The sequence below is a fragment of the Salmo trutta genome, chromosome 1, assembly GCF_901001165.1.
Source record: "Salmo trutta chromosome 1, fSalTru1.1, whole genome shotgun sequence".
Lineage (NCBI taxonomy): Eukaryota > Metazoa > Chordata > Actinopteri > Salmoniformes > Salmonidae > Salmo > Salmo trutta.
In genome coordinates this window covers 67,167,620-67,239,430 of record NC_042957.1, presented here as the reverse complement: position 1 = coordinate 67,239,430, position 71,811 = coordinate 67,167,620, and the positions used below count along the sequence as shown (strand labels likewise).

General features: G+C 42.3%; 4 protein-coding genes across 8 annotated transcripts in view; 2 read left to right on the top strand and 2 right to left on the bottom strand.

Moving 5' to 3' along the window:
- Nucleotides 1–7,859, top strand: part of LOC115205831 (transducin beta-like protein 3) — a 27,278-nt gene extending 19,419 nt beyond the window's left edge. The window contains exons 19-23 of the mRNA XM_029772183.1: nt 2,023–2,126; nt 3,718–3,789; nt 4,247–4,405; nt 5,663–5,756; nt 6,920–7,859. Coding sequence (XP_029628043.1) covers nt 2,023–2,126; nt 3,718–3,789; nt 4,247–4,405; nt 5,663–5,756; nt 6,920–7,316 — 826 coding nt within the window. The 3' untranslated portion in view covers nt 7,317–7,859. The remainder of the gene's footprint in view (nt 1–2,022; nt 2,127–3,717; nt 3,790–4,246; nt 4,406–5,662; nt 5,757–6,919) is intronic.
- Nucleotides 7,860–9,421: 1,562 nt separating this feature from the next.
- LOC115205825 (NADPH oxidase organizer 1) lies at nt 9,422–14,319 on the bottom strand. The gene is made up of 8 exons (XM_029772170.1): nt 14,177–14,319; nt 13,857–13,937; nt 13,667–13,739; nt 13,376–13,559; nt 13,013–13,200; nt 12,710–12,820; nt 12,336–12,453; nt 9,422–11,126 (listed from the first exon to the last, which is right to left on the bottom strand). The coding sequence occupies exons 1-8, from the start codon at nt 14,240–14,242 to the stop codon at nt 10,343–10,345; spliced, it is 1,605 nt and encodes a 534-aa protein (XP_029628030.1). The 5' UTR covers nt 14,243–14,319; the 3' UTR covers nt 9,422–10,342.
- Nucleotides 14,320–37,174: 22,855 nt separating this feature from the next.
- LOC115205803 (NACHT, LRR and PYD domains-containing protein 12) lies at nt 37,175–58,584 on the top strand. Of its 5 annotated transcripts, XM_029772123.1 has the most exons (11): nt 37,176–37,448; nt 42,894–43,007; nt 43,120–43,233; nt 43,343–43,444; nt 47,029–47,059; nt 47,503–47,731; nt 47,985–49,764; nt 49,855–50,025; nt 53,293–53,466; nt 57,377–57,423; nt 57,566–58,584. In XM_029772123.1, exons 1-11 carry the CDS (start codon nt 37,423–37,425, stop codon nt 58,129–58,131), a joined length of 3,354 nt encoding a protein of 1,117 aa, XP_029627983.1. In that variant the 5' UTR covers nt 37,176–37,422; the 3' UTR covers nt 58,132–58,584. The 5 variants fall into 5 exon arrangements, with proteins under 5 accessions (XP_029628021.1, XP_029627983.1, XP_029627992.1 ...); XM_029772161.1 differs by having other exon boundaries at nt 37,175–37,448; nt 53,293–57,423; nt 57,566–57,616; XM_029772143.1 differs by lacking the exon at nt 37,176–37,448 and having other exon boundaries at nt 42,954–43,007; nt 43,120–43,157.
- Nucleotides 58,585–62,626: 4,042 nt separating this feature from the next.
- On the bottom strand, nt 62,627–71,587 carry LOC115205795 (glucose-induced degradation protein 4 homolog). Its single transcript, XM_029772111.1, has 6 exons — nt 71,202–71,587; nt 70,555–70,614; nt 66,734–66,841; nt 66,460–66,561; nt 66,197–66,327; nt 62,627–65,851 (listed from the first exon to the last, which is right to left on the bottom strand). The coding sequence occupies exons 1-6, from the start codon at nt 71,430–71,432 to the stop codon at nt 65,788–65,790; spliced, it is 696 nt and encodes a 231-aa protein (XP_029627971.1). The 5' UTR covers nt 71,433–71,587; the 3' UTR covers nt 62,627–65,787.
- Nucleotides 71,588–71,811: the final 224 nt, after the last annotated feature.

The window sequence follows — 71,811 nt, the reverse complement described above, 5'->3', positions numbered from 1 at the left end:
TAAAACATCCTTCACCTTCAATACAGATATCAACTGGGCATTAACACATCCTTCGATACAGATATCAACTGGGCATTAAAACATCCTTCACCTTCGATACAGATATCAACTGGGCATTAAAACATCCTTCACCTTCGATACTTATCAACTGGGCATTAAAACATCCTTCACCTTCTATACAGATAGCAACTGGGCATTAATACATCCTTCACCTTCAATACAGATATCAACTGGGCATTAAAACATCCTTCACCTTCAATACAGATATCAACTGGGCATTAAAACATCCTTCACCTTCAATACAGATATCAACTGGGCATTAAAACATCCTTCACCTTCGATACTTATCAACTGGGCATTAAAACATCCTTCACCTTCAATACAGATATCAACTGGGCATTAAAACATCCTTCACCTTCGATACAGATATCAACTGGGCATTAAAACATCCTTCAGTACAGATATCAACTGGGCATTAAAACATCCTTCAGTACAGATATCAACTGGGCATTAAAACATCCTTCAGTACAGATATCATCTGGGCATTAAAACATCCTTCCATACAGATATCAACTGTGTATTAAAACATCCTTCAGTACAGATATCAACTGGGTATTAAAACATCCTTCAGTGCCGATATCAACTGGGCATTAAAACATCCTTCAGTACAGATATCATCTGGGCATTAAAACATCCTTCAGTACAGATATCATCTGGGCATTAAAACATCCTTCAGTACAGATATCATCTGGGCATTAAAACATCCTTCAGTACAGATATCAACTGGGTATTAAAACATCCTTCAGTACAGATATCAACTGGGCATTAAAACATCCTTCAGTACAGATATCATCTGGGCATTAAAACATCCTTCAGTACAGATATCATCTGGGCATTAAAACATCCTTCAGTACAGATATCAACTGGGCATTAAAACATCCTTCAGTACAGATGGTTCAGTTGGTTGCAGCATTGTGCTGACAAACAAAGGTTGTGGGTGTCATTTTTGCTTGGGACATACAGTCTGCATATGTAGGTGGTTCAGCAAATGCACTGAAATTCAAATTCTTCAATGCTTTTCAGTGAGGACAATTTGGAACCTGAATTTGGTTTACTTTCAGTGGTTAAACTAGGGTCATTGGTTTAGTTTCAGGTCGTGGTTGGTGAGGGGTTGGTATTCTGAGTTTAAACACTATGACCCACTTTGTAGACCCAGCTCCTTCCAACAGCTGATAAATATCTACAGATCAAGGGTTTGTTAGACCAATGTTTGCCCACTGCCTTACCACACTAGAGGTCATGTTGGAAAGAAGTCCAGGTGGATCACACACACACACAGGCGGTGGTGGAGGTCCAGACATAGAAATGTTGTCTTCCCTTTGGCCCACCTGTTAGTGTTCCTTTTAAAAGTCACAACCTGTTATCTGGAACCATATGTAAGGATAACCACGGGGATGGATAAGACTGTCCGCCCACCACTGGCTTTCATACACCATAGTGTGCCTCTGTGCATGGACCACCCAGCTGAGCTAATGGCTGCGGTAATTGTACCTCCGTCTTAAGGAAACAGCCCCCGGCTAAATAAAGAGCTGGTGTGTGACACTGAGTGTGTATTTTATCTTGCTTCTGAACGTCGCCGCCACTTCATCTGATTCCTTGACGTTTAGGTGAAGACAGCAACTCCTATGGACTGACCTCTGTGCAGATGATGTATGATGTTTTAATTTTTGAATAACAGTGAAGGAATCAAACCACTGATGCCAGAGAGAGAGAGAGAAAAACATAACAATTACCATAGGAGCTGTGAATGTGCGCTTTTGTGCGCATGTTTGAGCGTCTTTTCTGGGTCGTGTTTTTTAGGACACGTTAACGTTTTAAGACATTTTGCAATGGGGGGGGAAAAATGTGTGTTTCTTATTGGAAAAATCCAGGTGGTCCCTCATAGTCTCAGTCCCGTTTTGTGCGTAATGAACGCAGCCCCAGTTTTTCTACGTTCAGATGTGGTGGTGTGTTGTTGTGCAGGAAACAGGAGCTGTCTAACCTGCTTCATGAGAAGAAGTTCCTGAAGGCTCTGGGCCTGGCCATCTCCCTGGACCAGCCACACACTGTGCTCAAAGTCATTAAAGGTATCCTGTCCTGTCGTGCTTCTTCTATACCCTACTACACATACACACACTCACACACACTCACACACCCTGCTTCTTCTATACCCTACTACACATCCACACACTCACACACCCTCACACACCCTGCTCCACATCATCAGAGGTACATTTCTCTACCCTCCGTCTCTAGTCTCTCACATGTTTTGTCCACACTGTACATACAGCATGTTGATCATCCCGATTCTTCCTCACATCTCCAGAAATAGCTGCTGGATTCCACATTGCTAATGTTGTCAGTCACCTTCCACCCTGTCACTACCTATTATCCTACTGTTTCCTCTGTAGTACTCCCTCAGTCCTCCAGGCACTAGTGTAGGCTAGACCTGTGGGAACTCTACATAACGAGGACTACATAGAGCAGCATTACTCAGTAACAAGTTCAGACTCTCTAAACCTCTCTGTCATTAAGTAAATGGATGACATGACCTGCATACAGACAGGTCCGCTGACAGTCTGACACCAAGGCCTTAGAGGCAAATAGACTAAATGGACCAAATCACTCTACCCACATTCCAGGCCTTTATGTTCCCTACATGGACCTTCTTCTGAGCCAAAACATAGATAGTTGTGCATAGGTGCACTTTAGTGTTTGTTTATCCAAACAAAGAAGATTGGAACATACTTGTTTTAGACATTCCTTGTGTTAATCATGGATGAGATTGACTGGGTGGTGTTCATTAGGGCAAAACGTTGCACAACAAGAATTATACTATTTCTTATTTTACAAGTTCCGATAGTACCAGCCCGTTTCGGACCGTTTTCTTCCGTCTTGTGCCTATTGAACATGGCCTGAGAGAGATCAGGTTCTGAGCTAAATAAAGGTACAGTTTATAAACACAGGAGTGTTCACATACTCTGTGTTTAGGCATGTTGGTGTTGGGAAAATCATGTGTATATAGTCAACACACTAGTGCAGCTCCAAAACATGTCCTCTTAACTATTTACAACACATTCTGTTTACCATATTGAAATTCTAACAACATATAACATACGTGTGTTAAAAAGACTTATTTAGGAAAAGTGGAGGACTGAAGGGTAATGGCTTTAAAAATGGCAGATATCTATCGATCTATACACATTTTAAATTTATATGTAGTTAAAATGACTGCCTTAGCACTTCTCGTGTAAAAATCCATTAAAAATAACTGGATGGGAGAGACTAGGGTTCCATGTGTGACCGTCAAGGATGGGTCAGAGGTCATTGTAGTGGCATAACAATGGACCGTCATACTGACACTGGAGGGTCTAGAATGGGGTTGTAGACGGGATGGGTCACTTAGGTCATGATGACGCGTACTAGGCTGCATCCCAAATGGCACACTATTTGCTATCTAGTGCAGTACTTTTGCTCTCCATAGAGCTCTGGTCAAAAGTAATGCAGTTTGTAGGGAAAGTTACAGTTATGTAAGTCTTTAATAGACTGGCCGTTGAACTTAGGTTATGTGTGCCATGACACTGGTTATGTATGCCAGGATCATAGGCTTCTATATCTGATGTGGGTTACTCTGTGTGTACTGTCTGTGACCTCGTGACTTTCCTGTGTGGCCTCTAGCGATCCGCCAGGGGGAAGATGGTGCTAAGCAGCTGGAGAAGACTGTGCTGAAGCTGCGCCAGGACCAGAAAGGTGCGCTCAGAAAGGATTGGGATATACCTAGCTGGCCCAAAAAAACACTGTTTTTACTACGTTGCAGAACATTCTGAAAAAGATTTGTGCTTGGTGGGTATTCAATATAGTGATGGAGCCACCTGATAATGGTCCGGGATACAGGTCTTTGTATGGTAATGGCCCGTGATAATGGTCTGTGTATGGTAATGGCCCGTGATAAAGGTCTGTGTATGGTAATGGCCCGTGATAATGGTCTGTGTATGGTAATGGCCCTTGATAAAGGTCCGTGTATGGTAATGGCCCTTGATAAAGGTCTGTGTATGGTAATGGCCCTTGATAAAGGTCTGTGTATGGTAATGGTCTGTGATACAGGTCTGTGTATGGTAATGGACCTTGATACAGGTCTGTGTATGGTAATGGCCCGTGATACAGGTCTGTGTATGGTAATGGTCTGTGTAATCCTAAACCCCCTCAGAGTCTATGCTGCGCTACTGTGCTGTGTGGAACACCAACGCCCGGAGCTGTCTGGACGCCCAGGCTGTGATCCAGGTGATGCTCACACACCTCTCCCCTGAAGAGCTTCTCCAGTACCAAGGAGCACGCGCACACCTGGAGGGACTCATACCTTACACTGGTGAGGTGGGGGAGTGTGTGTGTGTGGTGTTAGCTGATTGTGTGTGTTAGGGATGGTGTCAGCTGATTGTGTGTGTTAGTAATGGTGTCAGCTGATTGTGTGTGTGTTAGTGATGGTGTCAGCTGATTGTGTGTGTTAGTGATGGTGTCCGCTGATTGTGTGTGATGGTGTCTGCTGATTGTGTGTTAATGATGGTGTCCGCTGATTGTGTGTGTTAGTGATGGTGTCAGCTGATTGTGTGTGTTAGTGGTGGTGTCCGCTGATTGTGTGTGTTAGTGGTGGTGTCTGCTGATTGTGTGTGTTAGTGATGGTGTCCGCTGATTGTGTGTGTTAGTGGTGGTGTCAGCTGATTGTGTGTGTTAGTGATGGTGTCCGCTGATTGTGTGTGTTAGTGATGGTGTCAGCTGATTGTGTGTGTGATGGTGTTAGTGATGGTGTCAGCTGATTGTGTGTGTTAGTGATGGTGTCAGCTGATTGTGTGTGTTAGTGATGGTGTCAGCTGATTGTGTGTGTTAGTGATGGTGTCAGCTGATTGTGTGTGTTAGTGATGGTGTTAGTGATGGTGTCAGCTGATTGTGTGTGTTAATGATGGTGTCCGCTGATTGTGTGTTAATGATGGTGTCTGCTGATTGTGTGTGTTAATGATGGTGTCCGCTGATTGTGTGTGTTAGTGATGGTGTCAGCTGATTGTGTGTGTTAGTGATGGTGTCAGCTGATTGTGTGTGTGATGGTGTTAGTGATGGTGTCAGCTGATTGTGTGTGTTAGTGGTGGTGTCAGCTGATTGTGTGTGTTAGTGATGGTGTCAGCTGATTGTGTGTGTTAGTGGTGGTGTCAGCTGATTGTGTGTGTGGTGGTGTCAGCTGATTGTGTGTGTTAGTGATGGTGTCAGCTGATTGTGTGTGTGATGGTGTTAGTGATGGTGTCAGCTGATTGTGTGTGATGGTGTTAGTGATGGTGTCAGCTGATTGTGTGTGTTAGTGGTGGTGTCAGCTGATTGTGTGTGTTAGTGGTGGTGTCAGCTGATTGTGTGTGTTAGTGATGGTGTCAGCTGATTGTGTGTGTTAGTGATGGTGTCAGCTGATTGTGTGTGTGATGGTGTTAGTGATGGTGTCAGCTGATTGTGTGTGTTAGTGATGGTGTCAGCTGATTGTGTGTGTGATGGTGTTAGTGATGGTGTCAGCTGATTGTGTGTGTGCATCTTTACGTGTTTGTTGATACAGTTCCCTTGTTTGATTTGACCCTGTTCGTCCCCCCAGAGAGACACATGCAAAGGATAGGCCGTCTGCTGCAGGCCTCCATGTTCCTGGACTACATGTGGCAGAAGATGAGAGTGACAGGAGCTCCAGCCAGGTGAGGATGACCAGGGGAGGGCCTTAAACACAACACCCACCAATCACAATCCAGGGCTTATACTAATGACTTTCAAATGTTTTTTCAAATGCATTGCTTTTAGAAATATTCAGAATAAAAAACACATACATTTCATTGATTTGAGTTTCTTTTAATAGGGATTGATAGAGATGACAGGATTTGCCCCTAAAACAGATTCTAACATACACTTAGTCTTCCATCAATATCATTGCTTTGACTGAAGTGGAAATTCGACTTAAGCAATAGTTAGGATTCGCTTCTCTGAAGTGAAAGACATGTTCAGTTGTTTGATTTCATGTTTCCTTATAGCCTTGTAAGTAACTTCGCAGCAGGACACAGTCATCCGGCCTATCAGCGTTGACAGTAAGCCACGTGAAGGATGCTATAGATCTAATCTGAGTCTAGAACAATGGCTGTTGTTCATAGGAATAAATCTGGGCAAGAGAGATGACTTTCACATATCTGTGGTTTGAAACCAATACCTGTGTAACCAAACTGTTTTTACTGTAAATACTATAGTAGACTTCATTCTGAAACCAGACACACACCCACATTCCCCCTCTGTCTGCTTACCAAATGGCACCCTATTGCCTATATACAAGTACACTGCTTTTCACTAGGGCTCTGGTCTAAAGTAGTGCACTACATAGGGAATATGGTGCCATTTGGGACACAGTTTATCAGCTTTGCCAGCACTGTAATGATGAATAACAAACTGATTGAGGAACGTTAACAGCGATAACCAGGTCCTGGGATCAGCAGGAGATCAATGAGAGGCTGTACAATCACATACTGTACCATGGAGAGTAAATTCCAATATGGTAAATCAACACTGAAACTTCTGGAAGAATGGGGCTGTAGGTCAGGTTGGAAGAATGATTTAAGTCATTATCTAGAAAGTCATTGTCATTGGTCAAGCATAAAGATAATGTCTTCTGCAGTACCCTAATGTATGATGTGATAGGAAGTATGCAGCAGAGCCTAATTCTTCAACATGGTCTTAAGACCCAATAAGAATCCATCTAGTCCAGCTTCAGGAAATACGACAGAGCAAACATGGGTCTGTGTGACACGTGAATTATATGGATATTTGACCTCCTTTGTTGTTGGTTGCTGATGTGTGATGTCATATCCTTTTACAGTATGGACTCGCAGGATGAGGAGATGGACACCGCCTCTCTTCAGGTGCCACACTCCCTGTTCATGATTGACAAGCGACCAGGTGAGGGAGGAGATGGGACTAGGGAACAGGGGGATGGAGAGGAGAGATGGAATGAGGGAGAGGCGGAGGAGGATGGTGGTCTCGAGGAAGATGCCAACTGCCCGGCCAACATGGAGGAGGAGGATGATGATGAAGTCAGTATCACCAGGAAAGCCTCAGTCAGGGGACAAAGGGAAGAAAATGGCAACCATCACTCTGGCAGTGAGGAGAGTTCAGGAGAGGAGGACCGGGGAGACCAAACAGAGGCTAAGATGGCCAAGTGTCAGATCCTCCTGTCTGCAGCGTCCCTTCCACCCCTCCAGGCAATCATCAGCTGATGGCAGACTGTCTGACACCAAGCCCACTAAGGATGCCTGGGTGTGAAGCCGCGGGAGTCTCCTTCCGCATGGACCACTGCCTGGATCAACAGTGTGGCTTTATAGACACTGACAGGGAAGCAGGTCCTGAACGACCTTTTATAATAAACTGGTTTTGAGGTCGATAGGCCTGGCTGGCAGCCATTTTGGAAAACCGTGTCATTTTTCTTAAATAGTGCCACGAGTTTTTCCTGACCATGTTAGCTCATCAGGAAAAACTCTGGGTGCTAGTGGAAGCCTACTGCTGGTACCTAGTGGAAGCCTACTGCTGGTACCTAGTGGAAGCCTGCTACTAGAGGTCAGGAATTGTCGAGGCTCTACCCGTAACTTCCTCCCCATTCTTCTCAACAGAAACCAGTGCTTGTGAATTTTTATATTTGTACATTGTTGTGCAGTCCTGCTCTTCCATATAAACAACAACAAATGCCTCCTTTATGTAACAATATATTTTGGTTGTCATGATTACAAATGCATCTGGAATAAAATGTGTGCCTTGTGGAAGTATTTATTGTGCTGTTTTTTTAATAAGTTCATGATCATTTGAAACATCAACCAATATGTTCATGTAAAAGAATATGTTTTAAGATTTAACTTATTTAACATAGAATTCCCATAGGAGCATAAACCATGACTCAGGAAAGGGTGAAAAGGTCAAGCTTACATTCCTAGAATGGTCCAGCCTGTTAAGCATATTGTCACCCTGTGTATCTGTCACATTTTATTAAAGTCTGGGATCTCTGGTATAACCCAGTGGATTCAGGGAGAGCTCTAACAGTATAAGCCAGTGGATTCAGGGAGAGCTCTAACAGTATAAGCCAGTGGATTCAGGGAGAGCTCTAACAGTATAAGCCAGTGGATTCAGGGAGAGCTCTAACAGTATAAGCCAGTGGATTCAGGGAGAGCTCTAACAGTATAAGCCAGTGGATTCAGGGAGAGCTCTAACAGTATAAGCCAGTGGATTCAGGGAGAGCTCTAACAGTATAAGCCGGTGGACTCAGGGAGAGCTCTAACAGTATAAGCCAGTGGATTCAGGGAGAGCTCTAACAGTATAAGCCAGTGGATTCAGGGAGAGCTCTAACAGTATAAGCCGGTGGATTCAGGGAGAGCTCTAACAGTATAAGCCAGTGGACTCAGGGAGAGCTCTAACAGTATAACCCAGTGGATTCAGGGAGAGCTCTAACAGTATAAGCCAGTGGATTCAGGGAGAGCTCTAACAGTATAAGCCGGTGGATTCAGGGAGAGCTCTAACAGTATAAGCCAGTGGATTCAGGGAGAGCTCTAACAGTATAAGCCAGTGGACTCAGGGAGAGCTCTAACAGTATAAACCGGTGGATTCAGGGAGAGCTCTAACAGTATAAGCCAGTGGATTCAGGGAGAGCTCTAACAGTATAAACCGGTGGATTCAGGGAGAGCTCTAACAGTATAAGCCAGTGGATTCAGGGAGAGCTCTAACAGTATAAGCCAGTGGACTCAGGGAGAGCTCTAACAGTATAAGCCGGTGGATTCAGGGAGAGCTCTAACAGTATAAGCCAGTGGACTCAGGGAGAGCTCTAACAGTATAAACTGGTGGATTCAGGGAGAGCTCTAACAGTATAAGCCAGTGGATTCAGGGAGAGCTCTAACAGTATAAGCCAGTGGATTCAGGGAGAGCTCTAACAGTATAAGCCGGTGGATTCAGGGAGAGCTCTAACAGTATGAGTATAATTCATAGTAAGTTGGCGGTGGATAGAAATGGTGACTCCAAAGACAGAGAAATTGGGTGCTTTGCTATGGATGACGAGATGGAACCAGTGTCATCTGTAGGGCACTCGGCGTATGCAGTCCCACATGGTCCTGTGTGGCTCAGTTGGTAGAGCATGTTGTTTGCAACGCCAGGGTTGTGGGTTTGATTCCCACGGGGGACCAGTACGGGGAAAACATTTAGGAAATGTATGCATTTACTACTGTAAGTTGCTCTGGATAAGAGCGTCTGCTAAATGACTAAAATGTAAAAATGTATGCCACACACAACATCCTATTAAGTTTAAATCAGCATATTTTCTCCATTCAAAGAGGCAGACAAGTGATTTTAGTATTAGAATTTATTGCTTTTTGCAGTACAATATGTTACCTATACTTGCTAGTTATTTTAGTATAATAATGTATTAGAATGTGTTGCAGTTTGCAGTACAATATGATATGGAATCAACCATAGTTGCTAATAACAGTTTTCCAGTATGGAAAAATAGAGATCTCTAGATTATAAGGCCATACAGTAGAAACTATGAAAACACATTTTTGGATTTAAAAGAAGACACTAATTCATGACAATCACAGAAAATGATATTTTTACTATCAAGCCTATCTAAATTGCTACTGAATGTTTATTCACAAAAGTGTATATATAAATTACACCAGTTTATGACCTGACTTTCACATTTTTCATTAAAGAGAAATTATTAATTAAAACAGGAATGTAATCAAATGACAGTAAACCCCCAACCGTAATATTTGTTCATCCACAAAATAAATCCTGAATTAACAGACAGCATTAAAATAATGTCTACAATGCAGTTATCAGTATCCATCTGCAGGTGCATGGAAGTAGGCCTGACGAACAGAGCAAGAAGTAAACTTCCACAAAAAAGAAATAAGTGACTCAGAGAATTACAGTAATGTATGATTCTTCCTCCCATATCACAACTCATGGTTACATGACCAGCCCCAAGGCAGTTAAACACTTTAAAACATAGTGTAATCATGTTCAGGTAACTTCATAATGGATAAGTCCCACAGTCCGTCTTCTGGGCTTCTAGTACAGTGACTTTCTACACTTTCTGTGCTAAAGCCTTTGGATTCTTCCTGGAACCCATCAAGACACCACACCACATGTCCTGGCCACAACCCAGTCTTCACCCTCGGTTTTAAAAGGCTAAGGAGGAACTGGCTACCCATGACTCACCAGTGGGTCTGGACCCACCACCATTTTGGGTCAACACTGCTCCAATTTAGCGGCTCAGTATCACAGCAGGCGCTGGCGACAGCTTGGCTTTGGAGGCGTTCTTGCGCGTGACGGTAGTGCAGCGCGTCAGGATCTCCTGCGCCCTGGGCCTGGGGGGCACCTTGGGGGTGGTGGGGGCCATCTTGAACAGGTTTGGGTCAGATCTTCCGTGGACCATCCTCCCCTCCGACACGCCGCTGTCGGGGTTGAGGCGGTCGGCCACCATGGGCGGCGGTGTGCGGGCGCGCCGGAGACGCTCGTCCATGTCGGCGCGGCTCAGGTTGAGTGACGAGCTGCAGGACGACGAACTGAGGTCGTCACTGAAGCTGAAGTCGCTGCCCTCGCTTCCCATGCTGCCCTCGCTACCCATACTGCCCTCGCTTCCCATGCTGCCCTTGCTGCCGGCGAGGCTGCGCTTGCGTCTATCCACCTCCCCGTCCACCTCCACCATGACAGTAGGCGTTGGAGTGCCCTTGCTGGGGTATGCCAGGGCAGGGGTGGTGACCATCACAGGTGAAGGGCTAGGCCGAGGCACAGATAGAACATTTAAAGAATGAGACTTGAGCTTGTCGGTAGGCTTGAGCTGATTTGGTGTGGAAGGTCGGGAGCCGGGCAGCTGCAGGAGGTTGCCTTGGGAATGATTGCGCTCGTGGGAGTGTCCTGCCAGCGTGTGGTCAGAGCTGGAGCTGTGGACCTGTAGCTGGGCCAGGTTGAGAGCCGCCAGGCGGACACGAGGGTTGTTGTTGGGCTGCAGGTACATGGCAGGAACGTAGCCGGTCTTGCCGTTAGATCTGGCCAGAGAAGAAAGAAGGAATTGGAAACTGACATGAATTTGGATTTCATATCAGAAATGTCAATGTTGTCAAAGCCTTGGGACAATATGTTATCCTAGGTAATGATAGACGACAAGTCTGTGGCCTTTGTACACATTTGTCTGTCTAGCTTTCACTTAAATTGACAAGTCAATGTCTGTGTCCGAAATCTGGCTTGGCAACTACTTACTTAAACTGCATACTGTGTACTAATCTTATTACATACTATTTTTAACGTACTGTTTAGTAAAAAGGTATGCAGTAAGAAACAAATGGAGAATTTGAGATTATAACCCACTGGGCAAAAACTGATTGAATCAGTGTTGTTTCCATGTAATTCCATGTGATGACGTTCAATCAACATGGAAAACTGATTGGATTTGAAAAAAGTCAATGTAAGGGAATTATTGGGTGAATTCACATTAGATGACAAATCAACCAAATGTTAATCAAAACTAGATGTTGAACTGACGCCTGGAAGGTTCTATCTGCATTTTTTGTCAAAATGTAGTTATTGACATATCCTTGTTCTGTTCAATGTTCTCTACCTATATAGTACTCTAAATACCCCAATTCTTGTTGTGAAGTACAAAAGAATACAAGATAAAAATCGCTGTTACTATTCAAATCAATGAGGGCTCGGAACGTTAAAGCCAATTATCAAATGTTATTTTTGCAGATAGAACCTTATTGGGTATTTGGACACAGCCATTGTCAGAGAATCTTTGGATTTGATTCAGTGAAAAGATAACAGCTAAGTAATTCAGTCATGTCAACTTCCAAGGGGAAGCTACCAACTGTTTTCTAATGATAGGGACAGAACACGCTGAGAGGTTGTCTCAAAAGAGCATTGAGCAGACAATGGCTCAGCTATCTCTGGTATTGGGTTCTTCAGAATCAACTAATGATGACTTGTGATGTAGTGAGATAATTACAGCGTTGTTGTTTCCGCATGATATCTGATGGACGGGCACTGATACTCTGCATGCCTGTCTGCACCATGGCTTTCAATTCCCTTTCACTTTCTATTCTCTCAATGCATCTGCTGTCATCTGACCATAGAATTAGTATGAGTTCTAATCATTTTGATTCCATGGTTCCGACAGTCTGGAAGTCATGCTTCTCTTTTACAGCTATAGCTACTGTATTCTTCCTGTTTAGTCAGACAGGTGTTGTTCAGTAACATACCTGATCAGCCACCAGCCATTGTCAGACTTCTGCAGGACTTCCACCACTGAGCCAATGGCCACAGACACCTCGTCTCCATTTGTGGCTTTGTAGCTTCTGACAGCACTGTACAGCACACCTATTTGTGGGCGATTCAGAATGTTAGGATCGGTGCAACATCAATATATGGCAATATACTGTCAGTGGTGGTCCCCACCTTGCAGTACATGCACAGTACAGTATATGTCTTGACGCTGGTGCATCAGCTATATGTGAATGTTTTATATATTTGTTGATGTGAACATTTTTGCAGACAGTACCCCTGATGATCCCCTCCCAGGCTATAGAAAACATAAATACATATGTGTAAGGGATAAGAGATGATGGTCTCTTACTTTCTCCATAGGACCCGTCACTATCGTCCTCCTCATCCCCCTCTACCTTCTCCAGGTATGGAGCAGGGAACCAGGCCATACGCTTGTCCTCATTCTCCACCAGCCACCAGCCTGGGAGCAGAGGGAGAGGGGTTAGACTGGTGATGGACATTTATGATCAGCTCTCTCAAACCCATTACATGTCACAGAATCAATACATTCGTGCAGAGATTAAAAGTGATGCGATTTTACATGTTCATTACAAAGGAAAATACGTGCGCATTATACTTTACAGAAGGCAAATCACAGCAGACGTTCTCTCACCTGCTTTGTCTTTGATGAGCACGTCCAAGTTTTCGTCCACGGCCACTTTGAAAGGCCGGTTCTTGGTGTCTTTGGTCTCATAGGGTGCCATGCACCGGTATGCCTCTGTTACGAACGGCTGCGTAACATTGCCAATGTTGACACTCTTGTCATGTCCAGCGGAATCCTCTGAAGGCATGATCATGATACTGAGGAAGGAAGTCACATTGTAAATGTATGACTATTTATTGTACTGAATTAAATCACCAAAACATAACGGGACACTGGATTTGAAGTCGATCCATATGTGCGTAATACTGTGCGTAATGCTCAGGACACAGTGGTATTCCCTAAGCAATGTGCGTAATTCTCACTATAATCTACCTATTCTTGGCGAACTCTGGCTGTAGATCTTGGTCCTTGGGGTGGAAGTACCGGATGAGTTCAGGACACTGTGAGACGCGCGGGTCACAGCTGAGGAGCTCGCTGCAGTATTTCTCCAAAAACTTGAGCTGGACCACCGACTTGTTTGGACCATTATTCTTTGTGTTTATCTTCATCCTCCAGTCTGATGAAGGAATATACAACGATTATTAATGACTTATTAGTTAATAAAGGATACACATGATAGACATCAACCGGAAATGTGATATTAAAAGTAAAACATAGGCCTACCTCGAAATCTAGGAATAATTCTGTCCGATTTTTTAAGTGGGTTCGCAGGTGGGAATTTCTTCTTCATTTGTTCCTGTTTTGGATAAATATTTTGGCATAAGTAAGAAAAGCATGGCACATATTATATTTTGCATTTATGTAGCCTACATTAGATCAGACAATTTGAATTGTAGTTGATGATGTAACTTACATTAAGTGTCTTGAAGTCCTTGAAGGTTCTGTAAACAATGATGTCATTCTGATCTGACCAAAGCACCGATGTCATGTACATCTGGACATTGGAAAAAAGTTATAAATATCAATTCAATCTTTGGTATAAATCATTTCTGCCAAATTCAAAAAATATATGTTTTAGTAAATTGGACTCACAAAATACAGCAAACAAGAATCAACAATTTTCGGGAAATTATTAATTAACAGGCATAAAAAATAGTTGTACATCTCATGCAGAAATCTGGAGAAATATCCCATAACCACAGCAGTATTATTACATGCATCAAGTATCCATACTTTGCTTTTCTCCTTGTGCATCACTCCAATCAGTCGGACATTAACCGGATACCGTTGCTCCTCCATGTTAGTCAGTATAAAGCCTAGATGCGTAAAGTCCTATGGAGATGGAACTAACTGACTGGATCTCAAATGGTCAACAGGTAAATATCTCTCTCCGAGTAAGAAGGCGTGGCGGTAGAGGCACGTAAGCAAACAAATAGGAGGACAATATTTGCGTCACGTGAGCAGCTCCGGCTGTAGTGGCGCAAGTGTGGGAAGTACACTGTTGCAACCGATGTATCATCATTTCATTTTTTTTTTTTTTTACATTTTAGTCATTTAGCAGACGCTCTTATCCAGAGCGACTTACAGTAGTGAATGCATACATTTCATACATTTCTTCTCCGTACTGGTATTTCAGTGGCGACCCATCATTCAGGGCAGGTAGGGGCAGACCCTGTGTCGAGCCCCATCTGTTAAGCTAAAAAAATAAGATGTTGTTGCCTGAGTTACATATTAATACCAAAATAACATGCACCAGTTTGCAAACAAATAAAATAATAATTGAGTTAATAAAGCCACATAATAAAACCACATGGGGCGTCTTCCCTGTGGCTCAGTTAGTAGAGCATGGTGTGTGCAATGCCAGGGTTGTGGGTTTGATTCCCACGGGGGCCAGTTTAAAAAAATAAAAAATAAATGCATGAAATGTATGCATTCACTAGTGTAAGTCGCTCTGGATAAGAGCGTATGTAAAATGTTAGAGTTTTGGACTAGTAACCGAAAGGTTGCAAGTTCAAATCCCTGAGCTGACAAGGTACAAAATCTGTTGTTCTGCCCCTGAACAAGGCAGTTAACCCACTGTTTCTAGGCTGTCATTGAAAATAAGAATTTGTTCTTAACTGACTTGCCTAGTTAAATAAATACAAACATGGTCTCTTTTTTGCTTTCTTGAGTAAGGCAGCTCCAAAATGCAGGTGTTTCAGCCTTGCTCAGTGCTTTGTGGTGGTGGGGCAGCCAACAGAAAATACGGAGCGTAGGGATTGGTAATGTTCTCTAGATGCGCCGTGATTGGCTCAGTGTTCTGTCACTCATGGGGACACTACGTCACCGCAAATTCTAAGGGGAGATCTTGAAAATTCAATCACCTTGGGTGCTGCCATAGAGTTACATTAGAAGTGCCCATTCAAGAAGGTTCAAGGTCATTGGCCACAGATAAAATTACATTAAATCACATTATATCTACTGTACTTTGATTGGACTGATCATGTCAACATCATACCTTCAAAATCTTAGCTAGCAAGCTAGAAGTCATCATGAATAAACTTGACAATCTACTGGCAAATCCTTCTCAATCCTTGTCATATGAAGAGAAATTATAGATAAAACGTATCATGCTCATAAACATTACACAACAAGTTGGAAATAGCAAATTCAGCAATGAGTGGTAGGAATCAGTGGCAGCTAACTGCAAGCGTTGCAAAGCAATTACTAGCCTGCTATTCAGTAGAGTGGGTGTGTGGTCTAAGTCTTGGTTTAAGGGTCCCTTTTCCAAGCTTAAAAGGATAAACATTCATGCTGTCAATCCAGCATGACTTCTGCCACATTCAAAACACCTGGAAACTCGGAACTGGGAAATCTCAGACTTCAGTGAGTTCAAGACAACTAGGAACTAAAACAAAAAGAGCTCTTATTGGGAAAATACGTTTTGAACGGTCATCCAACTCAGAATTCCAAGTCGGGAACTCGGGTCTCTTTCTAGACCTGAAGATCACTGACGTCATGATTCGGCCTTGTTTTTTTCCCGAGTTCCCAGTTGTCATGAAAGCACCATAAATCCAGAGAATGCCAGACTTTGATGACAACATTTTCCCACAAGGACCGCCATGCCACCTTCCTGTTACAGGCACGCTCAGCATCTCTCTGGAGATATTGCATTTATTGCTTTTACTGAGCTTTGATGACATGTCATTTTATCACTTGTGATAAAGTAGTAGTCATTTTATTATAGTAGACAGGCCCACCTCTTCTCTATTCAGTGAAACACAACAGCTACAACAGCCATATGAAATAAGCACAGAAGAAAAACAGTTCTGCCTTTAACTGCCTGTTTTTGGAAGCTCATTTCTTCCCTGCCTATACTGGGTTAACCTTTGGACTCAGATCCCAGGGATTACACTGATTCATGTTGTGCCCATTCCTTCTTAACCTGCAGTGAAATGGAAATGTTTTTTTGCATATCCTACAGAGAATGGGGTCACAGCCAGGGACCAGCTATTATTGACGGCAACACTGGAGCAATTAGGGTTACGTGCTTTGCTCAAGGACAAATTGATAGATTTTTCACCTATTTGGCTCAGCAACTCAAACTAGCAATCTTTCGGTTACTGGCCCAATGCTCTAATGCCTCGATCACACCGACAGCATCTTTGCAATTTGGTACACCAGAAGTACATTCATTTCCCCTGGAACGCTGCAGTGCGTTCTGTGTGGTGCATACGTTGGATTTATCGAACGTATGCATCAAACTGTATGTGAAGACAGCCTGACAGAAATGGTAGCAGAAGGTGAACGTTGAACTTTTGTTTAATATCCAGATGATGCTATGTCAATGGAGGCTGCTGAGGGGAGGACGGATCATAACATTCCATTCCAGCCGTTATTATAAGCCGTCCTCCACTCAGCAGCCTCCACTGTGCTGGGTACCGTTTTGTGCAATAACACTGTAGGTGGGTTCGAGGCGTAACCACTAGGCTACCTGCCACCAGTAGGGGAGGGGAGCCAGGAATGGCCCGTATTCATAAAGCAGAGGCCATATAAAGATAATTAATAAAATGATGGCATAATTGCGAATGTACCTATAGGACAGGTTTCTCAAACTCGGTCCTCGGTACTACAAGAGGTGCACATTTTGGTTTTTGCCCTGGCACTACACAGCTGGTTCAAATAATCAATTAATCATCAAGCTCTGGTAATTTGAATCAGCTGTGTGATGTTAGGGCAAAAACCAACATTTCCACCGCTTGGGGTCCTGAGGACGGAGTTTGGGAAACGCTGCCATTGGAGCAAAGCAGGAAGTAAAAGCAGAAAGTGTACCCATCAATATGTACTGTGATTTGTTGATTAAACTCAACTGACATTAGAAAAAATACATTATATTCCACGAGTCACATCAGTTAACATAATTTGAATGAACATTCTACATTACCATGGACATTATTCCATCACAGTACCAGGCACTGGCACCATTGCGTGTGCACCCATGACTTTACCAGTCAAAGTGCCAGGGTTAGAGGTTGCAAGCCCGCTATATTCATTATATTTGTATGGCAGAGGTGGCTGAACTTAGTTGTAGCTGGGACTAAAGGTTGCCCTATTGCCTGGGGAACGTGACCTGAGCAGTTAGGCAAGTTGAGCCTGCTCTAAAGGTTTTTTACTGAAAACAACAAGACTGTAAGGAGTTCCAGTAGGTGTAGCCTAAAACGGATCATTCTGGTTCATTCCCATTGTTTAAGTGAAAGATGGACAATTTATGGCATTTATGGCAGCCGGGCAGGTTGAGACTGCCCTCTGGGCAAAAACTGGTTGAACATTGTTTCCACATTTCAACAACAAAAATTAAATGTGATAATGTTGACTCAGCGTGTAAAACTGATTGGATTTGCAGTCAACTTTTAACCTGAATCCAATGACATGGTGAAATGTTGTTGATTTCACGTTATTGGTCTCCTAGCTAAAGCCTACAGAGCCTAATCAACCACGTCTCTCAACAACCAGCACCCCATTGTTTAACTTCCATTAAGGTAGCCCCCTGCGGTTGGGTTAATCAGAGTGGTTGAGTTAATCAGAGCGGTTGAGTTAATCAGAGCGGTTGAGTGTTGGGTTAATCAGAGCGGTTGAGTTAATCAGAGCGGTTGAGTTAATCAGAGCGGTTGAGTTAATCAGAGCGGTTGGGTTAATCAGAGCGGTTGGGTTAATCAGAGCGGTTGAGTTAATCAGAGCGGTTGAGTTAATCAGAGCGGTTGAGTTAATCAGAGCGGTTGAGTTAATCAGAGCGGTTGAGTTAATCAGAGCGGTTGGGTTAATCAGAGCGGTTGAGTTAATCAGAGCGGTTGGGTTAATCAGAGCGGTTGAGTTAATCAGAGCGGTTGGGTTAATCAGAGCGGTTGAGTTAATCAGAGCGGTTGGGTTAATCAGAGCGGTTGGGTTAATCAGAGAGGTTGGGTTAATCAGAGAGGTTGGGTTAATCAGAGCGGTTGGGTTAATCAGAGCCGTTGAGTTAATCAGAGCGGTTGGGTTAATCAGAGAGGTTGGGTTAATCAGAGAGGTTGGGTTAATCAGAGCGGTTGGGTTAATCATAGAGGTTGGGTTAATCAGAGCGGTTGGGTTAATCAGAGCGGTTGGGTTAATCATAGAGGTTGGGTTAATCAGAGCGGTTGGGTTAATCAGAGCGGTTGGGTTAATCAGAGCGGTTGGGTTAATCAGAGTGGTTGGGTTAAATGCGGAAGACACATTTCGGTTGAATGCATTAGTTATAAAAAATCTTTGATTCAGTTGTGCAACTGATTAGATATCCCCTTTCCCTTTAACTCTGAACTCTGCACTTGGTTTCTTTCTTCATTCAAAATCCTCTCTGGTCGTCACTAGTTACCACAGCCACAACATCATAATTATGGCTAAACCTATTTCTACAATTGCTCTTCTTAAAATCTGATTAAAACCTGACCCTAACCACACTGCTAACCTTATTCCTAACCTTAATTTAAAATTGCTTTTTTGCCTTAATTTATCATGATTTTTTAAGATAACCACAGTCACAAAGTGAAAAATTGTCTACTAGTGACAACCCTCTCCTGATTGCTTGCCTCGAGAGAGAACACACATTTTCATGGAAAACAAGGTATGTGTTAATAAAAGCAGTTTAGTTGTCCTCTAAATCTAGCTAGAATGATCCATTCTATAGCTAGCTAACAAAACTACTAACGTTAGCTGTAGTAGCCTAGCTAGCTAACGTTAATAATTTAGACTCACTGAGTAAATATACTTGGCACAGGATAAAGATTAAACGATATGCTGTAATGTTGGCATATTATTTTATTTCCACTGCTGGTGATTGTTCACAAATGTTTGTGGTGCAAATGTCAGTCTCAAAGTCCCAGTTGAGTCAAACTATATTTTTATGTGTAATATATATATGTATTTCCACACTATGACTTAGGAATAATACAGTGAAAATTATGATAATGCCTTTTTAATGTAAGAGGTGTTTGAAATGCCTGAAATTTCTGCCTTTTCTTCTTGATCTGGTTGGCGGATCGCATCCAACTTGTAGGTGCATACACTGCCACCTACTGTACTGGTATGTGAGGCCTATCTAAATTACATTATTTGATATGATACCAGTATAAATTCTAACGTAACTTCTTCCCACATCTCAACAGTCTAAACTCTAACATAATCTCTACCCACATCAGTTACCTGCTTCTTGTTTATCTAATTGATTAGCTCAAACAGCGCACTTAGCCATGTGCTCACCTTCCTTTCACCAATCGTGTGAGGCCATTCACGGCATACCTACAATACATACTTTGATACGATACTAGTCTAAATTCCAACATAACCTCTACCCACATCTCAACATTCTAAACTCTAATGTAACCTCGACCCACATCTCAATGTACTTAAACCAACCTCAGCCTCCCAGTGACTTGAATTACAGGCTCGCGCCACCGCAACCATCTATTTCAGCCTTTTTTGGTGGGATGGAGTTTTGGCCTGCCAGGTGGTAAATTAATTAATAGACCAATAAGAAAGAATTCCAGAACTATCTGCCAATAACAGCTACACTGAACAAAACTATAAACTCAGCACGTAAAGGGTTAGTCCCTTGTTTCATGAGCTGAAATAAAAGATCCCAGAAATGTTCCATAAGCTTATTTCTCTCCAATTGTGCACAAATGAGTTTATATCCCTGTTAGTGAGCATTTATCCTTTGCAAAGATAATCCATCCACCTGACAGGTGCGGCATATGAAGAAGCTGATTAAACAGCATGATCATTAGACAGGTGCACCTTGTGCTGGGGACAATAAAAGCCACTCTAAAATGTGTGGTTTTGTCAGACAACACAACGTCACAGATGTCTCAAGTTGAGGGAGTGTGAAATTGGCACAAGAGCTATTGCCAAATTGAATATTCTGAAACAAAGCTGAAAATTCCCAAGTTCTTTCATGGCCTGCATACTCAGCAGACATGTCACCACCCATTGAGCCGTTTGAGATGCTCTGGATTGATGTGTCAGTAAGTTCCAGTTCCCGCCAATATCCAGGAACTTTGCACAGCCATTGAAATGGAGTGGGACAACATTCCACAAGCCACATTCAACATTCTGATCAACTCTATGCGAAGGAGATGTGTCACGCTGCATGAGGCAAATGGTGGTCACACCAGACACTGACTAGTTTTCTGATTTATGACCAACAGATGCATATCTGTATTCCCAGTCATGTGAAATCCATACATTAGGGCCTAACAAATGTATTTCAATTTACTGATTTCCTTCTATGAACTGTAACTCAGTAAAATCATTGAAATTGTTGCATGTTGCATTTATATATTTTTGTTCAGTTTACATTGAAACCTGTCTGTATTTTTTATTGTTCTCAGTCCACTGCTTAACATTGTGTGTGTATAGAGTGAAATTCATATTTAAAGACATTGTAACCATTTTTTGCACAACGCTCAGCCCTGCTATAGTAGTTCATAAAACTACAGAGTATGTTGTCCATTGAAGTTGTCTCGCTTTAAAAAAATATATTTTCAGAATGAATAATAACAAAGTTTGTGGTCATTTGAAATGGTCTGATCCACCTTAGGCCAGGAGTGTTTCCAATTCACATGACCCAACAAGAAAACCCCCAGCCCATATAATATCACAGGTAATAATATTTTGTCATAGCCTATGAATAGGACCCAGAGTTTTACCTGACCAGGTCATGAGGCCATGCTCCTTATAGGACACATCCCTGCACTCTTTACTCCTCTGAGCGCAGAGCGGTTGGCTAGGTTCCCGGAGCCGTGCGAGGGTCCTGGGCGAGACCCAAGCAGCTTAATGTTGGAGACATTAATGTTGGCGGGAAGACCCGATTCACCGGCAACCCCCACGCAGCCGTGCCTAATGGGGAAAGGGGGGGTGGGCCTTTCCTCTTTTGTTCTCTATTGTGCCTCTATTGTTCCTCAGTTAGGGGGGAGGCCGATGACATCCGAATTCCCATCAGACCAACTCCTTGAATGCATCTTACTTGAAGTTTCATACTTGGGATATCGCTTTTCAACAGGAAAAGTTAAACAGTTTCTTGAGGACGGTAGGCGTTCAAGGAAGTAGCTTCACACTGGAAACTTATTTTCAGACCATTAAATTCGAGGTAACGAGAATGATTCATCCTCTTCCACCATGCCTTCTTCCCCATAGAGAACTGGCAGGCATTCAAGGAAGTATCATCAAACTGGTAATTCCTTATTTTCAGACCATAACATTCAAGTTAACGAGGCTGATTCATCCTCTCCCTCCACAGCCCACGCCCCACCCCTCCTTCCCCCAAGCCATCTATTCCTTCCTTCTTTGTGATAGTCTTTTTATCATTCTGACCAACGAGGAAGATCTCTTTTGTTTTGACTCTGGCTCTAAGGATTACAACAACCTCACTTCCACAATGTGTTACTAAGGTTTCTGGCAGAGCAGTCAGAGGTTTTGTTTTGTTTATTTTCTGATGACAACATGGAATTCCATGATGACCAGAGAGGAAAGGTGTGTATTTCTTGTATAATGCAATGTGTCAAGTACAATAGGGATATTCTGAGGTGAGATCAGGCTGTTAGGACAGCTCTATGAGGTGAAAAGGAGACTGGAGTACCACTTTAAATGCACCTTTTTCTAGCAGACACATTGACAGGTGTCACGTCCTGACCAGTATAAGGGTTATTTGTTATTGTAGTTTGGTCAGGACGTGGCAGAGGGTATTTGTTTTATGTGGTTCGGGGTGGTGGTTAATTTAGTAGGGCGTTTGATTTATTATTTCCGGGTTTTTGGGTAATGTTCTATGTTTGTATTTCTATGTGGTCTCTGGTCTTTTGTATTTCTATGTCTGGTTTATTGGGGTTGGACTCTCAATTGGAGGCAGGTGTTTTCTCGTTGCCTCTGATTGTGAGTCCTATATATGGGGATGTGTTTGGTTTAGTGTTGGTGGGAGATTGTCTCTTGTTTTGCATGTCTATGCATGACAAGACTGTATTTTCGTCGTTCATCATTTTTGTATACGTGTTTGTTTGGTTTTCCTTCTTTCGCCTATTAAAAGAAGATGAGTATACAACCCGCTGCGTTTTGGTCCTCCTTTCCAGACGATAACCGTTACAACAGGTGACAGCAGAGTTCAGTGGGATTGAGGCACATGCTAATTAATATGGCCACAATATTTTTAAACATTGCCAGTGGGAACACACTAATGTCAGCGAGCTAGTAAGGATGCAAAGACTATACAGAGTTACACATAATATGTGAATGTGGTCAAGCGCTGAACAATAAAACACAGAAGGATATTTCTGCAGACTGAATAATAAAACACAAAAGGACATTTCTGCAGACTGAACAATAAAACACAAAAGGACATTTCTGCAGACTGAATAATAAAACACAAAAGGACATTTCTGCAGACTGAATAATAAAACACAGAAGGACATTTCTGCAGACTGAATAATAAAACACAGAAGGACATTTCTGCAGACTGAATAATAAAACACAGGACATTTCTGCAGACTGAATAATAAAACACAGGACATTTCTGCAGACTGAATAATAAAACACAAAAGGACATTTCTGCAGACTGAATAATAAAACACAGAAGGACATTTCTGCAGACTGAATAATAAAACACAGAAGGACATTTCTGCAGACTGAACAATAAAACACAGGACATTTCTGCAGACTGAATAATAAAACACAGAAGGACATTTCTGCAGACTGAACAATAAAACACAGGACATTTCTGCAGACTGAATAATAAAACACAAAAGGATATTTCTGCAGACTGAATAATAAAACACAAAAGAACATTTCTGCAGAATGAATAATAAAACACAGAAGGACATTTCTGCAGACTGAATAATAAAACACAAAAGAACATTTCTGCAGAATGAATAATAAAACACAAAAGGACATTTCTGCAGACTGAATAATAAAACACAAAAGAACATTTCTGCAGACTGAATAATAAAACACAAAAGAACATTTCTGCAGACTGAATAATAAAACACAAAAGGACATTTCTGCAGACTGAATAATAAAACAGGAAAGAAGGACATTTCTGCAGACTGAATAATACAGCAATATTTTTTGTTGTTGAAATTGTTGCGTTTATATTTTTGTTCAGTGTACATTGAAACCTGTCTTTTTATTTTTTTTCAAGTTACTGCTTAACATTGTGTGTGTAGAGTGGAATTAATATTTAAAGTCATTGTAACCATTCTTTGCATTACGCGGTGGGGTGGGCCTTTCCTCTTTCGTTCTCTATTGTTCCTCAAGCAAGGGGGAGGCCGATGACATCCGGATTCCCATCAGACCAACTCCTTGAATGCATCTTACTTGAAGTTTCCAGTTGTCTAAAAAAACACTGTTTTGCTCAACCATACTTTACTGTTGTAACGGGCGTCGTAAGGATTGGACCAAGGTGCAGCGGGAACATGTATACTCATCTTCTTTATTAAATTTAAAAGAAGGAAACCCAAACCAACAACCGCCATAAAAGAGTGCTGTCATGTGCACAGACAACTACCCACAAATCCCATTACAAAAACACCCCTATACATAGGACCTTCAATCAGAAGCAACGAGGAGCAGCTGCTTCCAATTGAAGGTCAACCCCATTAACTAAACATAGAAATAGAAAGACTAGAACTAACATAGAAATACACTTACATAGAACATAGACCAAAAAACCCCGGAACACATAAAACAAACACCCCTCTTACATAAGCACATAGCCCAACAAACCCCGAACCACATAAAACAAACACCCCCTGCCACGTCCTGACCAAACTACAATAACAAATAACCCCTTTACTGGTCAGGACGTGACAACTGTATTTATACTTGGGATATCGCTTTTCAACAGGAAAAGTGAAACAATTTATTGAGGACGGTAGGCGTTCAAGGAAGTAGCTTCACACTGGAAACCTATTTTCAGACCATTCAATTCGAGGTAACTTGAATGATTCATCATCTTCCCCCATGCCTTCTTCCCCATAGTGAACTGGCAGGCATTCAAGGAAGCAGGAAATTCCTTATTTTCAGACCGTATAATTTGAGTCAACGAGTGTGATTCATCCTCTCACTCCACACCCCACGCCCCACCCCTCCTTCCCCCATGCCATCAAATCAAATGTTATTAGTCACATGCACCGAATACAACAGGTGTAGACCTTACAGTGAAATGCTTACTTACTCTTCGTATAAGAGTAAGAGATAAAAGTAACAAGTAATTAAAGAGGAGCAGTAAAAAATACCAATATATACAGGGGGGTGCCGGTACAGAGTCAATGTGCGGGGGCACCGGTTAGTTGAGGTAGTATGTGCATGTAGGTAGAGTTAATTAAAGTGACTATGCATAGATGACAACAGAGAGTGGCAGTGCTGTGGAGAGGGGAGGGGGGGGTGAATAGTGGGTAGCCATTTGACTATATGGGTAGCCATTTGACTAGATGTTCAGGAGTCTTATGGCTTGGGGTTAGAAGCTGTTTAGAAGCCTCTTGGACCTAGACTTGGCGCTCCAGTACCACTTGCCGTGTTGTAGCAGAGAGAACAGTCTATGACTAGGGTGGCTGGAGTCTTTGACAATTTTCATGGCCTTCCTCTGACACTGCCTGGTATAGAGGTCCTGGATGCCAGGAAGCTTGGCCCCAGTGATGTACTGGGCCGTTCGCACTACCATCTGTAGCGCATTGCGGTCGGAGGCCGAGCAGCTGCCATACCAGGCAGTGATGCAAGCAGTCAGGATGCTCTCGGTGGTGCAGCTGTAGAACCTTTTGAGGATCTGAGGACCAATGCCAAATCTTTTCAGTCTCCTGAGGGGGAATAGGTTTTGTCGTGCCCTCTTCACGACTGTTTTGGTGTGTTTGGACCATGTTAGTTTGTTGGTGATGTGGACACCAAGGAACTTGAAGCTCTCAACCTGCTCCACTGCAGCCCCCTCGATGAGAATGGGGGCATGCTCGGTCCTCTTTTTCCAGTAGTCCACAATAATCTCCTTTGTCTTGATCACGTTGAGGGAGAGGTTGTTGTCCTGGAACCACACGGCCAGGTCTCTGACCTCCTCCCTATAGGCCGTCTCGTTGTTGTTGGTGATCAGGCCTACCACTGTTGTGTCATCTGCAAATTTAATGATGGTATTGGAGTCGTGCCTGGCCGTGCAGTCATCCCATCCTTCCTTCTTTGTGATAGTCTTTTCATCATCCTGACCAACGAGGAAGACATCTCTTCTTTTGGCTCTGGCTCTAAGGATCACAACAACCTCACTTCCACAATGTGTGACTAAGGTTTCTGGCAGAGCAGTCAGAGATATTGTTTTTTTTATTTTTATGATGACAACATGGAATTCCATGATGACCAGAGAGGAAAGGTGTGTATTTCTTGTATAATGCAGTGTGTCAAGTACAATAGGGATATTCTGAGGTGAGATCAGGCTGTTAGGACAGCTCTATCTTTTTTCAAAACATTAATGTAGAATATGTTTGATGTCATGGAATTACAAGTGCCTCACTCAGTCACATTGTATGGCCTCAAGTAAACATAATTCTGTCAGTAATAAAGTTGTTTTTTTGGCTTGATTTTTCCTCCAGTTTGTCCTCCAGTGATTTTGGAACTTTTCCTGTTGAAAAGCCATATCCTAATTATAAATACAGTAATGTACACACTCTAAAGGTAAAAAAATATGTTTTGAGCAAAATATTGTTTTATAGACACATCTGCAAACTTCAAGTAGGACAGCATTCAAGCAGTTGGTTTGTTGGGAAGTCGTGATGTCATCGGCCCTTGCTTGAGGAACAATAGAGAACAAAAGAGAAAAGCCCTCCCCCCTCCCCCACTTGTGCTATGTCATGACTTACTGTACCTGAACCACCTATTGAGATGTGCCCTTTGTTGAGTTAAACTGGTCGTTAAATGAGGTGAAAAGGAGACTGGAGTGCCACTTTAATTGCACCTTTTTCTAGCAGACACATCAAATCAAATTTTATTGGTCACATACACATGGTTAGCAGATGTTATTGTGAGTGTAGTGAAATGCTTATGCTTCTAGATCTGACAGTGCAGCGGTATCTAACAGGTAATATCTAACAAATTCCACAACAAAACCTAATACACACAATCTAGTAAAGGAATGGGATGAGAATATATAAGGATAAAATAATTGGATGAGCAGTGACAGAGCGGCTAAGATGCAATAGATAGTAAAGAATAGATAGTGAAGGATACAGGATACATTATATACATATGAGATGAGTAATGCGAGATATGTAAACATTATTAAAGTGACTAGTGTTCCATTTATTAAAGTGGCCAATGATATCAAGTCTGTAGGTAGGCAGCCGTCTCTCTGTGCTAGTGATGGCTGTTTAACAATCTGATGGCCTGTCACATTGACAGGTGACAGCAGAGTTAAGTGGGATTGATGCACATGCTAATTAATATAGCCGCAATATTTGCAACCAGTGCCAGAGGGAACACACTAATGTGTGTTGCCAAAACTATACAGAGTTACTCTTAATATGTGAATGTGGTCAGGAAGGACTTTTCTACAGACTGAACAATAAAACAACATGAAAGAAGGACTTCCCTGTCTTCACTGACATTTTCAACCTCTCCCTGACCGAGTCTGTAATACCTACATGTTTCAAGCAGACCAAGAAAGCAAAGGTAACCTGCCTAAATGACTGTCGACCCGTAGCACTCGCGTCGGTAGCCATGAAGTGCTTTGAAAGGCTGGTCATGACTCACATCAACACCATCGTCCCAGAAACCCTAGACTCACTCCAATTCGAATATCGCCCCAACAGATCCACAGATGACGCAATCTCAATCGCACGCCACACTGCTCTTTCCCATCTGGACAATAGGAACACCTATGTGAGAATGTTGTTCACTGACTACAGCTCAGCGTTCAACACCATAGAGTCCACAAAGCTCATCACTAAGCTAAAGACCCTAGGAAATAAACACCTCCCTCTGCAACTGGATCCTGGACCTCCTGACGGGCCGCCCCCAGGTGGTAAGGGTAGGCAACAACACATCTGCCACACTGATCCTCAACAATGGGGCCCCTCAGGGGTGCGTGCTAGTCCCCACGACTGTTCACCCACGACTGCGTGGCCAAGCGTGACTCCAACACCATCATTAACTTTGTCTGCAGACTGAACAATAAAACAACACCAAAGAAGGACATTTATGCAGACTGAACAATAAAACAACACAAAAGAAGGATATTTATGCAGACTGAACAATAAAACAACACAAAAGAAGAACATTTATGCAGACTGAACAATAAAACAACACAAAAGAAGGACATTTATGCAGACTGAACAATAAAACAACACAAAAGAAGGACATTTATGCAGACTGAACAATAAAACAACACAAAATAAAGACATTTCTGCAGACTGAACAATAAAACATCACGAAAGAAGGACATTTCTGCAGACCGAACAATAAAACAACAGGAAATAAAGACATTTTTGCAGACTTTAGCCTGTTTTGGGCTAGTAAACACAAATGTCATGAACCCTAGTCTGTCAGCAAGGAACTCTCCATTGGCCTGTTTTTTCTTCCTAACAATCTTTATGTGTCTATGACCCCACACTGGGGCTGCGTTTCAAATGGCACACTATTCCCTACATAGTGCACTACCATATTGGCCCTGGTCAACATTAGTCCCCTATATAGGGAATAGGGTGCCATTTTGAGCAGATACATAGTCACACGGCTCAACGGCGGAGATGGTTAAGTCAGGTGCACTACCAGGAAGACAAACAAGGACTTGGGAAATTCACAAATACAACAGTAGAAGGACATAGCATTGTAGCATAGCATTGTCCCTTCCTATAGAAGAGACAACGCTATCCCCCCCATGGATCAGAGTGGGGGAATTTATCAGTCTGGCTCCCTACTGGCTCCTTTCTCTTTTGACTCTTCTCAGGGATGGACTAGGACCATAAATCATCCCGGGCATTGCTAACGCATCGTCAAGCTAAGCGTCAGTATAGAGACAAAGTGGAGTCGCAATTCAACGGCTAAGACACAAGAGGTATGTGGCAGGGTCTACAGTCAATCACGGACTACAAAAGAAAAACCAGCCCCGTCGCGGACCGATGTCTTGCTCCCAGACAAACTAAACAACTTCTTTGCTCGCTTTGAGCACAATACAGTGCTACTGACAAGGCCCACTACCAAAACCTGTGGGCTCTCCTTCACTGCAGCCAACGTGAGTAAAACATTTAAACGTGTTAACCCTCGCAAGGCTGCAGGCCCAGACAGCATCCCCGGCCACGTCCTCAGAGCATGCGCAGACCAGCTGTCTGGTGTGTTTACGGACATATTCAATCAATCCTTATCCCAGTCTGCTGTTCCCACATGCTTCAAGAGGGCCACCATTGTTCCTGTTCCCAAGAAAGCTAAGATAACTGGGCTAAATGACTACCGCCCTGTAGCACTCACTTCCGTCATCATGAAGTGCTTTGAGAGACTAATCAAGGACCATATCACCTCCACCCTACCTGACACCCTAGACCCACTCCAATTTGCTTACCGCCCCAATAGGTCCACAGACGATGCAATCGCAATCCCACTGCACACTGCCCTAACCCATCTGGACAAGAGGAATACCTATGTAAGAATGCTGTTCATCGATTACAGCTCAGCATTTAACACCATAGTACCCTCCAAACTCGTCATTAAGCTCGAGACCCTGGGTCTCGACCCCGCCCTGTGCAACTGGGTCCTGGACTTCCTGATGGGCCGCCCCCAGGTGGTGAGTGTAGGTAATAACATCTCCACCCCGCTGATCCTCAACACTGGGGCCCCACAAGGGTGTGTTCTCAGCCCTCTCCTGTACTCCCAGTTCACCCACGACTGCGTGGCCATGCACACCTCCAACTCAATCATCAAGTTAGCAGACGACACTACAGCGGTAGGCTTGATTACCAACAACGACGAGACGGACTACAGGGAGGAGGTGAGGGCCCTCGGAGTGTGGTGTCAGGAAAATAACCTCTCACTCAATGTCAACAAAACAAAAGAGACGATCGTGGACTTCAGGAAACAGCAGAGGGAGCAGCCCCCTATCTACATTGACGGGACAGTAGTGGAGAGGGTGGAAAGTTTTAAGTTCTTCGGCGTACACATCACGGACAAACTGAAATGGTCCACCCACACAGACAACGTGGTGAAGAAGGCGCAGCAGCGCTTCTTCAACCTCAGGAGGCTGAAGAAATTCGGCTTGTCACCAAAAACACTCACAAACTTTAACAGATGCACAATCGAGAGCATCCTGTCGGGCTGTATCACCGCCTGGTACGGCAGCTGCTCCGCCCATAACCGGAAGGCTCTCCAGAGGGTAGTGAGGTCTGCTCAACGCATCACCGGGGGCAAACTGCAAACTACCTGCCCTCCAGGACACCTACACCAACCGATGTCACAGGAAGGCCAAAAAGATCATCAAGGACAACAAGCACCCGAGCCACTGCCTGTTCACCCTGCTATCATCCAGAAGGCGAGGTCAGTACAGGTGCATCAAAGCGGGGACCGAGAGACTGAAAAACAGCTTCTATCTCAAGGCCATCAGACTGTTAAACAGCCTTCACTAACATTGAGTGACTGCTGCCAACATACTGACTCAACTCTAGCCACTTTAATAATGGAAAAATTGATGTAATAAATGTATCACTAGCCACTTTAAACAATGCCACTAATGTTTACATACCCTACAATACTCATCTCATATGTATATACTGTACTCTCTACCATCTACTGCATCTTGCCATCTTGACGTTATAAATGTATCACTAGCCACTTTAAACAATGGCACTGTATATCATGTTTACATACCCTACATTACTCATCTCATATGTATATACTGTACTCTCTACCATCTACTGCATCTTGCCATCTTGACGTTATAAATGTATCACTAGCCACTTTAAACAATGGCACTGTATATCATGTTTACATACCCTACATTACTCATCTCATATGAATATACTGTACTCTATACCATCTACTGCATCTTGCCATCCTGATGTAATAAATGTATCACTAGCCACTTTAAACAATGCCACTTTATATAATGTTTACATACCTTACATTACTCATCTCATATGAATATACTGTACTCTATACCATCTACTGCATCTTGCCATCTTGATGTAATAAATGTATCACTAGCCACTTTAAACAATGCCACTTTATATAATGTTTACATACCCTACATTACTCATCTCATAAGTATATACTGTACTCCATACCATCTACTGCATCTTGCCTATGCCGTTTGGGCATCACTCATTCATATATTTGTATGTACATATTCTAAGTCATTCCTTTACACTTGTGTGTATAAGGAAGTTGTTGTGAAATTGTTAGGTTAGATTACTTGTTAGATATTACTGCATGGTTGGAACTAGAAGCACAAGTATTTCGCTACACTCACATTAACACTGCTAACCATGTGTATGTGACAAATAAAATTTGATTTGATTTGAAAAAAAAATCCTAGAAAAGCCCATTTTTTTGCTTGAGACAACCATTATTAGCCCAATAATGATCGTTCTGCACAAAACAACGAATTTAGACAGACACACTGAGCTAAATATGGCCCATCTGGCTTTTGTCTGAACTGCCCCATGGTCAGTCCGTTTCTGCTGTACACCAAATACACAGGCGGCTGGAAAATATTAAATGGAGTGGTATCAAACACATCAAACACATTGTTTCCATTTGATTGATACCATTCCATTTACTCCATTGGAGCCATTATTATGAGCTGTCCTCCCGCTAACAGCCTCCTGTGACCAAATACCTTCCTCAGTCATACAGCTGTAAAGCTCTCCACTGGACCTATTTGGCACTTCGGGTAATTAGAATCATTGTGGTATTGAGACTTTCTTGTCATCATGAGTACAGAGCCTGGTGTCTGTGGAAGGAGAGAGAAAGGCAGTACAAGCAGTATAATTTATCAGTGGAAAAGTCCAACCTCTCAATAAATTCACGATGGTCTTGTATTTCACATAAGATAAAACACATGAGAGATGTTGATCCAAAGAGTCTGTTCTCGGATCAGCTCTCCTTACCGTTAATCAGTAAAACCAACAACAGCAAAACAGGTGTGGAATATATGTGTTTTTTCACAGTAAAGACACCTCAAAGAATACATCAGCAAACAATAATCATGTTTTCATATATTTTATTGGAGTTTTTCCTTTTTTAGTGCAAGACATAACAAAACATGCCACCTGGTGGCAGACAAGCCACACAACATCCATAATAGACTAATAATAGTTCTACGGTTTGTTGGGGTCCTTGACCCCACCACATCATAGGATGCATCATTTCAAACTTATTCAGGCTGTCGGAGATGAACCCAGAAAAAGAAAATATAAAAATAATAATTCACCCGCTCACACCTAAGTGGACCTGTTTGAATATCTGATTTTGTGATGGCATTATGCATAATATGAATACATACAATACATTTCCTTGCCAACAAAAGTAGTTTTTACACTGTTCTCCTAAATCCAATGACATGGGGATTTTTTAGATGTTTATTTCATGTTGAATTCGCCTTAGTTGACAACTCAACCAAATGTAAATCAAAACTAGACGTTGACTAATGTCTGTGCCCAGTAAGGTATTTCAATAGTCCAAATAGTCTCCTTCATCTGCTGCGTTGGTCTAAAAAGACAAGATTGGTGAAATCATTATGGAGGACTGATTTCAGCAGAATGAATTATCATACTTTGGTGGGTGCTTATTTGTCCTGTTTCACACATGTACAGGTGTGTATTATATGTATGTGTGAATTGGAAATGTGTTTTCTGCATATCCCAACTCCTCCTGAGCCAGGGTCAGCCTTTATCAACAGCAACCCTGGAGCAATTAGGGTTAAGTGTCTTGCTCAAGCGCACATCAACAGATTTTTCACCTTGTCAGCTCGGGGATTCAAATCAGCAACTTTTTGGTTACTGGCATAACGCTCTAACCGCTAGGCTTGCTGCTGCCCGGAAAGGAGTCAAAGGAACCACAGTTCAAAATTAGCTACAGTGCATTCGGAATGTATTCAGACCCCTTGACATTTCCCACATTTTGTTACATTACGGTCTTATTCTACAATGGATGACATTGTTTTCCCCTCATCAATCTACACACAATACCACATAAAGACAAAGCACAAACAGGTTTTTAGAAATTTTTGCAAATGTATTACAAATAAAAAACAGAAATATTACATTTACATAACTATTCAGACCCTTTACTCAGTACTTTGTTGAAGCACCTTTGGCAGCGATTACAGCCTCGAGTCTTCTTGGGTATGACGCTACAAGCTTTGCACACCTGTATTTAGGGAGTTTCTCCCATTCTTCTCTGCAGATCCTCTCAAGCTCTGACAGGTTGGATGGGGAGTGTCGCTGCACAGCTATTTTCAGGTCTCTCTAGAGATGTTAGATCGGGTTCAAGTCCGGGCTCTGGCTGGGCCACTCAAGGACATTCAGAGACTTGTCCCAAAGCCACTCCTGCGTTGTCTTGGCTGTGTGCTTAGAGTCGTTGTCCTGTTGGAAGGTGAACCTTCACCCCAGTCTGAGGTCCTGAGCACTCCGGTGCAGGTTTTCATCAAGGAAAACCTGTTCAAATTTCCCGCAATCCTGACGAGTCTCCCAGTCCCTGTCGCTGAAAAACATCACTACAGCATGATGGTGCCACCACCGTGCTTCACCATAGGGATGGTGACAGGTTTCATCCAGATGTGACGCTTGGCATTCAGGCCAAAGAGTTTATTCTTGGTTTCATCAGACTTGAGAATCTTGTTTCTCATTATCTGAGAGTCTTTAGGTACCTTTAGGCAAACTTCAAGTGGGCTGTCATGTGCCTTTTGCTGAGGAGTGGCTTCCGTCTGGCCACTCTTCCAAAAAGGCCTGATTGGTGGAGTGCTGCAGAGATGGTTGTCCTTCTAGAAGGTTCTCCCATCCCCATAGAGGAACTCTGGAGCTCTGTCAGAGTGACCACTGAGTTCTTGGTCACCTCCCTGACCAAGGACCTTCTCCCCCGATTGCTCAGTTTGGCTGGGCGGCCAAAGCTCTAGGAAGAGTCTTGGTGGTTCCAAACTTCTTCCATGTAAGAATGATGGAGGCCACTGTATTCTTAGGGACCTTCAATGCTGCAGAAATGTTTTGGTACCCTTCACCAGATCTGTGCCTCGACACAATCCTGTCTCGAAGCTCTACGGCCAATTCCTTCGAGCTCATGACTTGGTTTTTGCTCTGACATGCACTGTCAACTGTGGGACCTTATATAGACAGGTGTGTGCCTTTCAAAATCATGTCCAATCAATTGAAGTTACCACAGGTGGAATCCAATCAAGTTGTAGAAATGTCTCCAGGATGATCAATGGAAACAGGATGCACCTAAGCTACATTTTTAGTCTCATAGCAAAGGGTCTGAATACTTACTCAAGTAAGATATTTCTGTTTAATTTTTTCTAGAATAGCAATTTTATAGATTAGCATGTCTAAAAACATGTTTTCACTTTGTCATTATGGGGTATTGTGTGTTGATTAATTAGGATTGAAAAAAAAATCTGTTTTAAAATAAGGCTGTAACGTAACAAAATGTGGCAAAGGTCAAGGGGTCTGAATACTTTCCGAATGCACTGTATGATCAATGGCTAAATCTGGTGCAGCATTTGTTGTGCATGGTCCCTGACAAATGAATTAATAAAATAAGGAAAGGAGACAAGGAGAGGAGACCATTTTGGACAATGGACATTCCTCTTAGTTGATGTAGTGCTCAGAGGAAAAGTTTTTCCTTGTTGCAGGTCTAGGATCAGTCCTCAACCCTAACCTTAACCATTAGTGGTGGAATTTCTAAACTGACTCAAGATCAGCAACTAGGGGTAACTTCACCCTACACCCAATGTAGTCTGTTGGGTCAAAGGGCATGGGGTCAGAGGGGAAAGATGAAGGCCTCAGCAGTCTGAGTCCATCCCCTCCGGGCATGCCGTCTGGCAGCTGCTGGGAGCCGGGTCGCTGGAGGTCAAAGCATTGGGTAGAGGTAGTGACGCTACTGTTCCTGGTGTAGGTCTCCTGGAGGGGTAGCAGTTCTTCACTGTGTACACGCCCACCCACACCTCATCTGGTGTAGGTCTCCTGGAGGGGGTAGCAGTTCTTCACTGTGTACACGCCCACCCACACCTCATCTGGTGTAGAAATGAGGGGCAGGTAGGATTAGGATTTACTTTCTCCCCCAGTGGAAATTCATACGTTAAAAAGTGAAGCTGCTTACACATAGAAAATCACAGGTTAAAAATCTACATATAGTATAGTCCCCTAAGTATTTATTTGGACAGTGAAGCTAAAACGTTTAATGTGGTTCTATACTCCAGCATTTTGGATTTGAGATCAAATGTTTCATGTGAAGCATACAGAACATCACCTTTTATTTGAAGGAATTTTCATATCTGTTTTACTGTTTAGAAATGAAAAAAATAGTCCCCCCATTTGAAGGTCATAAGTATTTGGACAAATTCACTTATAGTGTATTAAAGTAGCTTAGTATTTGGTCCCATATTCCAAGCACGCAATTACTACATCAAGCTTTTGACTCTACAGGCATGATGGATGCATTTGCAGTTTGTTTTGGTTGTGTTTTGGAATATGTTGGGGCCCAATAGAAATGAATGGTAAATAATGTATTGTGTCATTTTGGAGTCACTTTTATTGTAAATAAGAATAGAATATGTTTCTGAACACTTCTACATTAATGTGGATGCTACCATGATTACAGATAATCATGAATGAATTGTGAATAATGATGAGTGAGAATGTTACAGAGGAACAAATATAATACACTCAAAACATGCTAAACTCTCACCATTACCAATAACAGGGGAAGTTAGCATTTTTGGGGGGGTATGATATTTATGCCTCTAACTTTCTCACTCATCATTATTCACAATTCATTCATGATTATCCATCATGTTAGCATCCACATCAATGTAGTGTTTAGAAACATATTCTATTCTTATTACTTACTTATTAAGACAATATACACAGGTAAAAGTTGTGTATTAATATCATGAATTTGACATCCTATTTATAGGGCTAATGGTAACTAATTCTAAACTTCCAAAGATCCAATCAGCCATGGATGAATGATAGTAAACCTAGCTTCATGTTGAAATGATGGTGTCCTTTGGGCAAATCCGTTGTCAATGTAGCCAACATAATCCCAACCTCACTCCGAATTTACTTTCACATACAGCTTGTGAACAAAAAGTTAGAGGAGTTACTTTAAACAATTCAATGTTATTTAGGTAGTCTACACAAATGAGTATGGAAACTGATCAGTGTCTAAATGTGTTGATGGTAGATAGATGGTAGACTTGTTCTCACTGAAGTGTATTACACCTCAGATACCAGTAGGAGTCCCTGTTCAGGCAGGAATCGTTGGACTGTATACAGTACCAGTCAAAAGTCTGGACACACCTATTCATTCAAGGGTTTTTCTTTATTTTCACAATTTTTTACATTGTAGAATAATAGTGAAGACATCAAAACTATGAAATAACACATATGGAATCATGTTGTAACCAAAAAAGAGTTAAAGAAATCAAAATATATTTTATATTTGAGATTCTTCAAAGTAGCCACCCTTTGCCTTGATGACAGCTTTGCACACTCTTGGCATTCTCTCAACCAGCTTCATGAGGTAGTCACCTGGAATGCATTTCAATTAACAGGTGTGAGTGGGGTCAGAGTGGTAAAATGCCCCTTATGCTTTGTATGCTTTGTATGTCTAGGATGTCTAGGACGTTGCATGCAAATCCAATCAGTTATTATTACATGTTAGCTTGAAGACCATGCCTTTGTACAGAGATGGAAACTGGTACAAAATGCCAAAAAGGTGGACTGCAAGGCTATGTTAAGTTAAATACATTATTATAGTAAGGGCCTTATAGTAAGTGCCAAATAAAGTAATATGGTTAAAGTTTTTATCTCAAATCAGCTGAAAAACGGACAATTTCAACAACAACAAAACATAAGTGAAATTGTGTACGTTTGGCTGGTTTTATTATAGCTAATACATAACCAAATCATTGATGGATCAGTAGATAAAAGAAACGCATGTCTCTCGTCTGCTGTCATACGCGTAATCACGCTCTCTCATCTGATTGTTCATTTCCCACGAACCGCAAGGCGACATCAGTGTTGCCAACTAATTTTCAGGGTAAATTGCTACAGGCAGGTTGATTTGTTGCTGAAAGTTGCTAAGTGGCGTTGTGATGTCATTGCGTGATAACGTAAAACTGCGTCATTACGTAGAATACACAGTAACGTTAGTCAAATTGACTGGCCATCTCGGCAAAAAATATGATTTGACATTTGTTCAGGTACAGACTCCCACGCTTTTCTGTACAATTTTGATTGAGACATGTTGATTGATGTTGTAAGTTCTGTTCAAGATCAAACATTCGTGACCAACTATATTCATTGGTTTGGTTCGTCGAACCCGTACTACTGCTGCTGCAGTCAGCCAACAATGATTTGCAATTTACTGAAATTGCTTCTGGCCTTCTGCAGACATCACTCACAATGCACTTTTGCAGCCAGGCACGTGTGTTGTGACTGAGTGTGTGACAGAGAAAATCGTTTTTGTGTCATTTAGAGTTCCAAATACATTTTTAAAAGTAGCTAAATTTGTTGCCAGGTGCTGTTTCAAATAAAATTTGCCAGGGTAGTCTGAAAAATTGCTAAAGCGGCAGTTGCGTCATCACACCCCCTCATCGGATTGGTCGATACTTGCGAATTCTTAGTCGGCATAATCCCTCATCTGATTGGTCGCGTAGGCTGCCCGTCTGACACTTTGGGATATGGCAAATATTGACGGCCCTCCTGCTCCTGTCTGCATACCTGTGACTGGCTATGATCATGTCAACTTCTAAACTGTAATACTTCATGGAAGAACATAGTCATTTGTTCAAGTAAGTGTGTCAATTTGTTTTCTTCAGGGAGTCAATTATTTGGCATATTTTGACGACTGTAGGCTTACTTAATCCAGTTTTACTGTCTACTACGTCGACAAATCCATAGGGACCTTTGCCAGATAGGGCCTTCTCAAATATTAGTACCCCTGCTGTATGGTATCATAGACCAGCCTTTTTCAAACAGTGTTATGAGTACTACCATGGTCAGCAAGCCAGCTTATTGAAATAATGTATTTCTGTTTTTTATTTAGAATAAATTTGCCAACATTTCTAAAAACCTGTTTGTGCTTTGTCATTATGGGGTAATGTGTGTAGATTGATTTATTCCATTTTTAGAATGAGGCTGTAACGTAACAAAATGTGGAAAAAGTCAAGGGGTCTCAATACTTTTCGAATGCACTGTATCATACTAACTTTGAGCGTCTCAGATTTACATTGAATATGTTACGTCTAGTCTATGAGACGCACTGCAAAGTTTGGATTGTGTATGTAGCTGTCATTTTTAGACAGGCTATTCTAGAAATTTCTTTGACTCAATATGTTGAGCATTTAAACAATGCATTCTCACCTCTGTGTCTGGAGTACACACACACACACACACACACACACACACACACACACACACAGTCAAGAGTCTAGAATGCTAAACCAGTTTAACCACTTTATTCTCTATGGTAACCGTGGAGCACCTTAGTATAGTATGCTGCCCTGCTGTCTTTCTGTCACAGAAATAAAACTATGGGTGGGTCCATACAGTACATAATACAGTACAGGCCCTGGTCAAAAGTAGTGTAGTATGTAGGGAAAATGGTGCCATTTAGGACAGAGACATTATTTCTCACTTGTTGCCTAGTATATTAATGCCACTCATCTATTTATAGGCCCCAACTTGATTAAACTCAGGTCACACCTATGCTAGTTGGTTTATTAAGTTAGAAAACCTAGCCTAGCCAGAGAGGAAGACGAGAGGGTCACACACAAACATCCTGTGTATTAGATGGGTGTACCTAATAAACTGTAGATTGTATTTTCAACCAGCAACTATGGTGAAATAATGCAGATACATTTTTTACACTTTGGCAGTGTTAGTTTAATCAGCTCTTGTACAAAATTATATAAAACACAGGGAAAACAGAATTTGGACTGCAATGGGCCTTGGATCTAACAGGCAACATTCTGAAATACACTATGTATACAAAAGTATGTGGACACCCATTTAAATTAGTTGATTCGGCTATTTTAGACACACCCGTTGCTGACAAGTGTAAAAAATTGAGCACACAGCAATGCAATCTCCATAGACAAACATTGGCAGTAGAATGGCCTTACTGAAGAGCTCAGTGACCACCTTTCCAACAAGTCAGTTTGTCAAATTTCTGCCCTGCTAGAGCTGCCGCGGTCAACTTTAAGTGCTGCTAATGTGAAGTGGAAACGTCTAGGAGCAACAACAGCTCAGCCGCGAAGTGGTAGACCACACAAGCTCACAGAACAGGACCGCCGAGTGCTGAAGCGCGTAGCGCATAAAAATCGTCTGTCCTCGGGTTGCAACACTCACTACCAAGTTCCAAACTGCCTCTGGAAGCAACGTCAGCACAATAACTGTTTCTCGGGAGGTTAATGAAATGGGTTTCCATGGCCGAGCAGCCGCACACAAGCCTAAGATCACCATGAGTGGTGTAAAGTGTGCCGCCATTGGACTCTGGAGCAGTGGAAATGCGTTCTCTAGAGTGATGAATCACGCTTCACCATCTGGCAGTCCGACGTATGAATCTGGGTTTGACGGATGCCAGGAGAACGCTACCTGCCCAAATGCATAGTGCCAACTGTAAAGTTTGGTGGAGGAGGAATAATGGTCTGGGGCTGTTTTTCATGATTCGGGCTAGGCCCCTTAGTTCCAGTGAAGGGAAATCTTAATGCTACAGCATACAATGACATTCTAGACGATTCTGTGCTTCCAACTTTGTGGCAACAGTTTGGGAAAGGCCGTTTCCTGTTTCAGTATGACAATGCCCCTCAAAGCGAGGTCCGTACAGAAATGGTTTTTCGAGATCAGTGTGGAAGAACTTGACTGGCCTGCACAGAGCCCTGACCTCAACTCCACCTTTGGGATGAATTGGAACGCAGATTGCGGGCCTAATCGCCCAACATCAGTGCCCGACCTCACTAATGCTTGTGTGGCTGAATGGAAGCAAGTCCCTGCAGCAATGTTGCAACATCTAGTGGAAAGCCTTCCCAGAAGAGTGGAGGCTATTGTAGTAGCAAAGGGGGAGACTAAATCTATATTAAAGCCCATGATTTTGGAATGACCTATTCCACGAGCAGGTGTTCACATACTTTTGGTCTGTACACTGTAGTGTATATCATTAACCAGCATGGTCTCAAAGCTGGCTAGTCAGAGCATCCCTCCTCCGATTGGTTATTATGCCGTTTGATCAGTGTTTTTTTTGTATTTAATTCAGTTCTTCTTTTGACCTATGTGAGGTGCATTGCAACGAAGAGGCAGAATTTAACGCACATCTACCGGTTACCGCTGGATTTCTCAACACGGTACCAGCGGGAGATTACACTGAGCGAAGAACTAAAATAACCAGAGCTCAGAACTAGAATAATCATGGCTGCAAAGAAAAGAACAGGGGAATAAACTACCAGACCAGCTGATCTGACGTTGTTATGGTGTCAAGCCGGTTCAATACTAAACAGCGGAAATGGCATGGGAAATGGTAATTGTCTGCGTTCATTACTCCCAAACAGGAACAATGATATCGAAAAAGATTTATCGAAGAATCTGATATGACATCTGAAACAAAAGTATTTGACTGGAAATGTAGCCTGTCAATTATGAGGATTTATTTAACACGTTTAATTGCTGACAATTACTTAGCCAAATTACGCCTACATCGAGGCTACTCTTCTGTGAAAATATAGTTAGGGAAGACCAACTTTTTATTAATAATTACGACATTGTAAATTAAAGTGATATGGATTGCAGCAACGTGTTGATACAGTGCCTTTGGAAAGTATTCAGACCCCTTGACTTTTTCCAGATTTTGTTACATTACAGCCTTATTCTAAAATGTATTCATATTTTTTCCACCCTCAATCAACACACAATTTCCAATAATGACAAACCAAAAACAAGTTTGTAGACATTTTTGCTAATTTATTAAAAGTAAAAACTGAAATATGACATTTACATGAGTATTCAGACCCTTTACTCAGTACTTTGCCAAAGAGTTTAATCTTGGTTTCATCAGTCCAGAGAGTCTTGTTTCTCATGGTCTGAGTTTTTAGGTGCCTTTTGGCAAACTCCAAGCGGGCTGTCATATGTCTTTTACTGAGGAGTGGCTTCCGTCTGGTCACTCTACCTTAAAGGTCTGATTGGTGGAGTGCTGCAGAGATGGTTGTCCTTCTGGAAGGTTCTCCCATCTCCACAAAGGAACTCTAGAGCTCTGTCAGAGTGACCATCGGGTTCCTGGTCAACTCCCTGACCAAGGCCCTTCTCCCCCGATTGCTCATTTTGGCCGGGTGGCCAGCTCTAGGAAGAGTCTTGGTGGTTCCAAACTTCCATTTAAGAATGATGGAGGCTACTGTGTTCTTGGGGACCTTCAATGCTGCAGAATCTTTTTGCTACCCTTCCCCAGATCTGTGCCTCGACACAATCCTGTCTCGGAGCTCTACGGACAGTTCCTTCGACCTCATGGCTTGGTTTTTGCTCTGACATGCACTGTGGGACCTTATATAGACAGGTGTGTGCCTTTCCAAATCATGTCCAATCAATTGAATTTACCGCAGGTGGACTCCAAGTTGTAGAATCGTCTCAAGGATGATCAATGGAAACAGGATGCACCTAAGCTACATTTTTAGTCTCATAGCAAAGGGTCTGAATACTTATTCAAGTAAGATATTTCTGTTTTTATTTTTTATAGAATAGCAATTTTATTGATCAGCATGTCTAAAAACATGTTTTCACTTTGTCATTATGGGGTATTGTGTGTTGATTTTCCCTGACATCCAAAAGTACTCGTCACATTTTGAATGGTTAGCAGGACAGAAATGTTTTCTAATTCACACACTTATCAAGAGAACATCCCTGGTCATTCCTACTGCCTCTAATCTGGCGGACTCACTAAACACATACTTCGTTTATAGTGTTGGAGTGTGCCCCTGGCTATCCATAAATAAATAAAAACAAGAAAATGGTGCTATTTGGTTTGCTTTATATAATGAATTTGAAAATATTTTATACTTTTACTTTTGATACTTATTAAGTATATTTTATCAATTACGTTTACTTTTGATACTTAAGTATATTTTAAACCAAATACATTTAGACTTTTATTCAAGTAGTATTTTACTGGGTGACTTTCACTTTTACTTGAGTCATTTTCTATTAAGGTATCTTTACTTTTACTCAAGTATGGCAATTGCGTACTTTTTCCACCACTACACGTTGGAAATATTACTCATCACTACCAGTCTAACCACAATAAATGTATTACAATACAATAGAATTTGATAAAAAATACAACACAATCACGATTTAGTTTCAAATGTGTAGCCTATATTGCCGTAGTAGATTTGCCGTGATCAATGAAATACTTTTGTTTCAGTTGTACAGAATGATTGTCAAGTAGATAAATCGCCCTTAGTCTCCTCAAATAGCAGGATTACATTGTTCCGATGATAATACCACCATGTTGGCAGCAATCAGGACTAAGAGTAAACCACAACATCCGCTTTAGGGAGAGGTACAATGGTGGCCTATAATAGTTAACGATAATCTATTTGCCATCGATGGTTGCAGTTGGCCCACTATGTTTTCTCTTTTGGAATATGTTAAACTGTCTGCATTCACACAGGCAGCCCAATTTGGATGATTTTTTTACATTTGTCTTTTGACTTATCACATCAGATATTTTCATCCAGATCTTTTCCAGAGCTAATCTGACTGGTCAAAATAAAACATATTATAGTTAGGCTGCCTGTCTAAACGCAGCCACTGAGACTTAGGCCAGGATTCAAACCTACTGTATCTCACATTGTAGTGCGTTTGACATTTTAAAGGTAATTTCCGATTGAGGCAACAAATGCAGCTTTTACTGTTAATGCAATCTCTGCAAGCGCAGGAACATTGCCTTTAAAACGAACATCATTGACAGTGCCATCGGATTGAATCCCGGGCCGGCCTCAGTGATACGAGCAGCAGTGTGAAACAAAAATATTGAAGAGTAAACCCGACACAAGGCCTACTTGTGAACACCCACAGAGAGCATCTGCACTTGCACAGGAGTTCTCTTCACTCTGCTCAACATGATAGCTGCATGACAACAATAGCGAAGGAGATTGGCATCTCAGTTCGTGCTCTTTGTTGTGGAAATCTGTCAAATGCTGCTTTTAAAATTCTACCTTTTTAAATGCTATTTTCCTATGGTTTTCTTGTAGGGTCCATCAAGCGAGACCAGACTCGCCCGTGTCAAGCTCTTGGTCAATCAAGAGTGATAAGTCAATGAATCACATTATGAACTTCAATGATGCTGCTGTCAATACCGATGAGAAGTGAGGAACTTATCGGTGGTAATCTTATTGGCAACATTATGAAATGTATCATCAATTTAATCAGATACACATAGCCTGTAAGTTGAGTCCTTTCATGTTGGGTTATTTACAGGGTTCAGCAAGAGAGACCAGACTCGCCCGTGCCTAGCTGTATGTCACTGAAGAGTGATACTTCAATGCATAAAAGAATCAATTTCAAAGATGGCACTGTCAAAACAGATGAGAAGTGAAGACTTTGCTTGTTATATTATCATAGGCAACATTTTAGAAATGTTTCATCACTGTATAGTAAGAGCCCTTTATAAGCTGACCAGTCCATATTTGGTTATTTACAGGGTCCAAGACTCACCTATGACTAGCTGTATGGTCCTGGAGAGTGATACTTCAATGGATAATACAACATATTCCATGAAGGGGGCAAATTTAACTGATCAAAAGTAAGTTTATCTTATTTTATCATCTTAATACGCGATGAAAGGGACTGGCCATTGGTTTGCAATGTTCATAGCAATAATACATGCTGGAGTATTGTGGCAAAGGGAGGGAATGTCACCATTAACCTTCAACATTTTTGAAACTTTCAAAGATTTAAGGTAATTTTCATAACATACAGTACCAGTCAAAAGTTTGGACACACATACTCATTCAATGGTTTTTCTTTATTTTTACTATTTTCTTCTACGTTGTAGAATAATAGTGAAGACATCAAAACTATGAAATAGCAAATATGGATTTAAAAAAAAATAATTATTTCAGCTTTATTTAACCAGGTAGGCTAGTTGAGAACAAGTTCTCATTTGCAACAAAACATTTACAGCAAATCATGTAGTAACCAAAAATGTGTAAAACAAATCAAAATATATTTTATATTCTTCAATGTAGCCACCCTTTGCCTTGATGACAGCTTTGAAATCTTGGCATTCTCTCAACCAGCTTCACTTGGAATGCTTTTCCAACAGTCTTGAAGGAGTTCCAACATTTGCTGAGCACTTGTAGGCTGCATTTCCTTAACTCTGCGGTCCAACTCATCCCAAAACATCTCAATTGGGTTGAGGTCAGGTGATTGTCGAGGCCAGGTCATCTGATGCAGCATTACATTACTCTCCTTCTTGGTCAAATAGCCCTTACACATCCTAGAGGTGTGTTGGGTCATTGTCCTGTTGAAAAATAAATTATAGTCCCACTAAGCGCAAACCAGATGGGATGGCGTATCACTGCAGACTGCTGTGGTAGCCATGCTGGTTAAGTGTGCCTTGAATTCTAAATAAATCACAGACCGTGTCACCAGCAAAGCACCCCCACACCATCACACTTCCTCCTCCATGCTTCACAATGGGAACCACACATGCAGAGATCATCCGTTCACCTACTCTGCGTCTCACAAAGACACAGCGGTTGGAAACAAAAATCTCAAATTGGGACTCACCAGACCAAAGACAAATTCCACCGGTCAAATGTCCATTGCTTGTGTTTCCAGCTCTGAGACAGGATTGTGTCGAGGCACTGATCTGATGAAGGGTACCAAAACATTTCGGCAGCATTGAAGGTCCCCAAGAACACCGTGACCTCCATCATTCTTAAATGGAAGAAGTTTGGAACCACCAAGACTCTTCCTAGAGCTGGCCACCCGGCCAAACTGAGCAATCAGGGGAGAAGGGCCTTGGTCAGGGAGGTGACCAAGAACCCGATGGTCACTCTGACAGAGTTCCAGAGATCCTCTGTGGAGATGGCAGAACCTTCCAGAAAGACAACCATCTCTGCAGCACTCCACAAAACAGTCCCTGTTTGGGGGCGGCAGGTAGCCTAGTGGTTAGAGCGTTGGGCCAGTAACCGAAAGGTTGATGGATCGAATCCCTGAGCTGACAAGGTAAAAATCTGTCATTCTGCCCCCGAGCAAGGCAGCTAACCTACTGTTCCCCAGGCGCCGAAGATGTGGATGTCGATTATGGCAGCCCCCTCTCTGATTCAGAGGGGTTGGGTTAAATGCGGAAGACACATTTCAGTTGAAGGCATTCAGTTGTACAACTGACTAGGTATCCCTATTTCCCTTTCCCAATCAGGCCTTTATGGAAGAGTGGCCAGACGGAAGCCACTCCTCAGTAAAAGGTACATGACGGCCCGCTTGGAGTTTGCCAAAAGGCACCTAAAGGAAACAAGATTCTCTGGTCTGATGAATCTCAAGATTGAACTCTTTGGCCTGAATGTCTGGAGGAAACCTGGCACCATCCCTACGGTGAAGCATGGTGGTGGCAGCATCATGCTGTGGGGATGTTTTTCAGTGGCAGGGACTGGGAGACTAGTCAGGGTTGAGGGAAAGTGGACCGGACAAAGTACAGAGAGATCCTTGGTGAAACCTTGCTCCAGAGTGCTCAGGACCTCAGACTGGGGGTGAAGATTCACCTTTCAACAGGAGAACGACCCTAAGCACACAGCCAAGACAACGCAGGAGTAGCTTTGGGACAAGTCTCTGAATGTCCTTGCGTGGGCCAGCCAGAGCCTGGACTTGAACCCGATCAAACATCTCTAGAGAGGTCTGAAAATAGCTGTGCAGCGATGCTCCCCATCCAATCTGACAGAGCTCGTGAGCATCTGCAGAGAAGAATGGGAGAAACTCCCCAAATACACGTGTGCCAAGCTTGTAGCGTCTTACCCAAGAAGACTCGAGGCTGTAATCACTGCCAAAGGTGCTTCAATAAAGTACTGAGTAAAGGGTCTGAATACTTATGCAAATATGATATTTCAGTTTTTTATTTGCTAAAATAAAAAAATAAAACAGTTTTTGCTTTGTCGTTATGGGGTATTGTGTGTAGATTGAGGAGGGGAAAAAACTATTGAATCAATTTTAGAATAAGGCTGTAATGTAACAAAATGTGGAAGAAGTTAAGGGGTCTGAATACTTTCCAAATGCACTGTATATTTTGATAAGTTTTTATTTATTTTACTACATTATTATGTCTTTGCTGTAAATGTTTTGTGGCCGAACTGGTGGCAGTTGTGAAAAAAGTCAATATTTGGAAGAGTTGCAGAGGTAATTGCAAATGATGCCAATGTTGATTCAGATGCTGTTTCCATTCATTAGGCTTTTTTCTCTTGAACAATATGGTCCCCCAAAACATTTTTTAAAGTGCTTTTGATAGTAGGTGCCAGGCGCACCAGTTTGTGTCAAGAACTGCAACACTGCTGGGTTTTTTACGCTCAACAGTTTCCCGTGTGTATCAAGAATGGTCCGCACTCTTAGAAAAAAATAGTTTCGAAAGGGTTTTTCGGGCTGTCCTCATAGGAAAACCCTTTTTGGTTCCAGGAAGAACCATTTTGGGTTCCATGTAGAATCCTCTGTGGAAAGGGTTCTACATGGAACTCATAATGGTTCTACTTGGAATCAAAGGGGTTCTAATTGGAACCAAAAAGGGTTCTTCAAAGGGTTATCCTATGGGGATAGCTAAATAACCCATTTAGGTTCTCAATGGCACATTTCTTTCTAAGAGTGCACCACCCAAAGGACATCCAGCCAACACAACTGTGGGAAGCATTGGAGTCAATATGGTCTAGCATCCCTGTGGAATCCATCCAACACCTTGTAGAGTCCATGTCCTGACGAGTTGAGGTATTCTGAGGGGAAACAGGGGATACAACTCAATATTAGGAAGGTGTTCCTAATGTTTGGTATACTCAGTGTAAATGAAGATGAAGAAAATATATTTTATATGAATACATTTTTTAAAAAGTTATTCAAGTATAAATGACTTATAAATGTATTATTAAAACATATAAATTAATAGAATCATAGATTGCCAAGAATTACCCTAATTAATTACCAAAATTACAGTAACTTTCGAAATTACCGGTTAATTTTGCAACCCTACACTGGAGACAAAAAAAACAGGAAGCTTAAATTTACTTAATCTTTTCCCCCAATTGTTATTCACAATGTCCTGTGATCACATTCAGTACTTTACTTTTGTATTGCCTATTGAATTAAAAACACTGAATGGAATTAATCAGAAATGTGTTTTACTCACAGGGACACAATTGACCTGTCTCCCATTCTCCAGGTATGTACTGTAGTGTTTATTTTTATAGTGGGTCTGCCCACCAGACATTCACATTTAACTCTAGCTTACTTATTTTGTCTACTGTACCCTGTCATGGAAATTCTAACCAATAAGGAGAGTCATTTCTTCAAACAATCAGACTGTAGGTGATTTGTTGAGAGCCCAATGATTCTGAGGAATCATGGGTCTTGTATGTATATATATATATATATATAGAGAGAGAGAAGCACAGCGTTAGTAGAACATGAAATGTCTTACTATTGTTAAGCATATAATTGTTAACTATTAATATTAAACAAATCAGGTAACTATGTAACTTTTCTCTCACAACCCCTCTCATCTGCCTGTCTACTTCACTTTCGCTATTAAATAATAAGATGCTTACTACCCACTGAAAGATTCCTGTGGTTTTATCATAGTATTGATGATTATGCTGTTTTCAGAGGCTTGAAGACAGTGTTCTCAAGTTCTGGTTGGATGAGATGAAGACTTACAAAAGGGATCTAAGTCAGGAGTATCCACACCAATTTGATAGTAATCTGGAAAATAGTAATGTCTTGAATGATGTTACGATGATGCTACAGAAATGTGCCAGAGAAGGAGCTTTAAAGATCACACTGCACTCTCTATGGATTTCCAACCAGGAATCGCTTGCTCACACAGTGGAGGAAAGTAAGTTGTTAAAGCGATCATCATATCAGTAGAAATGTGAAAGACAGTACAGATGTTTCAGCCAAGAGGGTCCAGGTGGTTAGTGGAACTAAGAAAACATTTCCTTTCATGGCTGTGTTGTAGTTTATATTGACCTGGTCTGAGTTGTTCCGTGACTTAATGCCCATTCTACACTGTCATTTGCTGAGCCCCTGTTCTATCACTGACATTTCTGAATGACATGAACACTCTGTGAATGTTGTTTTCTTCTCAGATGAAGTCTTAAGGACATGTCAAGAAAAGCTCAAATCGAGTCTCAGGAATAAGTCTGAATATGTGTTTGAGGGTCTCCCAAAGCAAGGTTATCCAACACTTCTAAATGATATCTACACAGATATGTACATCACTGAGGGTGGTAGAGGAGAGGTTGAAGATGAACATGAGGTAGGACAGATTGAGAATGTATCCAAGAGAGCAGCAACACAAGAGACTGTGATCAAAAGTAATGACATTTTCAACCCATTACCTGGACAAGAGGGAACTATCCGGTCTGTGCTCACAAAGGGAGTCGCTGGAATTGGAAAAACTGTCTCTGTGCAAAAGATCATATTGGACTGGGCTGAAGGAAAGGCAAATCAGGACATTTGTTTCATACTTGCACTTCCATTTCGTGTGTTGAATCTGATCAAACACGAAGATTACAGCTTGATTCAGATTATTCACAATTTCTTCCCAGAGATGCAAGAGTTAAAAAGTATTGACAGTGATCAGAACAAAGTTTTGTTAATCTTCGATGGTCTGGATGAGTGTCAACTTCCTCTAGACTTCCAGAACAATGAAACATGTTGTGATGCCCATGAGTCAACTTCAGTGGATGTGCTGCTGACAAACCTCATCAAGGGAAATCTGCTTCCCTCTGCTCTCCTCTGGATAACCACACGACCTGCAGCTGCCAATCGCATCCCACCTGAATGCTTTTACAGGGTGACAGAGGTGAGAGGGTTCAATGACCAACAGAAGGAAGAATACTTCACCAAGAAAATCCTTGATAAGAGTCTGGCTAGCAGAATTACCACACACGTGAAGTCATCAAGGAGCCTCTACATCTTGTGCCACATACCAGTGATCTGCTGGATTGTAGCCAATGTTCTACAGGGACTACTGGTAGAAGCATGTAGCAACGAAATTCCCTGCACTTTGACACAGATGTACTCTAATTTAGTGGCCCTTCAACTACAAATGAAGAGCAAGAGGTCCCAAAGCACTAACCAGTCCAAGTCAGAGGATGACATCATTCAGAAACTGGGGGAGTTAGCTTTCCAACAGCTGGAGACTGGAAATCTTGTATTCTACGAAGAGGACCTGAAAGAGATCGACATTGATGTCAGTGAAGCATCAGAGTATTCTAGTTGGTTTACGGAGATCTTTAAGGAAGAATTTGTTCTGCACCAAAAGAGGATATTCTGCTTTGTGCATCTGAGTGTTCAAGAGTTCCTGGCTGCTTTGTTTGTGTTTCTGACATTTCAAAGAAGTGGAAAAAATCTACTGGACAAATCACTACTTGCGAGGTTGTCATTGAAAGGACGATCTTTAATCAACCTGTACAAGAGTGCAGTGGACCGAGCATTACAGAGTCAGAATGGACACCTGGACCTTTTCCTTCGCTTCCTTCTGGGCCTTTCACTGGAGTCAAATCAGGCTGCCTTAAAGGGCTTGACACAAACACAGGCAGGAAGCAGCACAGAGGACATTCAGAGAACAGTGCAGTACATTAAGGAGAAGATCAAAGAGTATCCCTCTCCACAGAGGTGCATCAATCTTTTCCACTGTCTGAATGAACTTAATGACAACACCCTAGTGCAGGAGATCCAACGTTACCTGAGCTTAGGCTCCCTACAAGTAAGGAACCTTACACCTACACAGTGGTCGGCTCTGGCCTTTGTGTTGCTGACTTCACAGGAGGACCTGGATGTGTTTGAACTGAAGAAGTATGTCCAATCTGATGGAGGGCTTTTGAGGCTGCTGCCAGTGGTGAAGTTATCAAGAATGGCAAGGTTAGTACCAGTCTCAGCACTTTGATAATGCATTTTTTTGCAAAATAAACTCAAGTCATAACTGAGATACAATGCCGCTCACATCTACAGATTGGATGGTTGCAATCTTACTGACAAATGCTGTGATGCCTTGGCCTCGGTCATAGGCACAAGCTCTAGTCTAGTAGAGCTGGACCTAAGCGACAACAACCTGCAGGATTCAGGAGTGAAGCTCCTCTCCAAAGGATTGGGGAATCCACACTGTAACCTGGAGATACTTCGGTGAGTACTGTGCATGTACAGTCAGGTCAATAATTATTGTCACCCTTGGTAAAGATGAGCAAAAAATACTCCATAAAATACATATTGCCATGGGGTTGTGTTTGGTTGTAAACACAACCAAATATCAACATTTTGAAGGAGATCTGCTTGGATAGTTCCATCTGTGCCACTGACTTAGTCTGACTTTTTTTATTCTAGTTTGTCTACAAATTAGTAATTGATATGCTGGATTTACGTCTCCATCTCAACCAAAAATCTAAGTTAAAGAATAGGACTAAATCAAACTTTTTTTATACTGTATTTAAAGTTTGAGTTGATTTATTCCTATTCTTTAACTTCGATTTTTGGTTGAGATGAAGACGTGAATCAAACATATTGTAAATATTATTAATTTGTAGACCAACTAGAATTAAAGCCAGACTTAGTCAGTGGCAGAGATGGAACTATCCAAGCAGAATATACATATCCTTCAAATGTTATTTGGTTGCGTTGACAACTTTTCAAATACACTAAATACCCAATAACTTGTCGACAACTGAAGTTAACAATGATATGTTGGGTTCACGTCTCTAACTCAAACAAAAATACAAGTTAAAGAATGGTATTCAGCCAGTGGCTCAGATGTAACTTTCCAAGCAAATCAAATCAAATGTTATTGGTCACATACACATGGTTAGCAGATGTTAATGCGAGTGTAGTGAAATGCTTGTGCTTCTAGTTCCGACAGTGCAATAATATCTAACAAGTAATCTAACAATTCCCCAACAACTACCTAATACACACAAATCGAAAGGGGTGAATGAGAATATGTACATATAAATATATGGATGAGCGATGGCCAAGCTACATAGGTAAGGTGCAATAAATTGTATAAAATACAGTATATACATATGATATGAGTAATGTAAGATATGTAAACATTATTTAAGTGGCATTATTTAAAGTGGCATTGTTTAAAGTGACTATGATCCATTTATTAAAGTGACCAGTGATTGGGTCTTAATGTACGCAGCAGCCTCTCTGAGTTTGTGATTGCTGTTTAGCAGTCTGATGGCCTTAAGATAGAAGCTGTTTTTCAGTCTCTCGGTCCCAGTAGATACATCTCATTTAAATGTTGATATTTGGTTGCATTGTCAACTAAACACAATTCAATATTACTTTTGTAATACAGTAAATAGCTTAAATTTATCTTACAAACTAATATAACATTCAACCTTAAAATGAGTAACACATCCATAGCCACATTGAGGTTACTGGAACTATAAATGTCTTCTCATGTAATCATATAAAGCGTGTATGTCCAAGATAGCCTGCATAGGTCGTCTTAGGTCTGTGGAGATCTTAACAATTGTTGTAGTAATTTGCACAGAATCTCAAATGGCATTGATCACTTGCACCAACTAGCCTACTTTTAATGTAATCTCAACTGCAATCCAGGTTATTTGGTTCAAATCAAATTTTATTGGTCACATACACATGGTTAGCAGATGTTAATGCGAGTGTAGCGAAATGCTTGTGCTTCTAGTTCCAACAGTGCAGTAATATCTAACAAGTAATCTAACAATTCCCCAACAACTACCTAATACACACATCTAAAGGGTGAATGAGAATATGTACATATAAATATATGGATGAGCGATAGCCGAGCAGCACAGGCAAGGTGCAATAGATGGTATAAAATACAGTATATACATGTGATATGAGTAAAGTAAGACATGTAAACAATATTAAAGTGGCATTATTTAAAGTGGCATTGTTTAAAGTGACTCGTGATCCATTTATTAAAGTGGCCAGTGATTGGGTCTTAATGTAGGCAGCAGCCTCTCTGAGTTAGTGATTGCTGTTTAGCAGTCTGATGGCCTTGAGATTGAGAAACAGCTTCTATCTCTCGATCCCAGCTTTGATGCACCTGTACTGACCTCACCTTCTGGATGATAGCAGTGTGAACAGGCAGTGGCTCGGGTGGTTGTTGTCCTTGATGATCTTTTTGGCCTTCCTGTGACATCAGGTGCGGTAGGTGTCATGGAGGGCAGGTAGTTTGCCCCCGGTGATGTGTTGTGCAGACCGCACCACCATCTGGATAGCCTTGCGGTTGAGGGCGGTGCAGTTGCTGTACCAGACGGTGGTACAGCCCGACAGGATGCTCTCGATTGTGTGTTTGTCAGGGTTTTGGCTGACAAGCCAAATTTCTTCAGCCTCCTGAGGTTGAGGCGCTGTTGCGCCTTCTTCACCACATTGTGTGGGTAGACCATTTCAGTTTGTCTGTGATGTGTACACCCAGGAACTTAAAATGTTCCACCTTCTCCACTGCTGTCCCTTCGATGTGGATAGGGGGGTGCTCCCTCTGCTGTTTCCTGAAGTCCACGATCATCTCCTTTGTTTTGTTGACGTTGAGTGAGAGGTTGTTTTCCTGACACCACACTCCGAGTGCCCTCACCTCCTCCCTGTAGGCTGTCTCGTCATTGTTGGTGATCAAGCCCACTATTGTTGTGCTGTCTGCAGACTTGATGATTGAGTTGGAGGTGTGCATGGCCACGCAGTTGTGGGTGAACAGGGAGTACAGGAGAGGGCTGAGCACACATCCTTTCGGGCCCCAGTGTTGAGGGTCAGCGAAGTGGAGATGTTGTTTCCTACCTTCACCACCTGGGGGCAGCCCGTCAAAGTCCAGGACCCAGTTGCACAGGGCAGGGTTGTTCTACTATTCGATGAAGCACAGTGATCTGTTGTGTAAATTAACAAAATATCTGTCATTGTATTCCCATTTGAACTTTTCTGTGCTTTTAAATGGTTGAAAACGCAGTGATAGATATTTGAGTGGCAACTAAACCAAAAATGAGACATTGTTTTTCCATTGGAATTTGGTTGTGCTTTTAGATGTTTGAAAGCATAGTGATAACACATTGGAAATTCAACTTTTGGCTGACTTTTTGAGTGGGTGAATAAAGGTTGACATGTTATTGATCAACGTCTCTACCAAATATTACCCAAATTTCCATGATGAAATGACATGGTGTGTCTAGTGGGAAAGGCCCATTTCGGCAGTGCAAGTGGCGAGATTGCAGGCCGAGGTTTCACTAATCCCCACTGCTACACATATTCACTATTTTGCATTGACATTTTTGCCAAGGTTCAGGGACAAATTAGTAACCGATTGTGAAAGGTGCTTTAGCATGTGAAATAAAAAAGGTTGCTTGTTTTTGCTCTTCAGTGAAAATGTCTGGCCCTCAACCACCCTCCAACCTTATTCCTCCCTCCATTTTTCTGCAGGCTCTCACTATGTGGAATTACAGACGAGGGCTGTGTTTCTCTAGCCATGGCTTTGAGTTCAAACTCAACACACCTTAAAGAGCTGGATCTGAGCTTCAACTATCCAGAGGAATCAGGGGTAGAGCAGCTTTCTGCTCTACTGGAGGATCCACACTGTAAACTAGAGGCACTGAGGTGAGTTATGCCTCATCTGCATTCATCTTTTAGGGAATATACAGTTTGTGCAGAAATAATATTGGAGTAATCACTAAACATGTTGAGCACAAATAAGTGACGTCAGGAAGCAGGTGCAGTTAGTGAGTTTAATAATAATGATTCAAGAGAAGCGTCTGACATAGAAACATAAACAATAGTACATGATGACTGATAACAAAAGAGTGCTATTTAAAGGGTAGGTAATCAAGGGAGTAATCAAGTCCAGGTGTGACTGACAAGACGCAGGTGTGTGTAATGATGGTTGCCAGGTGTGCGTAAAGATGGGTTGCCAGGACCGGTGGTTAGTAGACCCCCCGATGCGCGGCTCCAGCCGCAGGACGATACTGGCCAGGAGGACGGCCCCCGAGAGCGAGGAGCGGGCCCGTCTGGAATACAAAGATGGAAATCTCGGATGATGTTGGGATCTAGAATGTCATCCACCGGAACCCAACACCGCTCCTCTGGATCGTACCCCCCAGTCCACTAGATACTGGAGCCGACCCCCACGACGTCGGGAGTCCAGGAGTGATCTGACGGCATAGGCGACTCCCCTCGATGTACAAGGGAGGCGGAGGGGTGTCGTGGGGGATGGCATCAGCCAGGGGACCGGGAACCACCGGCCTGAGGAGGGAAATGTGAAAGATGGTGAGATCCGGTAGTTAGTGGGGAGTTGTAATCTGTAAGTTACCTCGTTGACCCTCCGGAGGACCTTGAACAGCCCCAGGCGAGCGGGAGGTTCCTAGTGGAGAGCCAGACACGATCACCAGGATGGAATAAGGGAGCCTTACTGCGGTGGCAATCCGTCTGCTCTTTCTGATGGCAGATGGTGCGCTGGAGTCTCACGTGGGCATCGTTCCATACCTCTTCTGTGCAGATAAACCACTCATCCACCGCAAGAGCTTCGATCTGGCTCAAGAGTCCATGGAGCCAGGGCTGGCTGATAACCCAGAACACACTGGAAGGGAGTCAGCCCGGTGGAGGAGTATCGCAATTAATTCTGGGCGTATTCAGCCCAAGGAAGGAATTGGGCCCACTCCCCCTGCCGGTCCTGGCAGTGGCTCCTCAGAAAACTCCCCAGCTCCTGGTTCATCCTCTCCACCTTCCCGTTAGACTGAGGCCGGTACCCGGAAGTGAGGCTGACCGTGACCCACAGCTTCTCCATGAAAGCCTTCCATACATGTGATGTGAATTGGAGGCCACAATCGGAGACGATAACTTCCACGAAGTCATAGTACCGGAAGACCTGCTGGAACAGTGCTTCAGCGACCTGAAGAGCGGTAGGGAGACCAGAGAGAGGGATGAAACGGCATGATTTAGAGAATCTGTCCACTATGACCAACATGGTTGTAAAACCATTGGAAGATGGGAGATCAGTGACAAAATCAATGGACAGATGAGACCAGGGACACTGAGACACGGGAAGGGGAAGGAGTTTCCCTGCTGGAGTTGACATAACGAGTGACATCCTGTGCCAGTACTTTCCAGAGATGGACTGAATGGTACTTGGATGTCCAGCAACAACAGCTGTGTGTGCCCAGGTCAATAGCCGATCCCTTATCCCCATGGGAACGTAGGTGCACTCAGGAGGACAGGTGGCAGGTGCGAGTTCCCTCTCCAGGGCCTGGCAAATGTCCACATCTACGTCCCAGAGCACGGGGGCTACGACTCGAGGGGGCGAGATTATGGGTGCACTCAAAACAGGAACTTCTCCCGAATCATAGAGACAGGACAGGGCATCGGCTTTGATGTTTTTTTTAACCTGGGTGATATGTCAGCGTGAAATCGAATCTGGGGAAGAAAAGGGCCCATCTGACTTGGCGTGGGTTAAGTCACCTTGCTGTCTGTATGTACTCCAGGTTCCGATGGTCGGTAAGAATGAGAAATGGGTCCTGGGTGCCCTCCAGCCAGTGTCTCCACTCCTCTAATGCCAGCTCCCAATCGGCAACATCGTAGTTCCTCTCTGCAGGAGACAGCTTTTTTGAGTAATATGCAAATGGCTCCAATTTCTGTGGATTACCTTGACGTTGGGACAGGACAGCCCCAACACCTACTTCTGAAGCGTCCACCCCCACCACAAAGGGCAGCGTAGGATCTGGATGTTTAAGCAACAGGGCGGAGGTGAAACGACCCTTCAGTAGGCTGAAGGCTTCGTCAGCTATAGAATTCCATCCCAACTTCCGGGACCACCCTTGAGGAGAGAAGTGAGAAAGGCGATCCAGCTAAAGTTCTTTAATTAATCGTCGGTAGAAGTTGACAAATCCCCAAAAACGTTGTAACCCCTTTATGGTGGTTGGGACTGGACATGGCCTGACAGCAGCCACCTTCCTCTCATCCATCATGACTCCTTGCTGGCCGATCTGGTAACCCAAAAAGGAGACCTCCTCTTGATGGAATTGGCACTTCACCGCCTTGATGTACAGGTGGTTGGCCAGGAAGCATTCCAGGACTACTCAGACGTGAGCGATGTGCTCCTCCAAGGTAGCCAAGTAGACCAGGATGTCATCGATATAGATGACCACCTGGCATCCAAGCATGTCCCGGAACACCTCGTTGACGAATGCCTGGAACACTGACGGAGCATTGGCTAATCCAAAAGGCATCACCAAGTACTCGTAGTGACCAGACATCGTGCTGAAGGCAGTCTTCCATTCATCCCCCCACGGATGAAATTGTAGGCACTCTGCAGGTCCAACTTGGTGAAAAACCGGGCCCCGCAGAGTTGTTCAATCGTGGCCGGCACCAACGGAAGAGGTAATGTAATTCAGATTTCTGTAATCGATGCAGGGAGCAATCCTCTGTCCTTCTTGGCCACGAAGAAGAAGCAGGGGAGGTGGATGTGCGATTGAAACCCTGCTGGAGAGCCTCCTGGATGTACTCCTCCATCGCCTTGGTTTCAGCCACCGACAGAGGGTAGATGCGGCTACACAGAGCCTGCAAACAGGTCGATGGCACAGTTCCATGGGCGATGAGGAGGGAGACAGGTGGTGCGGGTCTTGGGAAAAAACTCTGGGATGTTGGCCTGAAGGGCAACCACAGGACTCTCAACCAATGTGGAACCACAGGGAAAGGGTAAGCAGGTCTTCCAGCATTTGGGTACCCAGTTATTAGATGTAAATGAGGGCATCCAAGGATAGGTTGTCGTCTCGGGTACGCCGACTCCGTCTGGACCTCTTTGCACAATCCTCTTCTGAATAGGATGTGGATCGCTGGCTCATTCCATCCGCTGGATGCTGCTACTGTCTGAAAGGTGAATGAGTACTCTGTCGTGGTCTGGCCATCCTGCCCATCCTGCCGTAGTTGGAGCAGGCGCTCACCCCCCTCTCTGCCCTCCGGTGGACAGTCGAAGACTCCCCTGAACAGAGCCATGAACCGCTCATAGGAACCCAGCTCTTCCTCTCCTCTCTCCCAGACGGCCGTGGCCCACTCCAACGCCCGTCCAGTCAGCAGAGAAATGACCGTGGCAACCTTGGACCTCTCGGTGGTGGGGGCTCTCATCTGATGAGCGAAATAGAGGGAGCAGTGGAGTAGGAAGCCATGGCATTTCAACCCAGCTCTGTGCGTAATGATGGTTGCCAGGTGTGCGTAAAGATGGGTTGGCAGGACCGGTGGTAAGCAGACCGATGATGTTGAGCGCCAGAGTGGGGACAAAACCATACATTAAGTTAGTACTCTCTCGAAACGTTTGATATTTACACGTTCATGTATATAGAGCAGTGATCATAATTCAGTTGTTTGACTGTTGAATTCTAAACACATTTCAAAATGTGATAAAGTGAATTGTTACAATAAAAGTGCTCTGGCTCAGAAATTGCAGTAATACTAATGTTAACCACACATTTGCCACAGAACTGTAAAATATATGCTCACAGTTCTGGTTTTCAACTTTCAGTATTGACCGTCTTGGATCAAGCAGGGAAAAATGGAGGCTCTTGAAATGTAAGCTATGTTGTATTGTTTTATCTGTGGTGGTTTTAAATCTGTGAATCAAGGCTCTACCAGCCAGCAAACTTTCTCTGCCTCCGAATCTGTAAACAGATTGAAACTCCAGTCCTTCCTAACCCCTCTCTTTCATTAACAGATGCATGCCAGCTTACACTAGATTCAAACACAGCAAACAAAATGCTGCGAATAAGTGAAGATGGAAGAAACGTTGCAAAAACAAGGGAGGTGCAGCTATACGCCGATCACCCTGACAGATTCAGCCTGGCAATTGTACAAGTGCTGTGTAGAGAGAGTCTTTCTGATCGCTGCTACTGGGAAGTTGAATTTGGTTGTAAAACGACTAAGATTGCAGCAACGTATAGAGGGATACCCAAGATGGAGGATGGGTACAAAAGTTGGCTAGGCTGGAATGAAATGTCATGGAGTTGGTACTGCACAGATGATGGAGGTTTCTCAGCAAGACATAATAGAAAAAGGACTCCAGTTTGTGCCCCTCCCACAGATTCTAACCGGGTAGGAGTGTATTTGGACTGGCCTGCTGGCACTCTGACTCTGTATAGTGTCACCTTTGACATGGTGACTCTCCTGCACACATTTTACACCACTTTCACTGAGCCCATCTACCCTGCATTTTCTGTAGTTGACACACTTTGCATCTGTCCCATAGAATCTACCAATGAGACACATGAATATGCCCAATAAGGAGCCAGTTAGGGTATTTTCACATATAATTTGGTACCCTGATCTGGATCCCTATTGGGCATTCATAAGAGCTGGAAATAACTTTTTCAGGATGGACTTCACAGGAAGCACTTTATATATGTTAATTATGCTTGTTTGTATTGGTCAAGAAGAAACATTTAATGTACAGTATATGGGGAAAAATGGGTATTGTTTTGTATTTTATACTTTGTCAATGTAGATTTGATATATGAACATTTATATTTATAGATGTTATACTCTGTCAATGTTAATTTAAATATATATTCATATGGACAGTTATTAGATTGGAAGTGGATGTATTTGATCCACAACAATAGTTTAAATCATTATGTGACGGTAGAAAGAAAAGCTCTTTTGATATGCAGAAGGAAATAGTAGTCTAGATTGTTTACATTATCTGATTTTCAATTAAAACGTTCTTTTTAACCTACATTTATGAAGCATTAAGAGCTTGCAATCATACTTAATAGATTCACATCTGTAACAGTTAGCTGCAAAATTAACATAAGCAACAACAGTTTCCGTAGCCAAGCACAAACCAAGTGCAACATTTCATCATTATAGTGGTCCTGTATGACTCAGTTCGTAAAGGCATGCAATGCCAGGTATATGGGTTTGATTCCCGGGCCACCCGTATGTAAAATGAATGCACCCATGATTGTAAGTTGCTTTGGATAAAAGCATCTGCAAAATGACATGTATTACAGTAATAGTGAAGACATCAAAACTATGAAAGAACACATATGGAATCATGTAGTAACCAAAAAAGTGTTAAACAAATAAAAATGTTATATTTGAGATTCTTCAAAGTAGCCACCCTTTGCCTTGATGACAGCTTTGCACACTCTTCGCATTCTCTCAACCAGCTTCATGAGGTAGTCACCTGGAATACATTTCAATTAACAGGTGTGCCTTGTTAAAAGTTAATTTGTGGAATTTCTTTCCTTGATGCGTTTGAGCCAATCAGTTGTGTTGTGACAAGGTAGGGGTGTTATACAGAAGATAGCCCTATTTGGTAAAATACCAAGTCTGTATTATGGGAAGAACAGCTCAAATAAGCAAAGATAAATTACTTTAAGGCATGAAGGTCAGTCAATCTGGAAAATACCAAGAACTTTGAAGTGCTATGATGAAACTGGCTCTCATGAGGACCGCCACAGGAAAGGTAGACCAAGAGTTACCTCTGCTGCGGAGGATAAGTTCATTAGAGTTACCAGCCGCAGAAATTGCAGACCAAATAAATGCTTCACAGAGTCCAAGTAACAGACACATCTCAACATCAACTATTTTTTATTTATTTATCCTTTATTTAACAAGGCAAGTCAGTTAAGAACAAATTATTATTTACAATGACGGCCTACTCCGGCCAAACCCTGTCCTGGATGATGCTGGGCCAATTGTGTGCCGCCCTATGGGACTCCCAATCATGGCCGGTTGTGATACAGCCTGGAATCAAACCAGGGTCTGTAGCGACACCTCTAGCACTGAAATGCAGTGCCTTAGACCGCTGCGCCGCTCGGGAGCCCCAAAGCATATTGACAGTGGTGGGATGGGGACTGTTCAGAGGAGACTGCGTGAATCAGGCCTTCATGGTCGAATTGCTGCAAACAAACCACTACTAAAGGACACCAATAATAAGAAGAGACTTGCTTGGCCAAGAAACACAAGCAATGGACATTAGACCGGTGGAAATCTGTCTTTTGGTCTGATGAGACCAAATTTGAGATTTTTGGTTCCAACCGCTGTGTCTTTGTGAGACGCAGAGTGGGTGAACGGATGATCTCCACATGTGTAGTTCCCACCGTGAAGCATGGAGGAGGAGGTATGATGGTATGGGGGTGCTTTGCTGGTGACACTGTGAGTGATTTATTTAGAATTCAAGGCACACTTAACCAGCATGTCTACCACAGCATTCTGCAGCAATACGCCATCCCATCTGGTTTGTGCTTAGTGGGCCTATCATTTATTTTTCAACAGGACAATGACACAACACAGGCTGCATAAGGGCTATTTGACCAAGAAGGAGAGTGATGGAGTGCTGCATCAGATGACCTGGCCTCCACAATCACCCGACCTCAACCCAATTGAGATGGTTTGTGATGCGTTGGACCGCAGAGTGAAGGAAAAGCAGCCAACAAGTGCTCACCATATGTGGGAACTCCTTCAAGACTGTTGGAAAAGCATTCCAGGTGAATCTGGTTGAGAGAATGCCAAGAGTGTGCAAAGCTGTCATCAAGGCAAAGGGTGGCTACTTTGAAGAATCTCAAATATAAAATATATTTTGTTTTGTTTAACACTTTTTTGGTTACTACATGATGCCATACGTGTTATTTCATAGTTTCAATGTCTTCGCTATTATTTCTATGTTGAAAATAAAAATAAAGAAAAACCCTCGAATGAGAAGTTGTGTCCAAACTTTTGACTGGTACTGTATGTAAATAAGTTATTTCAGTTTTTTTCAATATACTTGATGATGACTAAAACCAAATGGAAACTGTAGAAATGATAATGGACCTATATTTATACAGTTTCTTGACTGACCAGCTCGCTAATATTCACTGTGCACAGTCAATGGACCTACTGTACATTCATGTAGTTTCTTGAACGTTCAGCTCACTAATAGTCACTAGACAGTTAGGGAGCATGGAAAATTCAAAAAAGGATGTATATTTGTATTCGTATTTGTATTTATGGATCCACTCTTCCTGGGGTCCAGCAAATTAAAGGCAGTTATATACAATTGAGAAAAAATAAGAAACCTGCACACTACCCTTGTTAGTGTCACTGCTCTTGTTTGTATCACTGCTCTTGCTAGTATCACATTTTGAAGGAAAGGAAATATAACCAATTTTCAGCGTGGCCCTACAGACCTCGTTTTAGACCAGGGCAAAATGAGTTTGACTCCCCTGGGGAAATAGCGGCTATGGGGATTGATTTGAAATAAAACACTTGTGCTGGACACTTCTGTGGTTAAGATGTATTCTAGGGTTCTTTTCATATACCTACTGTGTGTGGTGGTGATATGAGTGGGCTTTTCAGTACGAAATGATCAGGTACATATCTAATACTCATAAATCATCTGATATAGGACTGCAATTATTTTCTTCATAAACCCCACCTCAAATTTGTACCTCAAACAGACCATTTCAAAAATGCTTGTTATTTCTTCAGAGTATGACATCATACTTCTGAGGAGGATGAACTGGCCAATCAGCGGTCTAGAGGAGGATGAGCTGGCCAATCTACTCGTATGAATATTTTGAATGACCGGTATATGCGCACACAATTCTGTTGTTGGGGTACGAGTACGACCACACCATTCCAATACAGAAAAGCTGCTTTTTGACGTACCTAATTACCCTTCTTTGGACAGAAAACTATTTCAATCATAAAATAGGTTTCCATCCAACCTTTTTATGCGAGTAAAGTACTTAGAACATGTCACAACAGGCCTGATGGAAACAGTACCTTTTTCAGGTAACTTTCCAAATGTCAACAAAACAAAATATGGTAGACGAGGTGGGATCTTTTTGTCTGTAAAATTAATGATGTGAGAAATGGTGGTGGAGTCACTTGATGATATTGTGTGGTCCTCCCACTATGACTCGGGAAAGCATACAGTTTATTAGGATCCAGATGAAATAAGTTATGATGAGCTTCACAGGTTGGTGAAAGTGCACGGTGATGAGTTTGATGCTCCTTTCTAATAAATCGATGGTCTTATTCTGGAGACATGATGATCGATGCTTGGCTGCCGTTTGATAAATACAAATAATCTTGCGTTTATCCATAATAAACTCATGGCTATACCCGCAATCTATCTGCAAGCCGTTGGCTAGAGCGCATGTGCCAAGGCCAGAGTGGGCACATTTGCTATATAACAGTTTTTGTGAAAAAAAACGTCAGCAGAGTTGAAAATGCGATGGAAAATCATTTAACCTGTCTTTTTTAACCACTTATTTTTGTTGGCACAAAACTACCTTTTTACTTCCATTCATTTGAATAGGTTACCTTCAGACCGTGACACTTGTGGGGGTTGTAGAGCAAAATGGAGAACACCATTGTGTTTGTGTGAGTCTCATATTAGTTTGACATAGGCAGATGCAGTAGGTTGACAATTAGATTGTTTTTTTTAATGTTACATAGACTCAAGGATTAAAGATTGTATTCTTTATTCGGTACATGGGAATGTAACCCAAACGTTATTTTTGTGCACTACCTCATCACGCACAACCTTTCATTGTTTTATGCATATTTTAGAATATTAACATGAAAATCTGTCCCCAATTGGATGGAAACCTAGCTATTGTAAGTACTTGTCATATTTCATAGAAATCTGGAAACACTGGACAGTTACTTAAGACTATAGTCCTCAACTATCACTCAGAAGTATTAGAAACAAACACCCAATTCATCACAAAATAATTGTAAACTATAATATAAACATAATGACAGAAACACCCACAGAAGAAAAGACCGTTTCTTGGGAATAGTTTTATTGCAATGTTGATGGAACCTCATTCTTTCAATTTCCTCCATCCATAAACTTTCTCATAAAATATCTCTATGTAGAAGTGCCATGATTTCAAAGACAGTCAGTCACCAGTAAAAACAGCCACCATAGTGAACAACACACCAACTCTTCCCCCTGTATCATACAATCCAATACATTTATTGACTTAATTAAACTCAACTGACACTTGTAACTTATCAAAGCTTAATTTGCATTTTTAACTAGCTTTTTTGTCCATTCTTGTAGCTTGATCATTAACAAAGGAAATAATGTATGTCACACTCTTTGTTACCTGGAGAATGGAGCTGGCACATGGACAAGGAAACACAAGTCAGTTCATAGTGCAGTCCAGACAGCAAACCAAGTCAGTTCATAGTGCAGTCCAGACAGCAAACCAAGTCAGTTCATAGTGCAGTCCAGACAGCAAACCAAGTCAGTTCATAGTGCAGTCCAGACAGCAAACCAAGTCAGTTCATAGTGCAGTCCAGACAGCAAACCAAGTCAGTTCATAGTGCAGTCCAGACAGCAAGCCAAGTCAGTTCATAGTGCAGTCCAGACAGCAAACCAAGTCAGTTCATAGTGCAGTCCAGACAGCAAACCAAGTCAGTTCATAGTGCAGTCCAGACAGCAAACCAAGTCAGTTCATAGTGCAGTCCAGACAGCAACTCCTAACACATTTTGAAATCAGATGTAATTTGTAAAAAGAAACAACTTCCACAGAGCTATGTCTTGAAAGTATACTTATTCTCAAATGTCTGAGGACATTGTTAAATAGCATATTCCTATAAAATCGTATTCATTTGCCATTCTTTATATCCAAACCAGCTTTTTAGTGTAGTAATGTTATTTATGCTGGCTCGAGCAACATTAAACTGACCAATGAGGTAGGCTAAGTAGTTTTACTTCCTGGTTGACACCTGTCATGTGATGTCACCTAATTCAGGGTCATATTCATTAGGGCACACCATAGTCAAACGTTACAAAACATTAACAGAAATTGAAAACAAGTCCAGGTAGTCCCTTCACGTTTCAGTATTTTCTCCCATTTGGTGTCTAATGAACACGACCCAGGAGACTCACTGGCGTTCAAAGGTCTTTTGAGGGCTGATGTGGTGGCATTTCTCTCCAACTGAAATCGCACAAACATGCTTTAACAATTCACAGTCATGACTCAACGCCAACGTTGTTATAAAACAGTGCTCTATACAAACATATTACAGTTAAGGCATAAGGTTTTTGAAAAGCTTTGACGAGAGATGTTCTAGTCAGTGTATTTTATACTCTCCCAGAAAACACATCTCTTCACATGTCATCAAGGTTTTGTAACAACGCCACTATTTCTCATTCTGTGAATGGAAAAGACGTCAAAATGATACAGGAGAGAGACACACCGGTTGTGCGTTGGTATAATTAGGGGCAAAGTGAAGAATGCAGAGGAGACAGCTCAGTTAGCTGCCTGCCACATTCAATACATCAGAAACGTAGAAATAAAATGAACAGAATGGGTCGACCTCGTTAAAATCGTTAACACATGTACAGTATTGCTGACAGTCGAGTCAGGTCCTAACGCAGCATATTGCACAGTACCAGCACAAAATCCATATCTAGTTTGGTCATCAACGTCTTACGAAATACTTACATGTGCCCATTCTAATCATTGTATTTCTATGCCTTATCTTTTCCTCCTCCAGCCAAAAACTCTATACTAGCTCACTCTCTCATCTGTCCCATGGCATTTAGTCCACTGCACACACTTTGATTTGTAGCGCTCTAGCATTAGCATTCTTCCAGCGTCACCACACAGACTACTCATTGGCTGCATTTAGACAGGCAGCCAAATTCTGATATTTTTCACTAATTTGTCTTTTGACCAGATTAGCTCTGAAAAAAATCTGATTGGTCCAAAGAGCAATTAGTAAAAAAACAGATCAGAATTGGGCTGCCTGTCTAAATGCAGCCCAAGTCCAATCTGCACTACACACTCTCTTCCACCAGTACTTCAGAGCCACCACACAGAACTCAAGACACCAGAGCATTACACTCAAATAGCTGTGTCAAATCAGATTAAAAGCCTGGTGAATAAAAACTCTTTATTATTTATATATATAAAAATGAACAACAATATTCATTTTCAATAAATACTCTGGTGGCTGTGTGATCACTCACGTACGTCATCATAATACCTTTTAAAAGTCTTTTCTGAAAATAAAATGGAAAGTAGGTAAGCGCCGGATAAGACATTTTTTTGTAAATTGCATAGAAAAATGAGTGAAGCGTAAACCACTTTATCAGTTCACTTGGTTGAGGCAGGGAACGGTAGGAGAGGCTTTTCAAAAAGCAGCAGTAACAGCAGCCTGGAAATCTGTCCACCAATATGAACTAGGGCATGGGGACTCCCTCTATAGGTCAGACGATGTCGACTCCACCATCTCAGAGAGAGGACAGATTTAAAGTTGCTATCAGTGTGGTATTATGTGTTTCAATAGCCCACAACACACATCTGATTATGCCCTGCCTTCAAATATCAACCTTCACCAAGACATCATCCGACTAAGCCGTCAGATCTTGCATCATGGCAGATCATTGACCATCAATCTTCTGTTGAGCACACCCTTGATGATGTCACACCTCAAGACCTTATGGAGATCCATCTTTTCAGGATTGTTTGCTCACTCTGTAGCTCGGTCAATCGCAATCAGGCCTCAATTCACTGAGACAAATTAAAATGCAATATCAAACTTTGTACTTAAATCTTAGACTGCTGCACCCCCCACCCATTTTCAGAGGGGCTGGAGAGGATTCCCAACTGAAAAGTGGAAAGCGATGAAAAGTAGCTTCAAAAACAGGAAGCTGAATGGAGAAAGAGTGGGGAAGAGAAAACAACCAAAGAAAAAGTGCTGTTGATCCCAGCTGATGCAAAGTAGAGAAAGGCAGGCTGGGAAAAACTGTCGGTCGGTGGCCTTGTTCTTTGTCTATCCCTCCCTCCTTCCATCGTTCTCTCCCTTTCGGCAGAGAATACTGGTAGGTAAATCCTTGGCATGATTGGTCAGTTCATCTCCCCCCTCCATGAGTGAGTCTCTAGGGCAGTGCCAATCAAAGTCCCCTCTGCCAGCGGGCAGGTATCACCGGAACTGGTAGATGGGCATACTGTGTTCCTGGACGTGGGTGAGGTTTAACGACTGGTACCTGAAAGAGAACAAGGGGACCAAGAATGAGCAGCTAGCCAGTAGCCACATCCCTATATGTTCACATCAGATCAACATGCAAAACAACAACTGGTACAGAACCTAACTATCTATCTACTAAAGATGTATTAACATGACCTAGTATGCTTAGTACTAGCAACTATCAAAATATGTACTCAATCTGAATATCCCAAAGAGCCAAACTGTACAGTGCATCCATCAGATTTGAACAAGCCATCTAAAATATTGACACTCCACAGTGTGTCTGCATCCCAAATAGCACCCTATACAGTGCACTACTTTGACCAGGGCCCATAGAGTACCATTTGGGACACAAACTATGTACCATTCAGAGCTTCTGTGGTAGTAGTAGCCCTCGATGGTGGCTGTGGACTTCTGGAAGCAGATATAGTAGAAACCAGCGAAGGACGCCCCGCTGATGTCTTTAATGGTGTGGTCCGGGACCAGGAACTGCTCCTGTAAGGGAGAGAACAACAAACAGTCACTAGATGGCCATGTTAGAAAGGACAAAAGAGACAGAGGAAGGGTTCAAGTTCATACAGGGAGAGAGAAAGAGATCAATGGAACATTAGGTGATATTGGACTCACCTTCCACCTCATAAAGACAAAGTCACTGTTCTTCAGCTCTTCGTAATCAAAGTCGTCCAAGTTGAAGCTCTTTGCATACTGATAAAAAGCCTGAAACTTACCCTGGAAAGAAACAAAACAAGTGTTGCTTTAGTTGTACTTTTTCCTCAAAGACAATTAAACTTAAGTACTACGCTGCATCCAAGAAGTGTTTGTTAAAAATAAGAAAAACACCAGACAAATGACTACGCTTTAATGGGAATATGAAATGAAAGACAGAGCGTCAAATAAATACCCAGTGCTTGCGGTCCACATCTTCGTCTGCGTCCCACTTCCTGGTTAAAAAGGGCCTCTTTCTACTGATGATCTCTCCTGCGAAGAACGTGGTGAGAGTGGGATACTCCTGCAAGGATCAGAAACAGAACGTGGTGAGAGTGGGATACTCCTGCAAGGATCAGAAACAGAACGTGGTGAGAGTGGGATACTCCTGCAAGGATCAGAAACACAGTGAACACCGTAGCTAATCTTTTTGTTTATTGGACAAGTTCAGGTAAGACCCTTGCCGTTTGCTTTGGTTCCTACAGAATTAGAGACTACGACCATGCTTCCTTCTCCGTAAGGACTTTCACTAACAAAATAGTGTTTTAGTTATACACAGCACAGTCACTTACATTTTTTTAAATAACTTGGCAAGTCAGTAAAGAACAAATTGTTATTTACAATGACGAACCCTAACGATGCTGGGGAAATTGTGTGCCGCCATATGGGACTCCCAATCACAGCCGGTTGTGAAACAGCCTTTCTTACAGTCACACACATAAGTTGTCCAACAAAGTAGGTAAATATTACCAATTATTTTTGGGGTATAGACCTGAATACATGGATCTAGCTGTGCTCCCACTTACTATTACCACAATCTGACTTGGCTCTACAGTCCTGGTTACCAAAGTTCCTTTAGGAAGGGTTTCTGGCTGGAACACATGCTGGTGCAGTGGCAAATTAAGTGTCACACACAGGAATGCCATCAATAACAAACAGCAATGCCTTTTTAATGCAGGGTCATATTCATTAGGCAACAAACAGAAAAACCGAAAAACTATAAAAACTAAAACTGGGAGGGACAACCTCAACGTGTTCTCTTTTTCCGTTTCAAAATAATTTGCTGCGGTGTGTCCGATTGAATACGACCCAACTCACTGTAACACTATGCCAAGGTGCCAGATCAGTGGTAGGTAGCACCTTGTTAAGTAAACTAAGTGCACCATTTCCCTGAGCACTCCCTTTGAGTCACTCACAACTAATTCTCTAGGAAAAGAGGTGAACAGGGCCAGACAAGGGATATGTGTAATTTACAAGGAGAGAGTGGGAAGAGCCCTGATATTTAGTGTTGCCAGTGAGAGAAAGTGAACAGCAATCACATTTTGTACCAGACACCCTCTGAATTGTATACCTTGCTGTAAACAGACAATGCAGGCAGAGAGCTGCAGCACACAGAGATAGAGGTCAACCGATTAATCGGAATGGCCGATTAATTAGGGCCGATTTCAAGTTTTCATAAATCGGTAATCGGCATTTTTGGACACCGATCATGGCCGATTACACTGCACTCCACGAGGAGACTGCGTGGCAGGCTGAACACCTGTTATGCGAGTGCAGCAAGGAGCAAAGGTAAGGTGCTAGCTAGCATTAAACATATCTTATAAAAAAATATCTTAACATAATCATTAGTTAACTACACATGGTTGATGATATTACTAGTTTATCTAGCTTGTCCTACGTTGCATATAATCGATGCGGTGCCTGTTAATTTATCATTGAATCATAGCCTACTTTACCAAACGGTTATTTAACAAGCGCATTCGCACTGTCGTTGCACCAATGTGTACCTAACCATAAACATCAACGCCTTTCTTAAAAATCAATACACGAGTATATATTTTTAAACCTGCATATTTAGTTAATATTGCCTGCTAACATGAATTCCTTTTAACTAAGGAAATTGTGTCACTTCTCTTGCGTTCTGTGCAACAGAGTCAGGCTACATGCAGCAGTTTGGGCCGCCTGGCTTGTTGCGAACTGTGTGAAGAGAAACTTCACCAAACGGGGGATGACTTAACAAAAGCGCATTTGCGAAAAATAGCACAATCGTTGAACGAATGTACCTAACCATTAACGTCAATGCCTTTCTTAAAATCAATACACATAAGTATATATTTTTTTTTAAACCTGCATATTTAGTTAAAAGAATTCCAGGTTAGCAGGCAATATTCAACTAGGGAAATTGTGTAATTTCTCTTGCGTTCATTGCACGCAGAGTCGGGGTATATGCAACCGTTTGGGCCGCCTGGCTCGTTACGAACTAATTTGCCAGAATTTTACGTAATTATGACATAACATTGAAGGTTGTGCAATGTAACAGGAATATTTAGACTTATGGATGCCACCCGTTAGATAAAATACAGAACGGTTCCGTATTTCACTGAAAGAATAAACGTTTTGTTTTCGAAATGATAGTTTCCGGATTTGACCATATTAATTATTATATAATTAACTGTATGTTTGTTTTACTCCTCTGTTTTGCTTTATCTTGGCCAGGTTGCAGATGTAAATGAGAACTTGTTCTCAACTTGCCTACCTGGTTAAATAAATAAATATAAATAAAAAAATGACCTAAGGCTCATATTTCTGTGTGTTATTATGTTATAATTAAGTCTATGATTTGATATTTGATAGAGCAGTCTGACTGAGCGGTGGTAGGCAGCAGCAGGCTCGTAAGCATTCATTCAAATAGCACTTTGTGCGTTTGCCAGCAGCTCTTCGCTGTGCTTCAAGCATTGAGCAGTTTATGACTTCAAGCCTATCAACTCCCGAGATTAGGCTGGTGTAACCGATGTCAAATGGCTAGCTAGCTAGCGGGGTGCGCGCTAATAGCGTTTCAATCGGTGACGTAACTCGCTCTGAGACCTTGAAGTAGTTGTTCCCCTTGCTCTGCAAAGGCCGCGGCTTTTGTGGTGCGATGGGTAACGATGCTTCGAGGGTGGCTGTTGTCGATGTGTTCTTGGTTCGAGCCCAGGTAGGGGCAAGAGAGGGACGGAAGCTATACTGTTACACTGGCAATACTAAAGTGCCTATAAGAACATCCAATAGTCAAAGGTATATGAAATACGAATGGTATAGAGAGAAATAGTCCTATAATTCCTATAACTACAACCTAAAACTTCTTACCTGGGAATATTTATTTAATTTTATCTTTATTTAACTAGGCAAGTCAGTTAAGAACAAATTCTTATTTTCAATGACGGCCTAGGAACAGTGGGTTAACTGCCTTGTTCAGGGGCAGAACCACAGATTTTTACCTAGTCAGCTCGGGGATTCGATCTTGCAACCTTTTAGTTACTAGTCCAACGCTCTAACCACTAGGCTACCCTGCCGCCCATGAAGACTCATGTTAAAAGGAACCACCAGCTTTCATATGTTCTCATGTTCTGAGCAAGGAACTTACTTTTTTACATGGCACATACTGCACTTTTACTTTCTTCTCCAACCCTTTGTTTTTGCATGATTTAAACCAAATTGAACATGTTTCATTATTTATTTCAGGCATTATATTAAGTTAAAATAAAAGTGTTCATTCAGTATTGTTGTAAATGTCATTATTACAAAAAAAAAAAAAATAATTTTTTTGGTCCTCCAATAAATCGGTATCGGCTTGAAAAATCATAATCGGTCGACCTCTAACACAGACCTGTTCTATGACTGTCTACCATTTTAGAGGCAGTCAGTCAATACATCCATGTAAGACTAAACATCCAAATACGGTATACAGTGCTCAGACAAAACACTTTTGCAACATAACAGATAGGCCTTCATACCGGTGTTGCAAATTGGTCAATAGATGGCTCTGGCTTGTTGTTTAGCATGTTGTCATAATGCATGCCAGTTACACATTGGTTGGTTGTACCAGTATACATTTCAATTGGGGCTGGTGAGCTGCATTGCACTTGGCTTACAATGACCCCTGCACTGATAAGTTCCCAAAAAGGGCTTAAAGACCCATGAAAACATCATCACTCATTGCATGTACACTGTATCTGACCCAGTTCTGCTCCACTTTACCTCGGTTAGGCCTTTGATCTTCAGGTAACCACACAGATAAGAGTCCTCCATGGTCACATGCTGCAGGAGACAAACAATCGCACAATGAGTGGTATTCAAGTGCAGTGGTCACAATGTCAGTGTGTGTGTGTGTACAACAACCCATCAGGTGCCTTCACAGAATGACAACCAAGCTATTAACGAGTTGAGTTCAGATATTTTCAGCGGTTCTGTCAATCTGGGCAAACACCAATGAAAATGCTGAATGCTAGCCACCTATGTTATTTAGCAGCTAGGCCATATGTTAACATAAAATCATGCATGTGAATGCCAGTATTCATGTATTCAAATGTTTGCCTAAACAAAATGTTCATCTCACTGCCAGAGTTAGCAGGCTGTTCTCTCTCGACAACCCTAGGGGGCCCAAGAGGGCTTACTAACATTTACAGTCGATTTGAATGGGCCATCTAGCTGCTAACTAAAGATTGCTTTCTGTCAAGCTTGTTAAACTAGTTTGTTTGCTAACTAGCTAGTTCAGCTGGCTAGTTTGCATGTCAGTGGTGGTTGGCAGTCAGTAACGTTAGCAGCAGTGACAAGACAACCTTACATGGTCAGCTAGTAAACATGCTATCCATCATACCAAGCTTCTTAAAAGCAAGAGAATTTACCTGCAAAACGACCTCAACGTCATACGAGTTTCCTTTGCTCTTCTGATGCCCTCGAAACTGTGAACCGCTGTACAGCAGCGAAGTAGCTACCCCGGGCTGGTGCGTGTTGATCGGCGGGGGAGGGATAAGAGAGGCCGAGGATGTACGGGCCGCAGCGGTGCTGCTGCAGCTCTCAGCTCGAACAGGCATGATGAGCGCTAATGCGTGCGTATCCCCGACTGCAACAGTCATGAACCACAGACTGAGGAAGCTCTTAATATGGAGAGGGGCTACTGACCAGCAGTATCTAGAAGCCTGCCAATTTACTATACTATACTCCTCCCCGGCCCAAGGATAGCTCACTCTGGACGTGTACTGGCTTTAAGAGAACTTCAACGTTTCTTTAGACAACTCAGAATCACCCTATTTGATTGGCTGGACATGTGCATTCCTTCTTTGAACGGAAACGTAATTGGATAGTCTTTGGAAATGCATTCTGGGACATGTAGTTGCACATTTGTACGTTACTTTCCACTAGAAAAATCCATATGAATGATCAGCGTTCTTGCAGTTTTGTACTAAGGTTGAAAACGTATATATTTGGGCCCTACTTTCTATTCGTTCGGAAATG

Bases quoted from the DNA above. Each gene is read 5' to 3' on its own strand.
- LOC115205795 (XM_029772111.1), bottom strand. From the start codon at position 71,432: ATGACTGTTGCAGTCGGGGATACGCACGCATTAGCGCTCATCATGCCT. The intron at 70,615-71,201 runs GTAAATTCTCTT...TGTCTCCTGCAG, and splicing joins ACGTTGAGGTCGTTTTGCAG to CATGTGACCATGGAGGACTC. The intron at 66,328-66,459 runs GTGAGTCCAATA...TCTCCCTTACAG, and splicing joins TTGTCTTTATGAGGTGGAAG to GAGCAGTTCCTGGTCCCGGA.
- LOC115205825 (XM_029772170.1), bottom strand. From the start codon at position 14,242: ATGGAGGAGCAACGGTATCCGGTTAATGTCCGACTGATTGGAGTGATG. The intron at 12,821-13,012 runs GTGAGAGAACGT...CTCTGCTCCCAG, and splicing joins GCTCATCAAAGACAAAGCAG to GCTGGTGGCTGGTGGAGAAT. The intron at 12,454-12,709 runs GTAAGAGACCAT...GCCCACAAATAG, and splicing joins TGACGGGTCCTATGGAGAAA to GTGTGCTGTACAGTGCTGTC.
- LOC115205803 (XM_029772123.1), top strand. From the start codon at position 37,423: ATGGAAGAACATAGTCATTTGTTCAA. The intron at 37,449-42,893 runs GTAAGTGTGTCA...GTTTTCTTGTAG, and splicing joins GAACATAGTCATTTGTTCAA to GGTCCATCAAGCGAGACCAG. The intron at 43,008-43,119 runs GTGAGGAACTTA...GGTTATTTACAG, and splicing joins GCTGTCAATACCGATGAGAA to GGTTCAGCAAGAGAGACCAG.